Below are 72,089 nucleotides of genomic sequence, written 5' to 3' on the forward strand. Positions count from 1 at the left end.
ATTAAATTGTGTAACGATCATGTGATGGAAGGAACAAACCAAATCACACACATCACTTTTATGTTTAAGAGAAAACACCAAGGTTACCCTAGTAACATCATCAACAAAATTTATAAGAAAAAGGGACATATCTGCCTGCATGCATATCTACTCTACTTTACTTTGTGCAAATTACTTATGTCAAGTATCCACATGCTCTATCAAATACAAATTAGAATTTTATGTTAGAGACAAAGAAGACATTCAAAGAATGTTCTCTCTATCGAAATTCACGCCAGAAAGTTCATACAACCTACTTTTGATAAAGAACTGAAAAAGCATGTATGCTCTAACAAGTTAACTTTTACCAACGGCTACTACCTACGACAAGGCTAAGAAGATCTGAAGATCAAAGTAAAGTACTATCTAATGGACATTTTCTTGAAGCCTATATAATTGAAGAATGTCGAATAAAAGAGCAAGAGAATAAGCACACTAGAATGAAATAAAACATCTGAGAAGAAAAAGCAAAGCTCAAAAGAAAAGAAAACACTCTCAAGCTTCATAAAATCAAAAGCTTATTGTTGTAAGAAGAGAGAAAATTCTGAGAGTCTATTTTTGAGAGTCTAGGAGAGTAATCGTCTAAGAACATATAAGCGATATGTTTGATTGCAAATTCTGAAGAGAATTCAAACACTTAACGCTTAACTTGGTGGGGTAAAACTGTAACTAAACTGGTTTGTATAGTAGAAACCAGGAGTGAGTGAAACTCAACTAGAGAACATATTAGGGAGATACCAAGATTGTCTAGAGATACGAGGAGTGGTGAAGAATACACCACAACCAGGAATAGGTGATACTTGATTCTAGTCAGTGTGACAAGTGTTACTTGGATTGACTGAGGAAATAGGAGTGGTGCAAATACTCAACTAGTATGAGTAACAAGTGTTACCAAGATTGACTAGGGATACTAGGAGTGGTGAAGAATATTGTACAGCTAGGAGTGGGTAATACTTGGTTCTAGTTAGTGTAACGAGTGTGGATTGACTAGGAAAATCAAGAGTGATGCTAATACAAAACTAGTTAGAGTAACAAGTTACTAGGATTGACTAGGGATACCAGGAGTGGCAAAGAATACTGCACAACTTGGAATGAGTGATGAAGTAGTAAGAAACAATAGAAGGGAGTTGAATAGTGTTTCGGGAAATCTTTTTCGACATTGATATTTGACAACCTTTGATAGAGACCTTTGATAGAGATTGGATAATCCTCACAAGACACAAAATCCCTGACGTGTAAAACGTTGTTTTAACATAAATGTTTATAACTTGATTGTTTAGATAAAATTCTTGTAGAGCGAAGACACTGAGCATACACATTTTATAGTGGTTCACTCAACTAACATATGCCCAATTCTCCTCTAAGATATCTTTGAAGGTTCTACTAGATTTTTAATGAAGTACATATGAGTATTCTCACCACTTCTGATTGCACTAGTCATACTGAGTAACCCTCGTTACTATGACTAGAACTGAGTATCACCCACTTCTATTTGTGCAATATTCTTCACCACTCTTAGTATTCCTAGACACTCATAATATCTTCACGATACATTGTCTGTTTGAGTTTAACTCATTCTTAGTTTTCCTAGTTAACCTAGTAACCCCATTATCGTGACTAGAGACGAGTATCACCTAATCCTACTTGTGTAGTATTCTTCACCACTCTTGGTATCCCTAGACACTCTTGGTATCTTCCTGATACACTATCTAGTTGAGTTTAACCTACTCCTAGTTTTCTTATTCAACCTAGTAACCCGTTATCGTGACTGGAGACGAGTATCACCTACTTCTGGTTATGTAGTATTTTTCACCACTCTTGGTATCCCTAGACACTCCTGGTATCTTCCCGATACATTGTCTAGTTGAGTTTCACCTACTCTCGGTTTCCATTAGACAAACTCGTCTAGTTACCGTTTAACCCCACCGAGTTAAGTGTTAAGTGTTTGAATTTGTTACCAATGAGGAGCATTGGTATCTTGAAGCTACTGTGAAATTTTGATGATGATAAAAGCTGAAGAATTGAAGACTCTAAATGCATCTTTGTTAAACGCATTTTGTAGAAACAAATGTATAGGATAAAATGTAATGATGTAGAAACTCTTAGAAGTTTTCGTATTTAGTGAGTCATTGCACAAATAATCGATTATCAAGAGGAATAATCGATTATCACGAGCCAGTTTAAAAGAGAGTTGCTTGCACAAATAATCGATTATTACACAGAATAATCGATTATCACTGTTTCATTTAATTCTGTCAAAGTCTCTGGAATAATCGATTATTGCTCAGGATAATCGATTATCACTTTTTTGAAAACCCCATAACGGACACAAATAATCGATTATCACTTTTGATAATCGATTATCAGTGGCAGTTGGGAGATGTCTTTTCAGTTTTTGATCCTGCACGAAACTAGGCTTATAAATAGAGGTCTTCACAGCTCTTAGAAAGAACTTTTCAATTGAGAGTATTAGAGCTTTGTGCCTAAGGGAAGCTCTCTATGAATGAAAAGGATCTATGCCATTTTGAGAATACAGTTTGTCTGAGGAAGTTCTCAAAGTGATAGAGTGTTCTTGTCTGGTCTTGTGAATAGGAGAAGCTCGCGCTTTGTGTATCAAAGGTCAGAGCAATTCTCTTCAAGTTGACAGAGCTGTTGCTTCCGGTTCGTGCGTCGAAGGAAGCTCTACCGGTTCGTGCGACGAAGGAAGGTGTTTTCTATTCTTTGCTCATTTCATTATCTTGTAATTTGTACAACTATATTTTTAGTGAAAAAGGTTAATCACTATTTATAGTGATTAACGACTGGACGTAGAATCTTTTGATTCGAACCAGGATAAAAATCTAGTATGTCAATTTTTCTATTCCCTACACTCTTTACTATTTTATGCACATCAATTGTTTGTTAAATTTTCTCTGAGAAAATTGATTTTCTAAAACGGACCATCATAACTTGATTTGTGACCGTAACACGCTTTTATAGTATTTTATTCCACTGCGCGACTCTATAACGGTACCGATTATTTTGACAGAATTCTCTTCAGAAATTGAAATAAAACAGATCACTTACAAGTTCTTAGACGATTACTCTCATAGAGAGGAGTTTCTTACCATACAATTCAATCTAACAAACTCTTGAAAATTTCTCTTTCTCTTCGTACAAAAGAAAGTTTCTGATTCTAAACAGCTTTGAGAGCATTCTCGATCTTTCCATGAGGATGATTTTTCTTTATGTTCCCTAAGTGTCCATCCTTTTTCTCTTCTTGTTTAGAAATCTTCTATTTATAAGCCTTTTGATAATTTATTCGTTAGATGATACTTGTCTTTGATTTTCAGCTCTTCGTAGCCTTTATCTTAGGTAGTTGTCATAGGTTGAGGTCTATCTATGAGAGCTGGCTTACTTTTTTAGTACTTTATCAAAAGTAAACCGTACAATCTATTTGGTTCAACTTTTGATGAGAAGATCACTCCAAAAATTTCTTCTTTGTTTCTAAAATCCATTTCTAACTTGTATTTGATATAGTACGTGGATGCTTGACATAGGTAATCTTCATAGAGTGGAGTAGATATGTATGCAAATTCAGTTCATGCTTCATTGTATCTGCTTACACATAGTTTAAGCACACCATAAAAGCAATGAATTGTTTAGCAAATGTCGATAGCTTTAAGAATTGTAGCAGAATTGGTTAAAAACAATTTTCACCAAAACTGAGTTATTCTAGTAAGTGTCTAATACGTGTGTGCATGTTGTTTTAGCATTACATAATTGTTAAACATCGAAACTTCTTCAAATCATTGTTAAACTTGCTTTCTAAATTCCATTCTAAAGAAATAATCTCTTTAATACAATGTTACTGCTTGTTAAAGTCAAAAACAACATATGAATTTTCTGGTTGAATTCTGATAAAATAGGCGTTTGAAATTGAGTCATAACATGAGTAAAATTGGAAAAAGTCGTTAGAATGTGTAATTCTGACTTACAGTAGAAGTAACAAGTGTATTTGGACTTGTTTAAGTGGATTTCTTTGGCTAGAAATTGTAATTTGCAATGGATCAAATTTTGACTATTGCACTAAAACCTAAAAGGCCATTATCTCGTGAAAGCAGTAAGTTCAATGTGCATTTTCTGCCATTCTTTGTTTTAGTCAATTTTGTTGCTTTTATCATCTATTCTAGATTTATTCTGAGTTTTTGATTAAGTGCTAGCTTCCTTACATTCCCTTTTTCATTGTTTGTCCTTATTGGAATTCTAGTTTTGTCATTTGTAAAAATTTGTTTTAGCTTTATTTATTCTTCTTGGTTTATTGTTCCATTGGTCACTTTTGGCTTGGTTTGTGGTATTATTTCACCTCCTTGTGGTGTAGATTTGGTGCTTGCGGTTGTCCAAACCTAAGGTAGCATCTTAGGGGGTGGAGGTTGGTTTTCACTCTGCAAATTTGTGGTTATAGTAGCTAAAACCTAATGCAAATTAATCGTGTTTTGAGAATTGGTGTTACAACTGCGTGAGGCAACTTGGAGAGTTACAAACACCACAAAAAAGTGCATTTGCAAGACTCGTGTGTGGCTGCCTAAGGCCTTTCATCCTTGAGTGAGAGAGAGCTCTTTCTTAAGCAACAAAGTTGCTTCTGTTTTTGTTTTTTTTATATTTTCGTGTAACAAGGACTTTCCAAATAAAATCTTAGGGAGAATCCTTGGTGTTCTTCCTTCCCTTGAACCATTTGTGTGTAATTGCAAGCTTAAAATTGAACCTTAGACGATGAGTGTGCCTTGAAACCAAAGTTTCAAGCCTCACCTTAGGAAATCCAACTTGCTTGATTTTGTTTTCACATTTTAGAGTGATTTAGGATACAAGAGATTCAACTCTAATCCTTATCACATTAGGGGTCCGAAATTAGGTTTGACTTTATTCTTTATTCTTTATTTATGTTGAGTCCATCTTTTGAACTCAAAGGTAATTTTGGCTTAAAAGTGATAAGAACAAGTAGCCTAAGACAATTCTAGCTAGGTAAGACTTTGTTTTTAAGTGGTCTTGTACTCACCTTTCTTACTTGGGATTTGGCTTGTGGTGAAAACTTATAATAAAATCATTTTGAGTCAAGAAAACTTTTGAAATTAAAAGATGTCTTGGCGCAACTCTTCAAGGATAAGTGACTTTGAGAAATCTATAATTCTCAAAGGAATTTCTAAACAACTCAGAGAACTTAACCTTTGGAGAGTGGAGGAGAAGAAAATGAGAAAAAGAGACAAGATTGATAAATAATTGCAAATTTTTCTGCTTCAAGATTACCTAAGGGTTTTAAAAGAAGAACAACTTCAAAAGAAGAAGAGGTTACAAGGAAGTATCACAATTTGAACAAGAAATCTTGAGAGTAGGAGATTATTACAACCAACTTTCATTCCTCATTTTTCTCTTGAAAAAATTTCAAGTTCATTATTTATGGCTTTAAAATCCTCAGAGAAAATTTTTAGGTCACATTTTGAGTTAGTGTTACCTAACAGGAAACAATTAACTCAAGATGAACACAAGAATATTCATAAAGAAGAGCTTCTAATTTTTATCAAAGATATAAGCCAAAAAACAAGGAGGCTTTCTTCTAATATAGTTTTGTATGTGGAACTAGAATTTATTAAATGTTTATTTTATGACTATTGCAAAATGACATTTGATCCAAAAGGAGTTCATATAGATTACAAGAGAAACAAAACCATTCAAAAAAGGCATGCTCCCAAGATTGATAGGATTTTCTTCAACAATAAAGTCATATTTTTGCAAAATTAAGTCGACCCTCCAGATTTAAGGACAAATCCTTTTTCAGGAGGGAGGGGATGATGACTTAGGCTTAAGTCAAGAACCGATTCAAGGGCCTATCACTCGTAGCATGATGAGGAGAATACAAGAAAAGATGCATCAAAAGAGGGAGAAGTGAAGTAAATCCTCACTTGGAAGAACCTGGACTCGCCCATTGCAGCTTAAGGCTCGCCCAACATTTCCATGCTTAGTGTATAACCACACACACCCAATGCTAGCAACCAGATTTGTTCTCCATATTTTGTATCTTATTTTCCATGTGACTAATGCATGTAATGTGCGACTCGTTACATGTCACTTGATCTGTGTACTTATCTGATCATCAGGGCACCTTAGGCTGCTAGGAAAGGGTTGAATGAACCTATAAATTCATCTTTTCCCCCTTTGAAAAGTAACTTTGAGTTTTGTGTAATGAAATGTTGTTGAGATGACTTTAGCCCTTTCATTATACTCTTAGTCCCCGACTAGAGAAATATACTAGCCTCCTTTAGCTACCCTTCCTTAGCTAGGACCTCTAGCTAGCACCAAAACACTTCATCACACACTACACACCTTAACTAAGCTCTTCCTTCATGTTTCATTGACTTCTATTGCTTTCATTTCTCATTTATGCTTCTGTGAGTTGCACTATAGCTTCGATCCAGCCTTGGAGAGGAGCTATCACATGGACTTTTCTTCTTACTTTGCAAAAGCAGCAGTAGAAAAGTATGGGGCTATTGTGTGTATGCCGGAAACAATAGCCATCTGTTTAAAAGAAGTATGGGACATGGATCATGCAAAAGTCATTGGGCTTTCGAAGGAAGGTCCAATGTAACGTTGTTTGGCTGTGTTTTATTTTTAGAGTTTGAAATGCAGGAAGAAGGAAGCTTTTGATGGTTGCAAAAGGTTTACAAATATACCTTCACTAGGACATGCCATGAGTTGCCATGACCAAGTGCTCGAACAAGAACGCGAGCAAAATGGTGCCGACAAGAACTGACACATCCTCATCCAACATATTGTGGTTGGTGGGCTTGTCACAGGAAAGGTCTTCGTTGTCCATGTAGGGCATATCGTCTCAACGGGGCAGGCGACGGGGATGGCAGTGGCATAGTTTCCATCGATGAGCTCGTAGATAACAAATATGAAAAAAAAACTAAGAATAAATAAAGTAGGGAAAGGGAAATGAGGTACTTGGAAGAGAATAATACATTTTTTGGTTGGCTGATAGTGTCCCAGATCTAAGTAGAGTCACCAATCAGCAACAACATAAACCTCAATAGAGTCCCAACAATAGAAAGGGAAAAACAAATCCTTTAACAACTTAAACCTAATAAAGGATAGAAATATAATTTTATTTCCTTAACAGGTAATGGATACTCATGGGTAAGAATAATATGATACCCGAACCTGATCCATTAATAAGAGGGTACTAAACTACCGGCTACTCACGGGTACCTATTACTTGAGGGTATCAACTACCCACAACAGACTTTACCCGCAAATACCTTAGACACATATTTTTTTGTCATCACTAGTTGTAGGTCTGCATCGCGCCTTTTTCTCTCGTATTGCTTTCAATGCCTTCCTTCATGTGTCCATTCTTGATTATTCAAAAAATTTATAAAAATGAGGTAGTTTAACCCGTAAATTACAAAAATGGAGTGGTAGACTTAAAATTTCTCTTCTTCTTCTCAGCTCGACAAGCTCGGTTTCAACTCGCAAGCTCGACAACATAAGAAAAGCTCGACAAGCTCATCAAACAAACCTGGTTTCATAATGAAAGTTGTTATCACTAACTATGAATTTAGTTTAAAATACTATCTTTTAGAATCCTTCACTCCCTTTTTCTTTACCAATACAAAAGTTTACTTCTTTTTTATAACTATTTTCCTTCTCGAGATCGTCAAATGGTTATTTTTTTGGTGTAAAACAATTTTTTCCTTCTATTAGGCCTAGTGCTTCAACAAAGGAAAATGCCACAAAATGCGTTAAGCGGTGTAGGGGGTGAACCATGTGACATGCTGCATCTGCAATGAGTTCCAGTTGTTAAGGGGAAACTATTTGAATATAAGGGTACTATAAACATTCAAAAGGAGTTTGCAGACGAGGGACAATGAATGGGACAACGGACATAAAAAGTATTGTTATGCGTAAAGGAGCACATGCACTGTCAAAGCATCATGTGCTAGCTCAACGTCACTTGTCACCGTTTCAAATTTTAAGAATAAGTCACGTTTGTGTTAGTTCCTCTTGATTACAAACAAAGTAATCATTTCACAGATACTAAACCCCCAAATAAATGGTAATTTCCACTTTTACCCTTTCTCAACAAGTAAAAAGACTAAATAAAACATTAGAAACATTGCATCCTACTTTAACTAGGCGAAGTTGGTCTAGAATTAGAGTTTCCATTACTTTTACATGACAGGGCCTATCACATTGAGCTAGTTACCATGTGAATGCAAAGGAGATTTAACAACCAAAAGACTGTATACAGCAATATGCATGTGGGATCATTGATGTGGGTAAAAGAGGGAATGGAAAATTTTCTATGGCACATGCTGATGGTGTGAATAGATAATTTAACTATAGCATGGGATCTGAGCTGCAAAACGTTGAAATGCACAACCCAGTTTCAATTTCACAAATGCAAATCATGCTATTAATTTGAATAAACAACTGAATGTTCAGAGAACAAATTCTTCAAATTGAATGTTGCAGCTTTCCATCAGCAATCTTGAAGTGGATCCAATTTGTACAGAAGAGGGTCCTATATCTATGCACCATTCATGGCAGAGTCTACATGGAGTGTATTGCCATCTTCCATGATCTTGCCATTCACTTGAGTTCTCTGCCTCTGAGCAAATCAAAACAACCATGTTATGTCCAAATCAAAGACAAAGACATTACATTAAAGGAACAAAGGAAAGGACAAGCATATTCAAGATACCCAATCTAGGGGGTCTCCAGAATTCCCATTTAATAGCTTGTGATTCTCTTCTTTGGTCCTTCCATCTTTGTCTTTGATGCTCAACGGTAGCAACGTTGCAGCTGCAATTGACCTGTCTGGTAATTCTGCAGAATAACCAAGTCAGAACAATAACAAATAGCAGCAAAGTAAAAGACAATAGCTATGTAATTATGTACGTGTGACAAATGCTTGCTTACCTGGCAATTTCTTGTCAATAAAAAATACCACCAAATTAACAGTATACCTGCCAGCCATAGAAAAAAAATTAAAAAGAAAAACTCATAAGGAACACAGGCCACGGGTTTCACGTTATAGAGAAAAATATGCAGCTTACCAGGCAACAACTACATCGACCGTGTAATGTTTGCGTGATGCTACTATCAAAAGGCTCTGAACCACAGCAAGCAGCCACCCAAGCTGCTTTATTGACCTAATGGTTGATCAATTTCAACAAATCAGAATGTAAATATACATAACAAAGCATGCTACATGAAAGACTGAATAAAATGAGTGTCACCAACACTCTTTCTAGTTCATTAAAATTTATTGAAAATTACAGTGACGTTCACTAAATAAGGTGTGTGACCTACATATTTTGTAATGCCAAACAATTATATAGGGTGTTAAAAAATGTTACAGCAAAAATTATCCAAACAAAACTTGCTGAAGTAAAATCTTGTGACATACTTAATTCTTCAACAAAAACAAGATGGAAGACATTTATAAGCCAATTTAACCTTCGAGTGCCATATTTCTGATACGTGAGCACAAAAACAAGAGTAAAGATCATGTGCGATGAGAATATCAAATCACCACATCCATAGACCACACCACGTGGAACTGCACATAATAATTGAAATAAGTACCAGAAACAAACAAAGAAAAATCAAATATAAACAACTTCAGTACAATAATGTATACTAACAATTGAGAAAGAGCACTTCAAAGACACTATCTGGATGAGGTAATGTGGCAAGATTAGACCCCTGCACGATGATCAAGTAGACTAAAATTATAACAATCTATGAAAAAGAAATGTATAAAAGATGTTGCCATACATACCTCACGGCAGTGGTAGTTTGGACCAGGAAGTTGTGTAGAATAAAAAGTTATTATACGAAGAACTTGAGAAGCCTGCGGTACACAATATGCAAAGGTTCGATGAAGGGAGAAAAGAGACACATTTATATATACAAAATAGTACTTGACCATATCTGAAACATTTAAATGGCCAAAAATATACTGTGCTAGCCATATAAGAGAAGTAAATCAAGGCATGATGACATCACATAATAATCAACATTATTCATGAGGCCAGCCTGCATTTATACTGTTGACTCATCCTACATCATCGATTTATCACACTAAGAACTCGGCTACTCAATTAATATTCCCAAAAGATTAAATAATACTTTAATAAATATAAGAAGTGTGATCAGAACTTACAACTAAAAATGCGAAAACCCTGCACCATATGACAACTGTGTAGATCTTTCTGCTCTTGAATATGAAAGGATGAAATGTCCACTGCAAAACCACACATAAAAGAATATATTTGAAACTTCAGACAAAAAGAAATAAATGAATATCAAACTAGTTGAAATGAGAAATTCACAAAAATAAGTCACAGTAGCCAAAAAGGAAAATAAGAACTGAAATAGGGAAATGCTGAATTATATATGTCAAATATTGCAGTAGTAGAAAATATCAAGAAAATATTTAATAGGAATAAAACCATTAGAATCATGAAAAAAACAATCCTTCACCGAAATTGGTACTAAAACTCTTTATACAAAACTTCAAACCAAAATAAGGAAATATATATTTGAATTTATTTTCTGTCGTTCCTTTTATTTTCGAACAAATCATCATTCTTAAGTCAACAGACAGTACAAATAACTCGAGAGTAACTTTTCAAGCATCTCAAAGCCACAATGGTAAACAATATTAATAATTTAGTCTTCTGATTTCAAGGAAACACCAGGGGGTGGAAGTATTGCACACTTTCACGATCAAGGAATATTTACCTTCAGAATTATCATTTTATCATATAAAATACAAGTTCTTAGTGAAATATAGACTTGTCCCTAATTCTTAATCATTATGATGATGCCTTAGGTAGGTAAAATATAAACTATCACAAGAGCCACCAACCAGATATTAAAATGGTGGGCTTAAAAAGTTCATGTGAAACTGAAACAAAGAGAGGGAAAGAGGGATTCATACCAATACAAAGGATAAAAAGATAAGGGAAAACAACGTTTCACTTATGTAAGCTTTGTCTTGCCCAAGCTCCTGTAACAGCACCAAGATTAAAAGTTACAAGAGCATTCCTACCATTCTCTGTACTGGATTTTCCAAGAGAAAGCAAGAACATCATGGCAATTACAAACCCGAAGAAGGAAGAATCCAACATCTTGTAGAGTAGGGGCAGGCTTGTGTAAATAATGAACTCCTCGGGCAGCCAAACCATGTATATACTGTAGAGGAACAGTTAAATTCAGACATCAGACAATGAAATAAATAGTATGTCAAGAAACCAAGGAAATCAAAGTACTATACTGTTACACTTTATGCATACATAACATAGACAAGAATAGAAACACTCAAACATATGCTTTACAAAAATTGGTCCTTTCTTTTCTTTCTCATATAACATTGTTCTATGCATAACTCTACCGGAGTCAATTTTGGTCCCAGACATCACATCAAAACATTGAAAAGAATGGAAAGAACCGCTTATTAATTTGGCTTTCAATACAATTGGAATCAATTATGGAAAAGATTAATTAAATTTAAACATGCACTCAATATACCTAACCTCAACAACTACTGCAAACTACTAAAATTTTCCAATGATGGAAATGAAACATTGGACCATCTTCCCAGAACCCAGAGTTTCACAGAGAGGTGAGGGTCAGTAAATTTGTTCTTGAGAGGGAACAAATAACTGATCATCTAAAGTAAAAGCATCATAGTCGCAGAATATGATAAAAGATGCTTCAAGCAATTACAAGTTCTCTGAATTCCCTCAATAAAACACTGAACCATCAACTCTGACACTTCGTCATTGCTGACGAATAAGCTCCAGCGATTAACCAAGTGATTGAATTATGTACCTCATTCATTCACTCCTAACCTCAACAACTACTGCTAACTACTAAATGTTTCCAATGATGGAAATGAAATAGTTGACTATCTTCCCAGAATCCAGAGTATCTCAGAGAACCGAGGGTAAGTAAATTTGTTCTTGAGAGTGAACAAATAACTGATCATCTAAAGCAAAATCACCATAGTTGCAAAATATAACAAAAAGATGCTTCAAGCAATTGCAAGTTCCTGAATTCCCTCATTAAAAACACTGAGCCATCAACTCTGGCACTTTATTATCTCTGACAAAATAAGCTTCAGTGATTAAACCAAGCGACAGTATTATATACCTCATTCATTCTTAACAGAAACAAATAAAATATATATATAAAAAAAAACGCAATTATACCACTAATCATGCCGACGGACAACATGAACAACTGAACTCCATGTAGCATGAAAGAGTTCAAATCAAACAAACGTAAAACACTTACAAATATTATTTTAATATCCTCATCAAAGGAAAAGAAAAGGAACCTTCTACACAAAAGGGGAACCACAAAATGAGCAACTATACTCAATCCCTGCTTAAGGTTGATCAAAATAGAAAAAAAAAAACCTGAAAAACAAGACCAGCGAGAAGGTACTTCCAATTCTCAGCGAGGAGGTTGATCTCCGTAGTTGTCTCGGCACAAATTCTCTTCCATAGCTACACAAACGCACACCAAATACCTATTAAACATTAACATAAGAACACAAATAAGGAAAAAATAATACCAACAGGGGGGAAGAAATAAGCAACCTTAGAAGTCTCGCGACCAATGTAAAACGACATGTTATTGTCTTTGATGTTGTCGTTGATGGGTTATCCGCGCAAAGAGCACTTCCATATTACTTCATAACCACACTGATGATACAGTCAACATTGATTGCCAATATGAAGGAAACCCACATAGAATTAATCCCCTTTAAAACTTTCTCACCATGTAAAACCGAAACATTGGCCAAAAGAGAAGACACCCAGAAAAAGAAGCGCAACTGGGTATCCGAATCCAAATCGCGAAGGGAAAAAAGATCGGGTTTGATCACAAACAGAACCGTAACCCCAGAGAGGAGGAATGATCACAAGACGAAGACAAAAACCCAAAAAAGGCTTTGTCGGTAGAATCAATAAGGAAAATAGAAACGGAGGCGCAATGGTCAAAAGGGGTTTTTCCTTTCCTCTGTGATTCTTCTTTTCTTTCTCGCAGTGTTTTTCTGACTGCTATGCACGCGAGATGAACACGGCGAGACAGTTGAGAAGAGAGTAGAAAATTATAAGAATAACAATAAATACCAAATCGGTCATGTGCTAACTGATAGTACCCATTAAAATTTTCGTAAAAACAATTTCAGTATTAAGTTTAAAGATAAACTTTTATTTATGTATGAAATGCTTTTAAAAGATTTATACCTAAACAGATGAATTTTTTCTAAAATATATGAAAATCTTAATTAGCGACTACCAATCAGAATTTCATCTTTCAAATATCAAATTAATTATCAATTCAAAATTATCTAAAGTGACCTTATTATTTATATTTCCAAAAATATTCCTAAAACATATAACTATTTTAAAAACTTTTAAAAATATAAATTCTAAGTATTTGTTACATTATCGTATAATCACAAAATATATAAGCCTATTGGTGTTTTTCTAATAATAGTAATAATAATAACAATGATAATTTAAAAATTGTATAAAATAATTTGTAATCAATTAATAATACAAAATTATTTACATCTAACTATTTTAATTATCATATTATTAATGTAAATTTAAATTAATAATACAATAGTTATTTACATTATTTTTTTTATTTGGCATTTAAGTAAATATCATATTTTAAGAAAATAATTAATTATACCAAAATTTATGATAAAATATCTTTATTAATTCTTTATTGTTACATGTATAGCTTATTAGTGCATTATTTGAGAATATTATTGAAAAGTAATACTTTTTGTAATTTAAATTGATATAAATAATTTATTTAAATTATTTTAAAATGGAAAAATAGAATGTGTGAAAGAAACATAAGATCATTCTTTCTTAGGTACGTCAGCGTAGATATTTCTCTATTACTAATAGTAATAATAACAATAATTTCATATTTTAATCCTCTCTCTAGTAATTTTTATTTGAAAATAATTTAGAATGAGTGACACCATTATGATTTATATGATTAGAAGATGATAAATTGGATTCTTTTGTTATGTATGGTTGTTTTTATTCAGATTTTTTTTTGTGAAATACAAAAACAACATTCGAAAGAGGATGAATAATGTTTTTAAAACTTTTTATAAATTATATGTTTAAAAAGATTAACAAAAAGTTGGCCCTCAAAAGACTAACAAACAAGTATATGTTTAAACCATGATGTTTCACAAAGATTTATAAAAGCTTTTGAAAAAGAAAAAAGTAATTTAACACAAATTTTATATTGATTCATTCAACCTGGACTAGTTCTCCTTTAAGAACTCTTAAAGAGGTTCTACTAATCTTTTATCAAGATTACACGAGTATAACATTTCTAGTTTTACACAAATATTCACATATAGTCAACACGACTAATCCAAGTATTATAAACTACTCTTAGTTCACTACTCAATTCTGATTAGTCCAAGTATTATAAATCACTCTTGGTTCTCTAATCAATCTTGACTAGTCCATGTTTTACCACTCCTGGTTGTTGAATATTATGATCACTCTAGATATCCAAGTATTGTCAATTACTCCTGGTTCCCTAGTCAATTCTAACTAGTACAAATTTTTAATATGAGTGTTTCTCGATGTCTCTTTGTTTAGAGCTTTTGGATAAAGGTTGGTGTTGTAATTTCCTGCATAAATAAAGAGAACAAAGTATGTAAGCACAAAAACACTTTTTCGTATATATAGTATTAAATTTTTTATTCGTTGATGATTGTTAGGTACATTATGTGTTCAGAGCATTCTTGTATATGTCAATGTCTTTTAATTAATGTATCGTTTGATGGTAAAACATACAACATGTAGTATCATTAGATAAAACATTAGTTGCTTCTTTTAAAGGTTATAGCATTTAGCGGTCATTAATTAGACAATGTATTCTTTAAGATACTTTATCTTTTGATCATGCATACCTCGTTTTAGTTCAGATGCAAAGATGTTTGGATACTCTCTTAGGAGTTTTCTTATTATTTAGCGCTAGTCTGAGTAACATTTCTCTTGATAAGATATCTATCTTTTATCCTTGCTTTCTTCTTAGACATTCCATTGATTGGACAATTATATATGTTTTTCGATATCGTTTATCGGCTTTCATTAGATGATACGTTTTTATATGATGTCTACTTGATAAAACGTTGCATGAGTAAAACATAACTTTAAATTTAGAGAAACGCTTCACTTTGTAGACTTTTTTTGTAACGTGTTGACCTTTTAGGCGACGTTCTTTGTAAAATATTGTTTATTACACATATCGTCTATTTCATGATTTATTTGAAAAACATTTTCTTTTATTAAACACTTTTCTTTATAAGCAATATTTTTTTAGTGTTGTTTGATATGCTTGAAAACTTGGTTTGGTAGACATCGTGATTTTGTCTCAACATTTTCCACTTTTACAAAAACAAGTAATTTTTAAATTGTTCCTAAATAAAATTAAATTAAAAAAAAAAGTAAAAGTAACCCCTGCATTTTATTTATTTTTAATATTTTTTATTAAAAGTTTTAAAAGATATATTTTTAAATTCATTTTTTTAAAATACTTAATTCAAAATATATTTCTTTATATGTTTTAGATTAGATATTATAAAAGATAGTTTTAGAATTAAAAATACATTTCTTAATACCCAATTCAAAATATACAAATATTTTTTAAATTAAATATTTTGAAAATGTTTTCTCAAAACATCCAATCTAAAATATAAATATACATCATCCATCGTAAGGTTCTAAATCTAGAAATAGTTAACACTCAATCCATAATGAAGAAAAGTAATATATTCCAAATTGAATGTTTCCAAAACTATTTTCACGTCTAAAAATATTTTTTCAAATACACAATTTGGAAAGTTACATGTTTGTGTCAAGATGTTATAAAATAAATCTTTATTAACATATTAATTGCTTCAAATAGAAAAATATTTTAACACATATTTTTTATAATTTGAGACAGTTTTTTTTATTAGATTTAGAATACATGGATATAATAATAAATAAATAATGAATCAATAAAAAAATATGTGTGAAAATATTTTTTTTGGTCGAGAAATGTCTTATTCCCCTTGTGCCTTTTGCTGGTTTTGCAATGGGCAGAGGATAATAGTGATTGTGCGAGGTCTTCATGTTCTTCATCCACAATGGTGTTGGCTAGAACCCACTCCAGGAAGCATTTTCTAACGCACCTCTTATCTCACCCACCTCCTTCTTTGACTTCACCAACGCACCCCATGAGCCAAGTGATGGCGATGCCTGTCGCAACTACCATAGGGGTGGTTTTGCTATTTCGACAATTACAGTGGTGAAGAAACAAACAATTGGGAGCCGGAAGCAATTGTCCTAAATTGTTAGTTTATGTGCATAATAATGTCTTGAGTGTTTCTCCTGCATTTCTTCACTTTTCTTCTTCCACTTTCACATTTCAAAAATATCATTTTTAATGGATTTCGAAATTCATTAAAACTTTTAGACAATTCTTCAACAAAATTTAAAATTTATTTCGAAATTTCTTAAAAGATTTTTCGAAAACTTTAATAAATCTCAAAATTTATTAAAAATTTAGAAAATTCTTCAACAGATATCGAAATTTATAGAAAGATTTTTCTTCATCAAATTTCTAAATACTAACATACAAACTGTTGTTATAGGTAAATTCCACTAGAGGAATCCAACTACCCAAATAATCCAACATAAATTCTCAGTAGATCTTCTAGAAACTAGATAAGTTCTCAAAAATTTGAACCCATGAGGCTGAAATTACTATACTTATCTACCTACCATAAACTTTTGTTTATCTTCTACAATTTTCTTATTGATCATATTTTCTACCCATAAATATTATTACTAATAATAATTCTAAGAGAAAATTACTACGGTGGATCTAATTTTTCTATATAAACATCAATAAAGTTTAATTAAATCTCTTACAAAGTCTATATAGTCTGATTAAAATGTTTGTATATAGTTATTTGACAAATTAAAAACACTTAGATTTTTAACAAATTAAGAGTTAATTATATTTTTTTTTGTATTCAAAATGAATATTTTTCCTTGAAAAAAGTCCATGGGTTGGCCTTGACCCATAAGGTTTTGTAGATATTTTTGTCCTATAAACTTTTTCTATGAACTTTTTGGTCTTGTAGGTTTTTCTGATCATGTGAGTCAAGACCAAAGAGGGAACAAATTGACAGATCTAACTATTTTCATAATTTTTTTTATAAGTAATTAATTAAAAAATAAAATCATATAATTATATATATATATATATATATATATATGAAAAGTATTTAGTTATTTTAGAGAAAAGAAAATTGCATTGATGTTCACTTTAATTTATAAGGATTATTTTTTTTCCTGAAAATGTTTTTTCCTGTTTATAAATTTAGCTTTTTTAAGATGTTTTTTCTATAACATTGCGAAAACTTGTCATAATAATGAATAATAATAATAAGTTGAACTTAGTATGCCACCTTTATAAAATCAGAATTAAAAGATCACTTTTGCAAACATTAGACGTCGAACATAGTAGGGGCCAACATCTAATACACATTAGACGTCGGATCCCCTTCTCCATACGTCAATAAGATGCGAAAATATCTCAAAAGTAGCGCCAAAATGGATTTTTTTTACCAATTAGACGTCGGATCTAAAGGGGGGTCGACGTCAAATTCCCTTTTAAACCCCCCAACCACTAAGAATACGAGCCTCACTTTCTTTCGCGTTTTCGTTTGAGCTTTTACTTTATTCGTGTTCACCAGTTACACGTTTTCTCTCTCGCTGCGTTCATCTTCTTCCATCTCTACTTTCTCGTTCGCCATTAACATTCAGGTAAGTTTTCTTCCACTTTGCACCGTTTAAAATAATTTTGCACTGATTATATTACATTTGAAACTATTATCTTTCATTTGCATCGATTAAAATTCATTTTCATTGGCTTTTGGTGCAGTTCTTGGGCGCATTCTTGGAGAACTGCGGCAACGATTTTCGAACCGTTATTGTGCGCATTTTTCTCCTCATGCTCACAGCGGCACTTGTCTACTTCCTCACCTTCACGGTGGCGATTTTTTTTAAAAAGCCCGTAAATTAACGTCTATTATTCTTACAATAGACGTCAATTAAGGTCTTTTATAAATGCAATAGACGTGAATTGACGTCTGTTCAAAGACAACATGCGTCAATTTACGCTTGCCGCTATGATGTCGAACATTTAACAGACGTCAAAAGCCTAAAGTAACATACGTTAAAAGCTATTTTTGTGTTAGTATGTTGAGGCCTTTCATGGCAAATTCTATTTGGCTGTTTGGAAATCATAGTTGGTTAAAAATTTGCCAACCTAGTTCTACAACCCCAATACCATCAAACACTATCTAAAATACAACAATAGTGACAAACTCAGACTTCATATATCCAAAAATTTGAATACTGAAGCAAAAATCTTCAAGGGCAGAATATGCACTCAATTTTGGTCAAAAAGCCAATAATCATATCAAAATATACGTAAAGATTGCAGTAACATTGTATAGTGAGAGATAAGAACATAAAGTGGGGAGCATCGAGTTTAATTTTTACAGAGTAGACGTCGTTTCCACTGGCTTCAGCTTTAGGTATTGCCTCTTACATAAGCAAATAATCATAAAACTTGAGAACACTGTGGTAGATAAGTTATAGACAACAACAAATCAAAACAGCAAATTAGATGCTTAAAGGAAAAAGAACATCATTTATCCAAAATAATAAAAAGGAGCAATAAAAATAATTAAGACCTTAATGTGAAGAATGCGATCAAATTGAAAACATTTCATTTCAATATCCACCCTAATTTTCAAGGGTTGGGGGTAATCTGTCTTCTAATATTCTTCATAAGAGAATCCTTCACTTCTTCATAAACAGTTGGCACTACCTTAGTCACCTGTGACCGGCAACAAAAAATACATTTATCCAACAACAAGACATAAGGAAATGTAGTAAGTTTTACTTGGATAAAAATGTTTACCTCCTTGGAGATTACAGGCTGATTTCCAATGGTCCAAAAATGAGATTGAGTTTCAGAGAGAAAGGTCAATCACGCAGAAGGCAAAGATTGTAGTGAACATGACGACTTTTTGTATCATCAACTTGATGGGGAAAGGGCCAAAAAATATAACAACTTAGCAACGAGTAATAACGCAGGAGAAATTCAATCTCCCTTCTTGCGAGAATCTGTGAGGAGCACCAAACAAATAGAACAAAAATAGAATCCAAAAGCACAAAGAGACACCAACAAATTTTAACGTGCAAAACCCCTCAATGCAAGGGTAAAAACCACGACTCGTCCAGACCAAAGAATAAATCCACTATGATCAATAATAGGGTACAAAAGAGTCTCCAATAATAACACCAAATGGTTTCTTCAATAAGCCAATCTAAATAAGCACAAATGCTTACAAACGAGAACAAAGAAGATGAAAATTCTCCAAAACAGGGCTGATGGTGTGGGACCGATTTCTTCCAATCTAAACCTTCGATTGACGATCCGAACGGTCAGAATGAAGAACCTTATGTCTGAAACCTACTATCCAAACATCAGCTTGATCCAACGGTGAACGACTTCACAGCGACGAAAACACCAATGCAGGTTTAGGGTTATGCGAGAATAACTTTCTCTCTTCATTTTTCTCTCACTTGGCTTTTGCCTCTCTTCAAATGACTCTAATGTGTCCTACTAATCTGACCCATCTCTATTTAACCCAGTGAGACATAAATGTCCACATTATTTGGGCTTATTCTCCACATAGGAAGAGAGCCAATAACCCAACAAATCTCCCCCTCACGACTATGTGGAGATATCCGCTAAACCGGCAATGTCATAACAAACTTCAAACTTTCCTCTTGGCAATGCCTTGGTCATCATATCAGCACCATTATCATGTGTATGAACCTTCGCTAATTCCAACAAATTAGCATTCAAAACATCACATATCCAATGATACCTCACATCAATATGTTTGGGTTTAGAATGAAAAATTGGATTCTTACCAAGATGAATAGCACTTTGACTGTCACAATACAACAAGTACTTTCCTTGCACAAAATCAAGCTCCTGCAAGAATTTCTTCACCCATAACAACTCCTTACATGCTTCAGTAAGTGCAATGAATTATGTCTCAGTAGTAAACAACGCTACACACTTTTGCAACTTTGATTGCCAAGCCAAGGCTCCCCCTGCAAAATGAATCAAATAGCCTGAAGTAGACTTTATGGAATCAATGTCTCTAGCCATATATGAATCTGAGTAACCCACCAAAGTAGGCTTATCACCTCCAAAACAAATCCTCAAACCTTTAGTACCACGAAGATACCTCAAAATCTATTTCACAGCATTCCAATGCTCTCTACCTAGATTTGACAGAAATCTACTGACTGTACCAACATATGCAATATCAGGCCTTGTACATACCATTACATACATCAAACTACCCATCGCAGAAGCATAAGGAACTTTGCTCATATCCATCTTCTCAGCTTCATTTGAAGGACTTTGTTTAACACTCAACTTAAAATGAGTAGCAAGAGAAGTACTTACAACTTTAGCATTTTCCATTTGGAATCTTTGCAACACCTTCTGAATGTAGTGCTCCTGTGATAGTCAAAGTTTCTTCTCTTTTCTATCATGAGTGATACTTATACCAAGAATCTTCTTAGCAGCTCCCATGTCTTTCATGGAAAATGACTCGCCTAGTTGCTTCTTCAACCTGTCAATTGGATACATTTTTCCGACAATAAGCATGTCATCAACATATAACAACAATGTAATGAAATCATTCTCAAAAAATTTCATGACAAAAACACAATAGTCAAAAGTAGTCTTCTTGTACCCTTGCTCACACATAACAGACTCAAACTTCTTATACCACTGCCTCAGAGCTTGCTTCAACCCATATAGGCTTTATCGTAGCCTACACACATAGTCTTCCTTGCCTTCAACAAGAAAACCATCTGGTTGCTTCATGTAAATCTCTTCCTCCAAATCACCATGAAAGAAAGTTGTCTTCACATCCATCTGCTCAACCTCCAAATCTAGAGTAATAGCTAAACTTAACACAGTTCTGATGGATGTCATCCTCACCACAGGTGAGAAAATCTCATTGAAGTCAACACCATTTCTTTATCTGAAGCCTTTCACCACTAATCTGGCTTTATATCTGGTAAATGTAGAATTTCTCTCTTGCTTCACCCTGAAAATCCATCTGTTCTCTAAGGCTCTCTTACCCTTAGGCAACTTCACCAAGTCATAAGTGTGATTATCATGCAGAGATTCCATCTCATCCTGCATTGCATCCAACCACTTTTGCTTTTCTTCACTTTCAATGGTCTCCTCATAACATTCAGGTTCTCCCTCATCAGTCAACATCACATACTCATTGGTAGAGTACTTCTTAGAAGGTTGCTTTGGCCTGTCAGATCTTCTGGGTTGAGCTTCTGGTAACTCAGGTATATCACCAAGACTCTCATCTAGTGACACATCATCTTCCTCTTCATCAACATTATCAATAGGAAATTCAATCCTCCTTCTTGCGAGAATCTGCGAGGAGCACCAAACAAATAGAACAAAAATAGAATCTAAAAGCACAAAGAGACACCAACAATTTTTAACGTGTAAAACCCCTCAATGTAAGGGTAAAAACCACGAGTCGTCCAGACCAAAGAATAAATCCACTATGATCAATAATAGGGTACAAAAGAGTTTCCAATAATAACACCAAATGGTTTGTTCAATAAGCCAATTTAAATAAGCATAAATGCTTACAAACAAGAACAAAGAAGATGAATATTCTCCAAAATAGGGCTGTTGGTGCGAGACCGATTTCTCTCAATCTAGACCTCCAATTGATGATCCGAACAATTAGAATGAAGCACCATATGTCAAGAACCTATTGTCCAAAAATCAGCTCGATCCAACGGTGAAAGACTTCACAGCAACGAAAACACCAATGCAGGTTTAGGGTTATGCGGGAATAGTTTTCTCTCTTCCTTTTTCTCTCACTTGGCTTTTGCCTCTCTTCAAATGACTCTAATATGTCCTACTAATCTGACCCATCTCTATTTAACCTAGTGAGACATAAAGGTCCACATTATTTGGGCCTATTCTCCACATAGGAAGGGAGCCCAATAATCCAACACAACTGTGGGAGACGACATCATCTTACATCAATGGTGTGGGGAGGCAACAGTGCGTGGACGAAAAAAAAGAGAAATGAGAGACATTGTGTGATGAGAAACAAAAGACAATTGTGTGGAATGATACTAAAATAATACAGAAATTAAAGATTTAAACATACTATGACTTTGTTGAACTAACAGTCATGATAAAGTTTTATCATGACATGTCTTCTACATAATAAGTTTTGAACATAATTTCAATTTTATTGCCGTCCTCACTTACTATGACGGATCTACTACACTTGTCATAATAAGTTTTCCATTTTCACTTTTTATGATAGTTTCCTTTTATCAATCATAATAAATGTTATTTTTATTATAAAAATGTCATCAGTCAAATTATCACAATAGGTTAATAGATTTCTTTAGTCAAGAAAACAATCTAACTCTTCCCACAACACACACTCACACAGAAGAGGGAAAAAAAATTTTATATTCCCTTTGGAAACAAGAATACAATGTACACAAACAACACTCACAATGGAGCACTCTCCCTCAATAGGATACAAAGGTCATATCTATACAAAAGAATTAACAAAGCTAACCCTTTACAAGAGTTTCTCAACCTTCTTAAAAGGCTCTCCTACCACTAACCAACTGTTAACCGAACGGTTAACAATTACAAACATTACAACACCCCTAACTTCCTAACTACTTCATAAATTCCTTTTTCTCCTCTCATAAAACTCTTAATATTCTATCGCAGGTCCTCTTTTACTAATCATAATAATTGTTATTTTATTACGAAAAGGTCACTGATCCACTTATTATAATAGATAGACTACAACTATCAAAATAAATTGTCATTCATTATACTTTTTTCACTAGTATTCGTGAGTTTCTTCTGCATCACTTTCTTAAACACTAAGACATGGTTTTGAAGCAATAAAATCGTTCATGTTTCAGCTTGTGAATCTCTTTTCTTTTTAGTATTAAAGAAAACATAGTAATATTGAAAACAGAATCCATGAATGGTTGCCAAAACATATTATGATATAGAGGCAAAGAGAGAGATCGAAATAAAGCTATAGATGTGACTAAAAATAAATAAATTTTATAAAAATTGATATAAAATACGACTAGTATACATGTTCCAAAATGTCAACCATTTTGTTTTTGGGCTCTAAATCTAAATCCATCAATGGTAGCGAAGAGAGGCATCGATGGCAGTCACATAAAAGCTTAGGGTACTAAATTTATTAGCCGAAATGCACATGAACATCAATATTAAGTGGTAAAATGCAGTAATAGGAAGAAAATAGAAGAGCAAAGTTGAGGCTGCATTTCTGCCACCCTACAACACCTTCTTGCATTTGCATTGCACCCTCTTTCATGTGACCTCTTCTTGCACAATCCTGTGAACCGCTTCAATTTCTACATACACCCTCTTTTATATTTTAATTATATTATACAAATGCACCTCAAAACTCATCATAACTTCTCAGAAATTCCCACACAACAACAATGAGGAGGACTTCTCTCTACGCTGCTGCATTTTTCATTCTTTTGTTACTCTGTGTTCCAATTATCATCTCAGCAAGACACATAAATCGGTCATGTTCACATAAGTTTAACTCTTAAACAGTTCGAAAAAGAATGTTGCATATGATGATTCAATGGTTGTGGTTGTGTTTTAATTTGATGTTGCATGACTTTGATGGTAAACAGGAGATGGGCATGTAGGTGGTGGAGAAGAGAGTAGAAAAGATGGAATAAGAACGAGCAAGGTAAGGAGAGAAAGTTGTAGCATTGGGAAGGAAGAATGGAAGGAAAAGACACACTAGAAATAGTAGGATTGCTCTCATGCGCGTGGATCATGTTTGTCATGCAGGTTGGTGAGGGTGCTCTGATATCACTATTGGGTCTATCAAGGAGGAGGTTCACTGGAAAACACAAACACCAATGAGATATGAGTCCAACCATATAAGGGATTGACACCACTTTTTACCCAAAACCTTAAGACAATCGGCTAAAGGGTCTTTCATCTTTATATAGTGCTTTACTTTCTCATATATATCCAACGTAGGACTTAAACTCACGCTTGAATTTCAAACTGTGACCTAATCTCTTTGTAGTCTCAAAATACAGCAGAGACACAAACCTTTTCCATATTTATCACTTCGAAATATCTTTTTCAGATTCAGTAATACAGACACAAACCTTTTCCAGATTTATCACTTCGGAATATCTTTTTCAAATTCAGTAATATATTCCGGATCCATAAATCCGAAAAGTTAAAAGAATCATAAATAAATTTTCCTGAACTCACCCCACCGACGACAAGCAAAACCAATCCAAAATTCATACTTCTACTAAATAAGTACTCATACCTCTATTAAATAAGTGAAGAACCTTGTTGCAAAGCTTATAAAGCTTTAATGATCATCAAAGACTCAGGACGAAGAAAAGTTCAGGAGATAGAGGCAGAGAAGAAAGAAGAAAAAATAAAGTAATAATATATTATAAATTCATAAGGGTAAAATAGACATTTTAAAAATAGAAATAATACTTTAATTCACATAAATTTTTTATATTTATTTAATTTTTTTTTTTTTTAAAATATAAAAATTATTTTTTTACAACTATTTTATGCTTACATGTGTTACATGAATGTACATGCGTATGTGGTACAAGAGGTAACAGCTCCCTAATGTTATAACTTTGATTAATTATTTAGTTTTGTATAAGTAAAGAGTTATTAGTTATTTTAGTGAAGTGTTTTATGATTAGTTGTATGACCTAGATATTGTCATATGCAAGAGATTAACGAGTATACCTTTGAACACATTTATGATTAGATGTATGACCTAGATATTGTCATGTACAAAAGAATGATATTATGTGAGAAAATAGGGCACAATTTTACCATTGAATATTACATAATTAAACAAAGATAATATATATTGTTATTTTTACTTATTCACGTTATTATTCATCAACTTACACTTTAAGGACTTTCAAACTATTCATAATTTACATTTCATTTTATAAAATTTAGACTTCATTTATAGGCTAAATTGCTAAAAGAAACAGCATAGAAGCACATGAAATCCCTCCAGAAGAATAGTTGCCGCAAGCAACCCTTAAACATCTCTTAATTGGACATGCTAAAAGTTTTCCCAAGGAAGAGGATAAAAACATCTAGAAAGTTTAAAACCTTGGCGACATGCAGCAGAAAATAATCATAAAACCTTCGGCATTGTTTCACTCACAGTTACAAAGTACGCACAAGAGCAGGAACTCAAAATAGATAGAAATGCAAGTAATTTTTGTTAGTTTCAAAATCATGTAGTACCTAATCAGTCAATCCCAAAATATAAAATTGTTCCGTGAAATCATGAATCCCACATTCTACTTTTACCTAGTGAATCCATTTACATCACAGAATCGATTCACTTAACTTTGGTTGCCTTGTTACATTTGCAAGGAAAACAGACAATCATCACTTAGCCTGCATCATGCCCATTATCCAGTACTCACTGAGGACCAATGATGATTTATTAGGCAATCTAATGGCCAATATGTATTCGAGATCCATTTGACATTGCACTGCCAGACGTGTTTCCCATCATTTTCACACTACTATTCTCCAATCCACTTTTAAGCCAAGCAAGGTTACTGATGTCTGCAGCAATTGCAGCCAACTCAAAATTTGGGAAAGATGGGGGTTCAGAAAATTCGATGAACTCCGGTCCCAACAAAGAGCTTTCGGACTTTCTACCATTTGGAGAAGCACAGCAACCATGGCCACACTGGTGAGGTACTGCCTGATCACCACAAATTCCTTCAACCATTCTACAAAATTCCATATCTGGTCTTGACGATTGTAAAATGGGACCTTGCTTCGGCACAGGTCTTTGAATTGATGTTGAAGGCTGTATAACATCATTTGAGTGATAAACGTTGAAAGCACTTACACGAGCTACTGGCCGAAAAAGGGTAGGTGGATCCTTGACTTTGTGGTGTAATTGGCCCTCAGCTTGTGCTTTACCATCAGATTTATCATCCATGATATCTACAGAACTGACATCTCTCCCTTCTGAGGATTTCAAAGAAACATCCCCACATGATAGAGTGTCTTCCGAGGATGCTTTTGCTTTCTCCAAGCTGGCATCTTCCATGAAGTTACCAGATTCTAATTTAATCTTATCAAGTTCAACTCCCCGACGCCTCAGAGTGGAATTCCAGTGGTTTTTAATGGCATTATCCGTTCTTCCGGGTAGAAGCCTGGCAATGGCTGCCCATTTGTTACCATGGATTGCATGAGCAGCAACTATGATTCTGTCCTCCTCATCTGAAAAGAATTGTATTTTGCAAGCTTATATCTTTAGGAGTGGCATGATACGACATGACAGATGATACCTCGTAGTTTCTAAACAAATATATCACACAATTCTAGTTAGAGCTGTCAAATAAGCCCCAATAATAAAACTTGGCTCTAGCCCACATGGGTTGGGGCCAAAAAAGCCCACAGGGCCAAAAAAAGTCCTTTATTAAAAAAGCCCATAGGACTAAATACCCCCAAAGCCCTGTGGGTCAGGGCCAGCCCATGGGCTTTCCTTTTTACCAAATTTTATGTAGAGAAAAAAAAATTATGATCAAGATACAGATGAAAAACAGAGAAACAAAAAATTTATAAAACAATTGGTAAATACAAAGATAACTGTTGGTTAGTCCCAATAAAGACACAAGCATTGGTGCTTCCTTTTGTGGCCTACTTGAACCTGTATTTTAGATAAAAGTGACAGGGTTATCTATTTATTATCATACTATTTTATCACTGCAACCATGTGATTCTGCATCTGTAATGATGTACCCTTTTTGTTCTTAATTAACTCACTAGTAGTCGGTGTTGTCTTCTCACATCAAATTTAAAAACTTCAGCAATATTTTTACTTCAATAGCAAAATCACTTACAAATTTTATATATATCTCACATGTTGCTGCATTTTTTTTCACTATATATCTGCATAAAGAATAGTTTTTTTCACAACTACTAGGAATAAACAGAAATAATTTGACGTAGTCTGTTGGAATTGTAGATAAAACTGTAGGCATTTTTTTCTTAGGAGTTAAACGAGCTGACTGGATTCAAATTGTTCCTGCAGCATTCAACGCATGAAACCAAAACTGCACTTATATTCAAAATTTTGCATAATTGCATAGAAACTAATTATTAGACCCTTATACTGATATTAGGGTGGATCTAGAAAGGCCATTTGAGACAAGTAGGGTATCTTTTGCATAGAGACATGAGCCAAAAAAAGTTGGACCCTTTGCATCTTTTCAGGAAACGGTAGAACTGGAGCAAGATTGAATACAATACAACAACTTTATTCCATGTGAAACTGCAATATCAACCAAAATACAGAACAGACAACACTTTCAATTCAACAAGTATTATTATTTTTATTTAGAACATCATGGATAGAAAAAAGTGCTTAATTGGTAAACTATAGTGCAACATAAAGAGCATGATAGAGGGGAAAATAAATTTGGAAAAGATAAATGCACCCAACTGATCCAACATGTTTATCTTATAAGCTATAGGAACCATCTAAAGAAACCATTCACCTTGCGCTGAGTCTTCCAACCAGGTGGTGGTGTCGGTGTGGGGTTTGTTGGGGCCTTTTTCCATGGAATATATGGATTTGAAGTGAACCCAGGAGGAGGGTGAAGCGGTGGTGGAGTTGTTGATGAGGCGAGGGAGAGGGAGGGAGCGGAGGCGTTGGATTTCGGTGCGGTAGTGTTTGTGGAGTTTTTCCATTTTGTGGCGGCACTAGACGACGGTTTTGGCAGTGGGGGAAGCGTTGGGGCACTGGGCAGTGACGGCATCGACGACCTCTTGCCAGTGGGTGGCTTTGAGGTTGGTGCGGCCGAGGGAGGACCACTTGTCGCGGTAGGAGTCGATGAGGGCGGAGGCTTCCTCTGGGGTCCATCATGGCGAGGAAGACGGCGGGAGGAGGTGGAGGGAGGGGCGGCAAGAGGGAGGGGAAGGGAGGCCGTCAAGCTTAGTGAAGTGATGTTTAGAAGAAGATGGAAATAGTCGCAAGTTTTGGGGCAGGGGGCTAACCTGGCCCTACTTCACTCACAACCCATCTGGATGGGGTTTGGGGGGTCAGGGGCTTTGAAAAAGCCCCCTAAAGTATGGGCCAACAAAAATGGGGCTAAATATAAAAGGGCCAGGGTCGGCCTTGGGGCTTTAAAAAAAACTGACAGCTCTAATTCTAGTGTAGGACACAACAGTACTTGCAGTGTGAGGTACATTACAAACATATTTCAATGCAATGCATGTTTGTTGAATAATGGATTTATTATGCCTCGAATCATCACATAGTGTAGACACTTACAATTTGTACCTGGCTGAGCATATCTGCTCACAAAAAAAGAAATTGTCCTATTTATCGACAAATGTTGTTCAAAGAAAAAAAGTTGTTCTAAGCCAGAAGTTGTTTAAGACAACGCAACAAATGTTGATATAAAAACAATCAGTGAAGTGAATATATTATAGTATGTGCTTCCAGAAAAAAAGTATGATGAATGAGACAGAATACTACTTGTGATAACATAACTGGAATAACTAATATAAATTAAATTCACAACAGGTCAAAGCTTAGATATAGTACAACAGGTATTGGCCATACTGTTCTTCAATAAAATTGACCGAGTGTTTATATTTCCTTTCAATCGTCAACCTCAACGCAGCCTTCAATTTCATATCACCAACTACAATTGGCATCATGATATCACACATCATTTACTGAAGAAAATAACTACAAGTGCTATGTTGTCATTCTAAAGTTATTCTTGGAAATTGATTGAAAACAAACTTTTTGACGAGCCTCATTCTCAAGCACCACATGTGTCTTATGTTCTAAAAAGTACTCCTCTCTTTCACGATTATTTGAAGTATGTTAAGCCGTAGTAAGGTTTATCGCTTTTTATCGAACTCACCCACATGCTCCATTGCTTGTGTTGGTCCTTGTCTAACACTTTGAGTTTTATTCTTGCTCTTATGAAAGGAGAATGTAAGTTAAATTCAAGCTCACAACACAGTTTTGATCTGTCCTAAGAATTTTCTCTTTCAACACATTTGTTTGAGTACCTGAGTTCTACTCTTCTAATTTCAGTTCACTACAGTGTCTTTTTCACTGTCGTCCACTGTCTGCTGCCTCTGTCTACTGTCGTTTCCCATGAGGGGAGTTTGTTTCTAGGTGCTTTGATGAATAAAGTAGATCATTCTCTTGAAGAGCCAAATCTTCCACCTTTATTGTCTGTCATCGACGCTGTCATTTCCGTCGTTCACCGTGAGGGAGAGTCTGTTTCTATGTGGTTCAATCTAGTCCCTATAGTCTATCACTGTCAGGCATTGTAGGTCACCATTCGTTAGTGATGAGTGCATATTTATGCCCTCATTTAACCTTTAATACTGGATTCTTAATTGGTTTTTATACTTTAATAGAACATTTTAATTAGGATTTGTTATAATTGGGTTTATTTAGCATGAGATACAAAAAAATGTTTAAAATAGCTTTTCGTTGCATAAATGTTTTTTTGGATATGTTGACGTGTGTTAGTGCAGCTGCAGCTAAGTTGAGCTCATTAAGGTGTGAAAATAAATTGGTTAAAGTTTCATGACACCTTAAAGATAAATCCAAGAATAACAAATAATCAAGACCACAAGAAGTCAATCCAAGCATAATATGAAAAAGTGAAGAAATTTGGCTAAGCTAAGAGGAGGGAATAGGCAACAAAAATTGGATCTTGCGGTTTTCTCTACCAAAAGGGCTTTGATAATTGATAAATATTAATGATTAAAGATAAATTGGGAAAAACATATCTTAAGATGTTTTATTTGATATTGTTAAATAGTTACCTTATTTAACTATATCAATAAATATCAAAAGTGTTGGAAGTCCCACATTGACTAGAGAGAAGGCCAATTTATAATATATATATATAAGTAGGTGCAAACCTCACCTTACAAGCTGGTTTTGTAGGATTGAGTTAGGCTTAAAGTCCACTTCTTAACATGGTATTAAAGCTATGGTTAGAGCCTATCCTAGCAATATTTGTTGTTTGTTGGGCATATTGTTCCACTCGCTATCGGGTCGCTCTCGGACCACCCATTAATGTCTAGTCTCACGCTCGAGATGGTGTTTATACCTCAGCGTGAGAGCGTGTGTTAGAAGTCTCACATCGACTAGAGATAAGATAAGACAAATATATAATATATAAGTGGGTGCAAACCTCACCTTACAAGCCGGTTTTATGGGGTTAAGTTAAGCTTAAAGTCCACTTGTTAAAAAAAGATAATATTTGCCAAATCTTTTTTAGTCTAGCAAATATCTTCTCAAATATTTTTAGATCTACACAACAATCAAATATATTTTGAATATTATAGATTATTTAGAAGATAATTGGAGAAGATTGCATTATCATAAAGAAGATTACAACAACAGAAAAGCCTGAAACAAAGCCTAATCCAATTTCTATATAAAGAGACCTAGGGAAACACTTTAGCAGAGCTTAGGAACCCTTTGGGGGGTTCAAATTTCGTCCTCTCTCTCTTCTCTCATGTTCTCCACCCTTTATTCTTCTATTTTCATGTTATTTCATCATTCCATGGAATGTTAAGCCTCTAGGGTTGATTGTACTGTAATTTCTTAACTAGATTCTGAGGTTAGATGAATAAATTTGTTTGTTCTTTTGATTCTTGTTGTGATTTATTTTTATCTATGTCTTTAGCTTCTTAATCAAGTAAAAGTAATGATTTTTACATCATAGCAATTTAGCATGGTCTCAAATCTACATAACATATCAATCTTATGAGTCCAAGAGTTTTTAATTTTAATTGAGAATCTACTTTGATTAAAGTCAGAAAACTTTCATATGATTGAATGAGTTTTTGCCATTAATTGAGAATGTACTTTTTGATTAGTAGTAAAAACTTTAACAAGAATTAATCAAGAATGTACTTTAGTTAATTAGCTTTTACTTGATATAAAAGGTAAAAGAATAGACATGATTAGGCATAGTAATATTTAATTGAGAATGTACTTTGGTTAAATTTACTATGATTTATCTAATCTACAAAGTTATTGCTTTTAATTGAGAATGTACTTTGGTTAAAAGTGAGAACGCCAACAAATTAATTGAGAATTTACATTGATTAATTTGAAAATCTAAGACAATAGTTAATTGAACAATAATCTTTAGATAACCAATAGTGAATCCTATTTTGAAAAAGTAGTGAAATCAACCTATTTTCTTTATATTTGTTTTTATCTTTTTAAATCTCTTTATAAATTTCTTTCTTTCTATCTTTTGTTACTTTGTTCTTTAATCTTTTTTTATCTTTATCTTCTTTATTATTTTACTAACCCCTTTAGTATAGCTTTTATAAAAACTAATTTGTTAAGAATCAATTCCGTGTTTGTTGGAAAACAACTTATGATTGAATTTACCCTTTCTATTTTGTTGGCTTATATCTTAGCAATACTGAAGTTGCTATAGTTTAGTAGTATTAATTTGATCGCCTCAACAATAGCGTATGAATTAAGAATCTAATATTAAAGGCTACATGAGGACATCAATATGCACTCATCAGTTAGCTACTAATGGAAATCTAGTCCTTGATGTCTGTTGTTGTTTGCCACCGTTGGTCGTTGTCCATTACTGATGGTAATCTTCTTTGTCAAAGTCCTCAACAATGATTTGTAGGAAGAGATTTATATGAAGCAACTTCCCAGATTTGTTGCTTAGGGAAATCTTTTGAGTTGATATTTTGTCTTCTATGTCATATTCGCAAATCATTAACAATTTGGTGTCACTTGAGTGTAGAAGCAAATATTTTCAGCGATCAAGGAAAAGTGTATGTGGAAGTGAAGATGGATTTGGCCATTCTGAAACATAACCTCCCAGACATCAAAGAGATAAAAAAAATGTTATGTGATTTCAAGAAAAACAAAAAGTTATCTAAGGAAGGTGCAAATTCAATTAGCGGTGAGGAAGGAAGAAAGATTTGTCCATGACAACAGATCAAATAAGGAAGATGAAGATGCGCAGAGACCGTGATAAAAAGGATAGAATTATCAACTTTTGTTAATGTAGTTATTTTCATATAAAACTATATTATTTTTATATGCACATTGTTAGGATATGGCCTCCTATTACGAAGGTCTATGAAAGAAGATATAAGGGTAAAAAATACAGCCAATTGATTTAATTCAAGCATCCGACAAACCAATTAGTGGTTATATAGTTGTTGTGAGGGGAAGCTAGGTATATATATGTCTATTTTTGAGTCTTGGGGAGACAAGGAGAAAATAGGATTGTTAGTGGGAGGTTTTGGACCCTTGAAGTGCTAGATATTGTATTTGTAAACTTTTGTACATTGTAAGTTCTATACAGAATTCTAATTTTTCCATTTGAGAGTTCCTTCCCTTTAGAGTTTTTGGATCCAGTTTCTATAACAAATTTTTCTAAAGGTGTACCATACCCTTTATCTCTTAAAAAATCCTAAAATATACCTGTATCCAAGCAACATACTTGAGGATGACAAGGAAAACAGAATGGAAGCCTTGAAGAACAATGGGAAGTTCTTCACGGAATCAATTATTACAAATTACTTCTCGTGTCCGCTAGTTCGGCAAAGATTCAGAAAAAGATGGTTGGTAATGAAGGAATTCCACTATTGGTGACACTGAATGAAGAAATAGAACATACGCTTCACAAGACATAAAAAGAGTAAATGAGGAGAAAACAGAATCATAAAAGTAAGACAATTATGAGTCCTTCTGAGATGAGTAAAAAATCTTGGGCCAAAAAGATTTAATTTCCCAACATTCATGGCGGAAACTGAGTGCGTGGGTAGCCCAAGGTTAAGAATTTCTTGAAAGTACAACAGACGAAACCAAATCTGAAGGTTCATCCGTTAAACAACATTTTATTGTCAATCTGCTCTATTGGTCAGTTAGTTGCGACAGGGATAAATAGAGAAATAAATCACAATTCCTATCAATAAGAGAGATGGAAAAAGAGCCGTCTTGTCAATTGAGAAGAGTTTTGGTCATCGGGCATTGGGAGGTGCAGATCCTCAAAATTCTGTTGTCTTTTCCCTTATTCTTTTCCAGTAAAGGCAGATTTCTTTATGATTCTGATCCAGCTCCTACCATCAACTCACATTCATGAACTTGCAGGTTAAGCAGGGCACTTGCTTGAGTTCTTGAGAAAGAAGACATAAGATCTGATGTGGATAAATGTGATACAGGTGACAGCTCAAAGGTTCTAAAGAGGTCGTTTCTGAAGCTTGTACAAAAGATTAGGTACCTTATGGAAAATGGATTTACTGATGAATGCAGGATTTGGTAATCTTGGTGAGAAGGGGCAAAACAAGTTCCCCAATTACTAGCCCGTAGAAAAGCCAACATGGTTGAACTTGAAGCAACTGACATTGATAGGTCCCAGAGAATAGCTAGTTATTGTAATAGAATTGATTGGGCTGCTAAAGTTTATAAGATTGTGGCCTTGGCTCTGGTAGAAGAGAAAGCATATTCATTAATTCTGGAAACTGAAGCAGCTGCTCAGTTGTATAAGGGGTACCTTGGAAGGATGGTTCACTTCTTTGGTCTCCATTTGTGATTCGGTAAACCATTACATGAAGTGCTGCTTCTCTTTAATCTATAAATTTTATCACATTTAAGGTGTAGTTTCCAAAAAGATTGGTACTACTTGAGCTAAGGTTCCTAGACATAAATTTATTCATTTAACTTGATGGAACATCATTTTAGCTAACTCACTAAATCATACGAATATATACACAGGCCTACCAAATAATCTAACGTTTCAAGAATTTGGCCTCAAAAAAAATTACTAAATAAAAAGAAAACGGATTACTATGGTTGTAAAAAAAATCTGCAACCACAACCATGGCGGCAATGTCAAGGTTTTTCTCTCAACGTTGAGCCATTGCGACTGAAATTACGGCTACAACAACCACATTTTCCCACAATATCAAGAATCGCAGATACCTTATAGCCATTAATACTCACAGGCACAGCATCAGTCAGCGAGTAATAGCTATACCCTATAGCAAATAATACTAACCAATCACCATCTCAATATGACACTAAGAAAATTCTTGAAATAACAAGAAGATAAAAAGGCAGGATTTATCCATTAAGAAACAATAATGCACACAGCAAATCCAAATGTCCAAGCAAAGTCAAAAAAGAACCACATAACCCATTAAACTATAAAAACAAAAGATCATACACAAAAACATTACGATAAAAATTCAATCCATTCGTAAGGTCAATTCTAAAACATTAAAATTAAATCAAACAAAAACAAAGTCAAATTTAAATTCAAACCCACAGTACCAATATCGATCACGTACCGGTGAAGGGTTTGCGCTTAACGGAGGGGTCAAGCTGGTTGCACCACCGGAGACGGCACGACTTGCCGGATCTTCCACTGATCCCCCGTGCGATGAGACTCCAGTTTCTGGCGCCGAACTTGCTCACGAGACGACTCAGAATGGCGTCCTCTTCCGGCGACCAAGGGCCCTTCACTCTGTCCTTTCCACCGCCGACATCACTGCCTTCTAACAACAGCAGTCCCTCGTCACCACTTCCGTCTACGGCGGTGGCGGCGGTTTCTTCTGGTTCCATCTGTGTGAGGTTAGTTAAGGTGGAGAAAGAAAAGACAGAGGAAACTAGCGCAAATGTTTCGGCACTTTTTGACCCATGTTTTAGCACTTTCAAAGGGAGGTTTGAGTTAATATAATTTAATTGCAATTCTACCCTTGTCTCGCTTTCTTCAGTTACGCGCACTGGACTGATGCAGTTTTCATCATATAATTACTACCATTTTAATGTATACTATACTAGAAAACACGTATACTTCCACCTAGGTGTATTCACGTCTCTATAAAAAATAAAAGTTACTTTATTACTTTACAATTTTTTTATTTTTATAAGTAATTGATAAAAAGGTAGAAAAATAACAATTTTAATATTTAAATATATATATATATATATATATGTAATTTTGTAAATATGAGATGGAAAGGTATTTAGTTATTAAAGAAAATGAAAGTTCAATAAGGTTCAATTTAATATATGTAAAATTATTCAGCAGGAAACATGCAGGTATTCACCTTTATTAAGATTAAAAAATATGCTTTTTCAAAGATGGAATATATTCTCTTAATATTCTCAATTCCAAAAAAATTTGATCAATAAAAAAAAACTGTCTAGTTTAAAAGATATCTATAGGTATTTTAAAATCCACGCGCTCATCAATATTAAAAAATATATATTTTATAAATTTTTAAAATAAAATTTAAATAAAATTACAAAAAAAATATAAATTAAATTAAATTAAATATAAATTAAAATTTAATTTTAATTAAATTTAACCTGATAAAATATAAAATAATTTTAATTTTAATTATATTTAACTTAATAAAATATAAATTAATTTTTCTTTTGCGGATAACAAATATTCATGGATACGAGTAATATAATAATCGCGCCGGACCCGTTTATAAGTGGGTATTAAAATACTTGTCACCCGTTATCCGTGAGTATCAACTGTTCGTCATGGATTTTATTTGCGGATAACCACGGACACATGTAATTTTGTCATTCCTAGTTATGCTTATGGAAAGCAATATGATATTCAAGTAAGCCAAAAGCATCATATGGTAATATATGCACTAATTAATAAATTTAATTAATATATCTTGTAGTACATGTTATATTTAATATTGTTCATGATCCTTACTTAGATGGGTCTGGACCACATGGCCTAATCATATGTTAATCTTGGAGTAATCCTTTATTTCCTATATAAATTGTGGATTATCATTGTCAATCGATCTTGTTGATATAAATATGTCACAATCGAGTATGTATTGGTTGAATACATGTCGATCCAATAAGCCAACATGTACTCAGCCATAAATAGGTCATGGTTGAGATGTACTTGGACGTGTGAAGTACATTAGCCCCTCAAGCTTTAACATGTTATATGTCAAAGACTTATAAAAAGATTCCACAGATGTCGGATAGTAGGATATGCACTAGTTATAAGGATGTTGGCCTTTGGCTCTCGTTCCATTTATGAAGAAAAATTGTATTTCTTTGACTATGTAACCTTATAAGTATACTAGCCCCAAACCTCGAGAAGTGCAGTCGACAAAGAGGGTTGATTGATGGGTGTTAGACTTAGAAGTGTGCAATATTCGTTACTCCTTGATCGTTAAATCTTAGATGATGTAAAGGTTAAGATTGAAGAGGAGGAGGTGACGGGTCACAAAAAAATTTATAAATAGTGAAACCATATTACTCATTTAAGTTCTTGTAGCACTTATTCTTGTGGTACTAGTATCTGTGTCAAGAGTAACCAATGATCTAATTTCCACATAGCATCAAATATGTCATTATCTAGTAGTTTTGGTATGTATATTAGGGATATTCTAGAGCTGAGTAGTAGTAAGTCATTGTGTGGTGATCCATTAATGGTATCTCCATTTAATAGAGAAGTGAATATTGAGATGAGAGAGGAACCTTTCAATGAGGTAGCCAAGTCTATGTGGCCACCTAGGGGAAGATACGAGTGGGTAGACCCAAAGGTTAAGATGTATACATCAATGTTTAAGTGGTCATCTATGTTGAGGTCATGGTTAAATAGTATATATATCTTTGAAGGGGCCATGTTCTAAGACATAATAACTTATGAGAGGACAAGTTCAATAAATTATGTCTGCCATGGACGATAGGGTCATCCCAAAAATTTCTTTTATGTATACATAGCATTTTTCATTTAGCTACACGTTTGCTTACCCTTTGACAAGTTCACAATGGGGTACTACACATTTTGAATATGGCTCTTACCTAACTACACACCAATAAGTGGGGTTGCATGCAACATTATAGCTTGTATGTAAATAATTGGGGTTAGACCCTACACTGGTACTTCTTACATTTGTATAATACATGTCCTTAGCATCTAGTTACTTGGCTTTCATTGGGGAGTCAAGTGAGGACATGCTTGTTGGGTTCTTATACCCAGTCTTTCAAGAAATTTAAAAATGGTTTTCTCAAAGTAATGGTTATCCGATAAGGGGCGTTCTCATTTTTATGATGTGATCGGCAATCCTAAATTCCCTTTCTACTAGACCAACAATCTAACTAGGTACCAAGAATGGTCAAAGCATAACATGATATATAAGGATAAAAGAATATTAAGTATCCTGATTCAACTTCCCTGCTGCCTACCGACTAGGGAAATAGTTAAAATATACATGTCTCCACGTCCTGTGGGTGACATGACTTGTAAGTTTATTCTTATATGCTGAGTATGAAGTACTATACAGCTAATTCTAAATACATTTCATTTGTTGTAGTGATAATGGAGCACCATGCAAAGAAAACAGGAACTGACAATGTGTTCTAAAGTTTAAGGAAGAAGTTGAGTTGCACTGAAGGGGTCAGTGGTAGATATACATCCTCCTTAAGAAAGTCCAACCTGGTAAAGTGCAAGGGAATGGAAAGGATACGAAGAGTTTGAAGACCAAGTTGAATCCAATTATGACTATCAAGTGATTATGGAGGTTTACTCATCCACTTAAGTATGAAACAATGTCTCCAATTTAACTTGAGTGGGGAGGATCAAAAGATGATGGATGAAAGAAACTCAAAGATATGCCAACTTGGAGGAGGATAATACTATTTAGAGTGTAAGATAACCTCACCCTTAGAGACAATCATGCCTAATGCCTATTTTGGATAGTCTTGGAAGGCAAGATTAATCTTCTCTTCTAGAAGGTCAACCTTGGAGGCTTGGACACCAAGTTAGGGTTCTCTCCTTTTCAAGACACCTATTTTAGTTAACCTAGTTTCTAGAACTTTGTTTTGTATTATTTCACCTTAGTCCTTAGATTTATGTTTTTGTAAATAGACCATTTTTCACACTTATAGAAGGGGTTCTCCTAGAATATTGTAAGGATTGAATATTTTTAAGGATAAACACTATATTTGAACACCTTGTGAGGAGCTATTTTTTTTAGAGTGTCTTCTTCCTGAAACCTTATCTTGAGGATAACTCTCAAGTGGCAGCAACATCACTCATCTTGGGTTGGTGAGTTTTGTGCCTCCCTAAGTGGCATGCTTCCTTTGAGCTCCTTATTCCCTCTTCTTGTATTCCATCTTTGTTCATTTTTTTCTTCTTTTTTTTGGTTCTTTATGCATACTTCTATTCGGATTTTATGCTTTCCATGGTATTCTCATTTTTGTTTTCATTAATTAAGCTCTTCTTCTGCTCCCCTTGAACTTTTAGAAGTGCACTTTCACATCTAGATAACGTTGTTATCTTAATGTCCAACGAGAATCTTTCTAGAGTTTTTTTAAACATTATATTTGTTAAATTCTATGATGGATATTTATCACAAAATATCGAAGAATTCTTAAAGATTAAAGTATAAAGTGTGCATTTTAACAAAGGTTAGGATAAAATGAAAAGACAATAGGTAATGTAGAGAAATCAAACAAATGTTTATTATAAGATTATATGCATAATGTTGTCCATAATCTAATGCTTTGGTCTCTTAATAAATTAGAAGTATTTTTTGTTATTCAAGTTAACGTGTGCCTAAAATATTCACACTTTATCTATCATGTGCTCAAAAAATTAAACATAGTTTTGTCAAGTTCATTTTGACATGAACTAAACAATACAAGCCAATTATATTGACCAAATGACATTAGTTTATAACCATCAAACATTGGAAAATCAAGATAACAAAAAGTAATATTCATCATATGAAACAAAAGATAAAATGATTCATCATATGATTCAATTACGAGTTGATTAGTGTTATAATCGAAATCGAAAAAAATAGAATAGTGAATCATAGATAAATTTTAAAAATAGATTTTGGAGGCTGTTATTTATTCTAAAAGATAATAGAAATATTGGAAAATAAAAGTGTGGTAAAGAAAAATAATCTTTAAATTCAAGAATCGAATAAAAAATATAAATTAATATGAAAATAAGAAATTGTTTTTTGGAAAAAAAAAAGTCTTACTAGAATTAACATCTCCGAAAATAATATAAGCTTTTGTGACAAGAAAAAAATAGTGATAACAATAATTGTTTCCAGTATTAATATATTATTCATGAAAAAAAAATTCTTACAAATATTTTTTTTTAACAGTATGGAAAAGAAAATGTCACTTGTTTATTAAAAAACTAAAATACATCTTACTAGTTTATAAATTAATAGCTCTTGATTATTATTTATTAGATTGCTGATATATATATATATATAGACACACATTTGTATTAGTAGTGAAAAAAAAATTAAACTTTGTTATTTTAGACTTGAATGTGAGATCTTCCTTCCAAAGATAACATTATTTTATCTTGTGAAAATGCGATTAATAGTGATCAATAAAAATATTGTTACTATTACATATTAATTGTGATTAATTTTGTATTTATCAGAAATAATTTTCATAGTGATAACTAAAAAAAATGTATAATAAAAATATAATTAATATAAAATTTATTAAATATTTATAAATTAATAGTTGTTTATATTATTACTGACAAATTAATAATGTTTTACAAATTTATTTTTATATATTTATTAAAAAATTACAGTTTTATATATATTAGTGGCAAAAAAATATTATATTTGTTTTATTTTAGTCAACATTGTTTTTAGTGTTTTAGTAATATAATTAATAGTGATAAATTTTATATTTGTCACAAAAAAATTATTAAAATTAACAAAATATAATATCACAAATAATTATTCATTAATAAAAAGTTGTCTAATAAAATTATTTTTCTTTTGATAAGAATATACTTAATAAAAAATTTATTGAATATTTATAAATTAAAAATAATCATATAATATTAATTATTATTAACTGCTGATAACAAAATTAAGTTCATTCTAATTTAGATTTAACTCACCCGTAATCATGAGTAGCCTGACGTAACTATATTGAATTATACATAACCACAATAATATTAATGTGAAATATTAATTAGTAGAATGTGCTTAGTATTTTGTATACACTACAATATTCACCCATTCAAGTAACCTACCTGGAATAGTTAAGTCAGCTCAATTTCACACTTGAGCAACCTAGCTCCCATGTTTAAGCAACTTAGCTCCCTGCATAAGCCTACTTAATTCAACTCTTATGTGGCCATTCCAATGGATGTTGTTTTAAGCATTAAACAGTCGTTGCAAGTGACATGACCACACTCATCCGCATAAGTTATAGGTCTTCTTTTCAAGCAATCAAACTTGTATCTCTTGTTTAACATATCTAACTCTCTCACTTAAACGATAGTTTTACCTCTTCAATCAAAAACATCATCTCAAATATGAGACTAAATATTAATGGATGATCCGATAGCGATCTGATAACGGGTAGAACAACATACCCAACAAACAACAAATATCGTTAGAATAAATTCTAATCATAGCTTTGATACCATGTTAAAAAATGGACTTTAAGTCTAACTTAACTCCACAAAACTGATTTCTAAAATGATATTTATACCTACTTATATATTATAAACTGGTCTTACTTTTTAATCGATGTGAGGTTTCCAACACGCTTCAAACCTCATATTTTCTTCCAAATAAATGTAGTAGGCTACTATATACTTATTTAAGTGGCCAAATAATTTTGCGATTCTCACTATAATTTGTGATAAATAAATTTATATAATCCTTATATATTATTGTGATTTTATTACAATATTTTTTTATGTCATTATCTGTGACAGAGTGATGTTTCCCTTTAATTATATACATTTTGTGACACCCTTTTTAATGACTATATTTTATTGCAAATTTCATAACAAGAGTTTGTCACAACTTGTTCTTTATTTTATACAATGTTTTTGTAATAAAATATTTTTTAATAGTAAATTCATCCATCCAAATAAATAAATGGAAAATCAAATTGCGTGTTTTGAATCATGCATTCCGTTGTTGAAGTTTTAGTGGAACGACATCATTTATAAGTATCGGAGGTAGTTGAGATGTTTTTAAATTATTTACCTAATATAGACTCATGTTAAAATGTTTGAAAATGTATCAAACTAATAAATTAATAAAGTTGTATAGTTTGAATTTGATTGTTGGAAAAGGACTAGATACATATGGTACTCAAACCAATTAACTTTTTTTTTTAATTGTAAACAAAATAAATTTCACCACCTAACTCAAAACCATGCTTTATAAGAAAGAGGTTCTTAATTGAAAAACTGGTTTGTCCTGGTTCACCTCTTTTACTCAATCATCATTATTAAACCTGTTTAAATTATGAAAATATCAAATGAAAAAAATATGAGGAAAATAATGCTACTCGTGGACTATAGGAAGTATAGATATCTGCGTCGTTGATGCATTATTCAAATTTTCTGATGAGAATTTATATCCAATAAAATCACTGGTGGAACCACACAGTACATTGGGCCAGCAATACATGGAAAAGCAACTTCTGAAGACCAACAAAAAGTAGATAATAATAACTACCATTACCTTATGACAGGACAAATCAAAGCAAGTGAACAAATAACCGAATTAAAGAACAGCTAGCTGTAGGCCATGTTGCATTTAAAAGACGGTAATAGAAAAAAAAAAAAATATATATATATATATATATTAATATATTTACATTATTAAAGAATTAAGGTTAAAAATAATTTAAATATATTTTTCTTTTTAAATACTTTTTAAAAATAAAATTAATATAAAATTTTAAACTTTAAAATAAATAATATCTGAAATATGAATCTTAATAATATTATTTAATAGACTTACGATCGAAATATATACATTTAGAATCATCTCTACATTATTTCTTAGTCAAAATTATGCACATGAGAGTGATAAATGACATTTAGTAGATTTAAAGTTAGGATTAGTCTCAACTTAGTTTTAGGAAAGTAAAATTCCATTCCAATTAATTTACGCGTATGATAACTTTTGATTAAGAGATACTTTTTAGCAAGAAAAAGAATGGAAAACCTTAATTAATGTGATTAATCTTTTGGATTGAATTCTTTTTATGTGCTTAGTTGCCAAACTTGTGTTGTCAACTTTACTTTAAAGGAGAAGACAATGTTTTAGTAGTTGAATAATCTGAATGTGAAGTTATTAATGCTCTACCTCAGTAGATTAATATTAGATTAATATTGTAAGTTGAATTTATAGTGTACTCAAATCTTAACAAAAATATTTCTATGACACACGATTAGGATATACATACTAAACAACAATAAGTGAGCATTTATAGGTCACTTAATTCATTTGGTTAAAGAAATTATTAAATGTAATATACTTTATATTTGGACTTTAAACATAGTGAAATTAAAATCAAATGCTTATTTTCTAAGATAAAATATAAATAATTTAAATCAAAGATAGTAAATAAAAATAATGTAAAAATAGACAAAAATAAAAAACCTTAAAATTGACGCATGTTTTTGTTCAGAACTGACATATCCTTACAATATCTTTTTAGCTTCAATTCTCCTTTGTCTAAGATGGTTGATTTCTCTCTAACTTAAATGATAAGATAGATATATGTAAAGATATTTTGACGTTGAAACAATTAATTTTGTCAGATATAATAAACATAGTAATAAATAAATGAATAGTCTTACCTTTTATACCATTTTCGTAGACCTACTTAAAAGAATATATGACACATATAGACATGACCTAGTTTAGGAACGTTTAGAGTATGTTAATCTTAATTATAGTCTTCACCTTATCTTTCTTCAAGAAAATGTCTTTCATAAGGGATCATATATATATATATTCTGAAATCACATTAGTTGGTTCTGTCTTATACAATTCCAAAGTTATTCATCGTAATCATAAATAACAAAAAAAGAAAAAGTAGTGATATTTAGTATGAAATATTTTTATTAAAATTCACATGCGCAAGTAAATAAACATTTTTTTTAAAATAAACTTTAGTTGAAAGTATATAAAATACATTTTGACAGATCATTCATTTTCATATAAATTAAACTAATATTATTTAAAAAATATTATGAATCATATATACATAAAATTTTGTATTTGATTTTAAATGATTATATTTAATATTATTTAAAAAATATTATGAATGATATATACATAAAATTTCGTATTTGATTTTAAATAATTATATTTTTCACACAAAAAAATTAAAAGAATGTACTTAGTAGTTTATTTCAAAGAATTTATTTTTAACTTCAACTTCAAATTGTTAGAGTTTGTGAATTTAATAAAACAAAAATAAGTAAAAACTAACAAACTAATTAAAATATACGGTTAATGTATTTATATTGTTATTAAAAAAGTATATATATATATATATATATATATATATATATATATATATATATATATATATTTATTAAACGACTCTAACAATGAATACAAGATAACAAAACATATTAGATAAAAATAATTTATATTTAAAATATTAATTTTTTATACTATTTTTTATTTTTAATTTTATCCTTTTGTGATTTCTAATTAATTGATCATTTAATAAAATAAAATTTTAAAAATATGTTTTAGTATTATTTCTTAAAATAATATTATTTAAAAATTATATACATTTGTTAATAATACAAATTGTTTGTAGTGAAACATAAAATAAATTGTAACATAATAATTTTGTCTTAGAAAAATAAATTTATCTTTTTTATATTAATTTATAATATAAATATTTTTATTGTTGAATATTTTCATATTTATATTATTTAAAAATTAAATTGATATTTATTTAATAAAAAAAGTTAACATTAATCGTATATACATAAAAATTCGCACAAATAAGTTATAATAAATTAAAATATTGTACTTAATCATTCATTTCAAATGTTTAAATTAGATATTTTTTATATTGTTTTAATTATTTTTTACTATTTTTCACTTCAAAATATAAAGTTGAAGACTTTGGTAATATCGAAACAGAAAGTAAAAACAATTAAACTAATTCTTTTGAAATATATCAATGTAATGTATTTATATTGTCATTTCTTGAATCTAGAAATATATATTAGATATACATTGATTAGACGAGTTTAATAACACACTAGACAAATATTGCAAAAAAAAATATTATATGAGTTTAACAATATACACATTAGACAAGTATAAGAAAAATCATTAGATGAGTCTAACAATACACAATAAAAGATTTTGTCCATACATTAACTATATGAGTATAACAAAAGAACTTAGATTACGTATTTCATATGTTTATTAAACAACTATAAGCATACACTCACTAGAAAGTATAAAAAAAATATTAAACAAATTTCTCAATACATGGATTATACAAGTTTAGTAGTACACACATTAAATGAGTTTGTTCATACAATCACTAGCAAGTATAGCAAAAAAGTTAGATGAATCATTTTACACATTGATTAGACGGGTATAACAAAAAATATTAGACAAGTAATTTCATACATTGATTACACGAGTATAAAAAATTATTAAACAAGTCTAGGAATACATTAATTAGATGAGCAAAGCAAAAAACATTAGACAAGTTTGTCGATGTATTAATGAAATGAGTCAAACAATACACATTAGACAAGTAATTCAAATATAAATTAGATGAATCTAACAATATACATTAGACAAGTCTTTCCATACACAAATTAGACAAGTCTTTCCACATACAAATTAGACAAGTCTTTCCACACACAGATTAGACAAGTCTATTAATACACAATAGATAAGTATGTTCATTCATTGGTTAGATGAATCTTGAAATACACATTAGATGAGTTTGTTCAAACATTGATTCAATGAGTATAATAAAAAAGATTACACAAGTCTAACAATACACATTAGACGAGTTTGTCCATATACTGATTGGATGAGTATAGAAAAAAAAACTATTAGATGAGTCATTCCATATATTGATTAAATGAGTTTAAGAATACACATCAGATACATCAGATGTGTATGTCCAACATTAATCAAACGAGTCTTACAACATATATTAGACGAGTTTGTCCATACACTGATTAGACTAGTCTAACAATATACATTAGACGAGTCTATTCATAAAATACTAAATGAATATATTAATACACATTATACGACTCTATCCATTTTAAGATTATACGAGTTTTGCAATACACATTACACAACTTTGTCCATATTCTAATTAGACGAGTCCAACAATATACATTAGATGAGTGTGTTCATATACTAATTAGACGAGTCTAACAACACATATTGAATGAGTTTGTCAATGCATTGATTAGACAAATCTAACAATACACATTACATTTGTATATATATTCATACAATGATTTCTATTTTTAACAAGTCAACTCCACATATTTTTACATATACTTTATATTTTTAGATAATGTACTTAATTTTTACACATGTTTTATTCTTTTTATTTTTATAAAGTATTATTTATATTTCTATAAATATATTGATTTTCTATACTTATAAATTATTTTTAAGATTGATTTTATTCAAAACTTAATTATAAAACTAAAAATATTTATTATTTATTTCTTCAATTTCTAAATTTCTTTTAATAAATGCATAAACACACATCTACATTTAAATACGCGTTTAAAACTAGCTTACAGCATTAAAAAAAAAAGACACCGGACACATTAAAGCATTTCACATACACATATGTATCATTTGAGGTATTGAACTTAGTCATTACATAATATCACATGCTTTATGTGTTTGGTTTTGTACGAGAAAAAATATTTTATATTATTTTATTTGTTTCAACTCTTAATAAGTATATGCTTTTTTTTAAACAAAAACCTATGCATAAGCTTTTGAGTCAAGCCAACAAAAGCTATTAATATGTAGTAAACATACACGCTACTTTTATATTTGTTGTTCATTTATTCACCAAATATAGTGGTTGATGTATTTTGCATCCTCATATTTTGAGATAAAACTATTATGTAGTATATCATTTATTTTTATTTGCACTTACATTTAAGACGTGTTAGAAAATATTCCACCCAACTCTACAGAAAGCGTGTAAAAATATAAACGTTAGTTTATTTTTAATTACTAATTATGCATTTTATGAAATATGAAATATTTAAACAGGTTTTATTCTGAGAAATAATTCTAGAAGAAATGTATTACTTTTGAATACTTTAGATTTAAAACCGATTTGGAGAAAATATCAATTTTAAAATTAATATCAAACCCATTAATAAACTTTTAAATTATCGTTTTAAACATGAATTTAAATTCAAAATGTTGTCTAACTATTAAATTTAAATTTATAAAAGTCTAATTAGAATCTTTTAGAAAATATAAATTTAATTTTAATTTGAATCCACTTATTTAGATTTAGATTAAATTTTTCAAACGAAATGAATACCCATGGGCATTGATTTATCAGAGTTTTCTTGAGTCCGTTTGCTGTATTAGAAAGACGGTTGTTTTAGATCTCCATACATGGTTGGAGACTACGTACGCTGTCGAACTTGTGGATGCTAACATTGTTATTATAAAGAACTTTAAAATGTCGAAAAACAGCGTTAAAAGCAATTTCACCGAGTTCGAGCAGAATTTTTCCCATAAAAAGTACTTGTGATGCAGTAAAAATGTAAAGGCCACTTGATTCAGCTTTATTGTTCATGTGCAGTATCTTAGCTGGATATAAGTTGTCCAAGAACCACTATTAATTGCTGTAAGCCACGTTGCATTTACAAGCAGTAGCGCTGTCAAAAGTAATTCAAGCTCTGTTCGGTTCAACACGCTAAAACATTCAGTGATTGGACATCGATATATAAGGCAAAAGTAATTCATATAATAAATACACAATTTTTAACTCTATTTTTAAAACGATAGTTTTATCTTCAGATTCATTTCTATTTCGTCAGACTAAACTCACAAATCTAATCCTAACATATATGATAAATTTTCCTTTTATTATATTAATCTCGAAATTTCAGAAAAATATTTTCTTTTTCATTATTTGTCTACACCGAATCTTCTCAAGGACGATCTAGAACATAGGCTTTATTTATGGTTTAATAGGTTCGGAGGTCCTTATATTTGTGGGTTCGTTTCAATTAGGTCCTCCAATTTTGAAAGTGATCAATTTGGTCCCTAATTTAACAAAATTGAGTTAATAATACCCTTTCCGTTAAATATAATGGACGGCGTTAACTTTTTAAACATGTGGCATGTTGAGGCATCCTTTTATTTGCAGGTGGCACAGTTTTATTTGAAGGATGCTTCAACATACCACATGTTTAAAAAGTTAATGACGTCCATTGCATTTAACGGAAATGGTATTATTGACTCAATTTTGTTAAATTAGGGACCAAATTGATCACTTTCAAAATTGGAGGACCCAATTGAAACGAACCCACAAATATAAGGACCTCCGAACCTATTAAACCCTTTATATATATATATATATATATATATGTTGGCTAGTAACTAGAGCTGTCAAAACGGGTCATTTGGTTTGACCCGGTCCGATCCACCAAGGATTTGTCACTTAGTGAGTTAACCCAACCCAGCTCATTTATTAGTGAGTCAGAAAAATCTGAACCCGGCCCAATCCACTACGGGTTGGTGGGTAAACAGGTTAGTTCACTGATTCACTTAATTATAATTTTTTAAAATAAAAATAATTACAAACTTTTTATAATTTAAATGTAAACAAATTTTTCTCTCAAATTTCATTCCCAACATGGTGTTTAATTAATTTTGAAAATAAAGAACTTAAATAATTTTTTCAAGCAAAAAAAAATAATAAATATTTTTTTATAAAATTAAAATTAAATTTTAATAAAATAAAATTAAGTAGGTGGGTTGGTGGGCCAACCCAGTCTACCACGGGTTCAACCTGCATGAGCTGGGTTGAAATCTGACCCACATAAAAATTAAATTTTTTTCAAATCGAAGCCGGCCCGAAGCCATGAAATGAGCCGGATTGACCGCGGATCGTGACCTATTTTGACAGCTCTATTTAGAATATAGGATGGATTTATGTAAATTGTTCTAAAAGTTAAAACATTTACCGTAAACGTGACAGTGAAAAAAAATTTTAAGGTACAGAAATTCTTTAAAATGGGTAACTTTTAAAAAAATTATGCTGGATGATATTGACCGATTTCTATAAAAATATGAAATACTTTTAGAATTGAAATTATATTAAGATGATACGATTTTAATTTAAAGTGTTTTAAGTTGAAATTATTCTTTTTAATATAATCTTTATTAAAATAGAACTATAAAATAAAAAATTATCTTAATGAAATTTCAGTTTAAAATATATTAATCTAAAATTATTTCAGACTTAAAACTTAAAAATACTTTATATTAAAGTTATGTTATTTTAATACAACTTCTTTACTTATAAAATCGAGTTAAAATAAAGTTAAAATGACACTACTTTTATAAATTTATATATAAAATATGTTTTTAAACATTTTGGCCATTTTGATAAATTTTATAAAAGAAATACACCATCTAGGGTAATAAAAAATCCACAATAATTAGACCATTTCTTTATCCAGTGGAGGTAGCCAAAGGCATTTAATTTGTCAGAAGAAAGAGCACATAAAATGATGAAGAGCATTATATAAGGCACCTAACACTCACGTTAAGCTGCAAGGTCATAGGAGGAGATTAGAATAGCATTGAACATTGTTCTGGTTTTCTTGGCGACATTCCGATGGAACAAAACAAGAAAATGGTTGTTTCTCCGAAATCTATATTTTTATGTTTGTTTTTGAGCTTGAGCAGTGTTGCTCAACAAGCTGAGGCAAGGGCATTTTTCGTGTTTGGTGATTCGCTTGTGGATAATGGGAATAACAACTACCTAGCCACCACTGCACGTGCCGATTCATATCCTTATGGCATTGACTCTGCATCTCACAGAGCCTCTGGTCGTTTCTCCAATGGCCTCAACATGCCTGACCTTATCAGTTGAGTGCTCACCATATCTAAAATTCTTTTATTCTCATTCTACTTCATATTTTCTTTTGGAATTTCAATTAAATTATTCTTTAATATATATTTTAATTTAATTATTCTATCAAAGGCGATGTATATATGCATATATAAACCGTGTGATGCATGTATTTAGGTGAGAAAATTGGGTCAGAACCCACATTACCGTATTTGAGTCCACAGCTCAATGGTGAAAAGCTGCTTGTTGGTGCAAACTTTGCTTCTGCCGGAGTAGGAATTCTCAATGACACAGGATTTCAGTTTGTAAGTGAATTTCACATCCATACATTAGCCTGTGTTAATCATAATATTATAAAAGTAATATCTTATTTTGCAACATAATCTAATTTTGAAAATAATAGGGGTAAAAGAAAAAATATACTTTTTGAAGGACTCAAAACGATATGGCTAGGGTTATCTTCCTTCTGTTTTAAATTAAATCAATAATTTACTTGATTAATAAGAGAATGCAATGAGATCATGATATAAGAATGTTGATTTTGCAGATAAACATTATCCGAATCACAGAACAATTGGCGTATTTCAGACAGTATCAGCAGAGGGTGGCTGCGCTAATTGGAGAAGAACAAACACGAGATTTAGTGAACAAAGCATTGGTTCTCATAACCTTAGGTGGCAATGATTTTGTCAACAACTATTTTTTGGTTCCTTTCTCTGCCAGATCTCGCCAATATGCTCTTCCAGACTACGTTGTCTTTATCATCTCAGAGTATCGTAAAATTCTTGTGGTATTTTCATCCTTCTACTCTTCTTGCATTAATGCATGTCATTACTTATTTTTTTTTTCTTTTTTGACAATTTTTTACACAATTTTACACTTAGATGAAGTTTATATCATTAATGCATGTCATTACTTCTGTTTTCTTTGAAAATTATTCATCAGCATCTAATTTACACTATTTTTGTGGTTTTTAAAGACAAAGAGAGAGAACACAGTGATTTGATTAAAAACAAACATGAAATATAAAGAATGGTTAAATAAATATACGTGTAGTTAATAAATTTGAACCCAAAATTAAAATAGATATGAATTTCAATTTCATGACTAAAAATATATTTAATTTTTAAAAAAAAATTATTGATGGTAACTTATTCTCGGACTACAAGTGGTTGCATATTAGTCTCTTTGAATCATAATGTCTGCTCCTACACCCTGACATGTGGTCGTGTGACATTAAAAAGACTTAGGCTAGCAATGGCTGAAAACATAGAGGAAGAAAAAGAAAACTTAATTGCATCAAGCGACTTAGAAAAATTTATGCTTGAGTGGTTGTGTCCTCAATATTTTTACTGATTTTCCCGACACTTTACAAAAAAAATATTAAATAATATAACATTTAATATCTTAGCAATATGAAAAAAGTAAACGTGTTATTTGTTTGATAAGAATGGTTAGAAAAAAAAAACAATGAATTTTTAAAGTAGAATTACAGAAGATAATAAAAGAAGATATAATTTACACGACAGATGATCCTATCATGTTGTGTTATGATAGATGATGTAGAGTTTGTGAGGCAAACATGTTAAATGAGGAAATTGATTTGGTGGTTGAGTGCAGCATGCATTTTGGTTATTAATAATAAAAGCAACAGGAATCATGTCACTGAAGATGCAGCGTGAGCAGGAGTGAGTCTATACTAAATGCGTGGTGTCCCTCTCTCACTCTACTATTCTGATTCTATTTATTGCCATCAAATCTAGGGTTTTAAATTTCGGTACTGGAGGCAGATGTGTCTTTTAATTTTAAAATAATTTACACATGATGAATTTATTATATTATAGAAACAAAAGAGAATAAAATACGAAATTGAAAAATTGTTACAAAAAGTTTAAGAGACAAATATAAAGAGCCGAGAAACTAAAGTAACTGATATATAGTGGTCAAGATTAATAAAAATCTTAACTCTTGTTAATAAAAGACAATTGATATTATTGTTTGTTTTGACATTGATATTTACTGAAGTGAGTTATTTACAATAAATTTAATTTTGAATTAGAAGTATGGTTGAATAATGAGGGGATAGAATCTATATTTTGTGTGATTATCAATGTTTGTTAGCTAGATAGTTTACACTGAAAAATTCTGTTTCATCTACTTATATACTATTTATTGCTCATAAAAAACCAAGAAGTACTTGCATAAAATATAAAACTAAATAGGAAAATAGTAACAGGTAACTTGCATTTATATTTTTTGTGCAAATATCAGAATGGGGGAAAACCAATTTTCTAATTAAGACAAGCACAAGTTGTACATGTTAAGCCAAAATGGCATACGAGTTTATGCTTTTATTTGATTTTGGGAGTGGAAATAAGGATAAGAAGGTATAATTAAATAAAAGAAATAAAATAGAAGGTAAGTTTGTTTATAATAATTTTTCGTCTCACTTTCCCAATTTCATTTAAATAATTTTGTAACATTATACAAACTCCAAGAGATCTTTGTCTATTACTTTTTTATAAGTCCACAAGATGTTCTGGTCAATATTCATCTTTAACGTGATTTATATAATAGTTATGACAATGAAGTTTATTTAAGTTTTAAATTTATGATGAATTTATATTTTTTTAAGCAAGTTTTTATTAAATCAATTTTGTTAGTGTTTATAAGTTATATATCTTGAAATAAGTTTATGTTGTAATTGTTTTTATATATTTAGTATTTTTTTCTTGTTATTTTGTTTATTTATATTTATGCGTTATAAAGTGTAAGAGTATTTATATAATATAAACTGACGTTGTCACTAATCTAAAATATAAGTGAATTTTGTTATTGTATCAAGAATTATTTCATGAAGTTTTTATTGAGAATAAAAAAAGTTTTTTTTTTATCACTTTTCGGTATGTATATTATCATCTTATATTAATTATATAAAGTCATGTTTCTTTTAACGCATAAAAACAATTAAACAAATTATATACGAAAATAATAACCAAGTCTCTCAATTAAAAATTATAAAACCGAAAATTAAAAAATTAATTTATTTTTGAATATTTTATATATTAACAAAAATGAACACAAATTTAATTAAAAATATCACCAAAATTAATGGATTATTATTGTAAAAATTATGAACTAAGTTTTCTTTCCTTAAATATTTATGTTGTGTTGTAACAAAAAATAGATCCGTGATTAATGCAGCACCTGTACGAGTTGGGAGCACGACGGGTTCTGGTGACGGGAACGGGACCATTGGGTTGCGTGCCGGCAGAGTTGGCGATGCATAGCCGTAACGGAGAATGTGCGACGGAGCTGCAACGGGCCGTTAACTTGTTCAATCCTCAACTTGTTCAACTGTTGCAAGCCCTCAACACTGAAATTGGTTCCGACGTCTTCATTTCCGCAAACGCTTTCGCTATGCACTTGGATTTCGTCACTGATCCACAAGCATACGGTACCTTATTAACCTCTCTTTCACTTCTTATTATACTTGCTTATCGTAGTTGATACTACTATCAAATATTTCTCAAATTATACTCCCAAATAAAACACAGAAATATTGCATTTACCATATCCATTCTTAATAGACCGATTTCCAGAAATCAGGTTAAATGGTGTAGGGACATGGTTACTGTCTTAATTTAGGTCATTTATTATAGTCAACTAACTTCTACTGGGTTTAATCATGAATAACTGAAATGTGATGTTCGAATTAGGAAGCATTTATTATCCTCTTTATGTTGGTTTGATAAACAGGGTTTGTGACGTCAAAAGTTGCGTGCTGTGGTCAAGGAGCATACAATGGAATCGGACTATGCACTCCTGCTTCTAACTTGTGCCCCAACAGGAAACTCTATGCCTTTTGGGACCCTTTCCATCCGTCAGAGACAGCAAATAGATTGATTGTTGATAAATTCATGACAGGGTCCACTGAATATATGCACCCAATGAACCTTAGCACAATTATTGCTTTAGATTCTACCACCTAATGTCTGCCATTACTATTCTTCCATCCTCATCTTTTCTTATCTGCACACCCGGATTCTACAACGTATTATTGTATTTTAAATTTCTTCAATGTTTAAAACTATGTCATTGATTAATTCAGTAACATTTTTTATTATCAGTGCTATAACTACCAACTTAACAGGAATGAAAGTGTTCAAAATGAAACATAATATGGTGTTAATATTATACATTCAATACGACACAATATAAATAATATATGGAAGAGCTAAAGGAGTACATCAATTCAGCATTAATTTGGATCAAGATTACATTATAATCCTCTTACTCTAATCCGCTAAGGCACAGAAACTATCCATTTCCGTATAATACAGCAGACGTAGAATAGATATAAAATAATTAAGTTAAAGTAAATATAAGCAGAAAAGAAAAAGAAGCGTAACGAAGATGAATTTTATTTTAGAATCATGCTAATAAAATATATGATAGAATTAGACTTCTAACTCAGCTTCAGTTTTCAAGAAACCTAAACATAAAACGACACCATGATATTTTTACAAATTTTACAAACATATAGGTTTTAATTCACTGGAAACCCAAAGTTATAGGCACCTTTTGGCTTTAGTTAAAAAAACCAGAAGGGTTTCAAATAATAAAAAAATTTCAAAAAAATGATATTTTAAGTTCTGAAACTGAGAATCATGCAAAACTGACATCCTTTTTTCAAACTGAGAATTTTATTTGACATCTTTATGAATAGAGCCTTTAGCTTCGGTTCTTTATAGAATTGTTGCTACAAGGTTATGCAAATCTGACATTCCTTACATGACACTGAGATTTTTATTTGACACCTTTGTAAACTGGTCTATAACTTCGGTTCTTTATACAACCATTACCATAGGTTTTTCAAACATGACTATTGAGTTTATTATTTTATTAATTGACTTTTCTAAACAACATCTACAGCCTTGGTTCTTTCGATAATCAGTGTCATTATATGTTTCGATTTTACTATGAATTAAAAGTGTGTACTAAATTTCAAAATTGCCATTTGGAAATTTTAATTTTTTATTTTTATGAATTGCTTTAGGCAGCGGTTGTTGGCTTTAATTTTTTTTAATTTTTTAAATATTTTTATAATTTTTTTTAAATAAAAAAAATGGTCACGTGTCAAACTGACATTTTGTCACATGACAATGACAATGTGAATTGACACTCGTTAGATATATTATCTTTATCTTTTATCTTTAGTTAGTTTGTTATTATTTCTTATTTGTTTTTGGACTTAGTCCATATTTCTTTTATTATAAATAGAGGACACTATATGTATATTCAACACAAGGGAGATTAATCTGATACATATTTTTCACTATTTTTAACATGGTATTTAGAGCTTAAGGTTCTTTTGAGCAAAACGTTTATGGTGCCTCTATCACTATATCGCCGCTGCCGGCGGTGGCGCTATCTACTGTCACCGTCGTCTATCGCTGTCACTACAGGAGTTCTGGTTTTGACCGACGATCAAATGGTTTTGATTGTTTCGGCCAAGCGACCACCATGCCATTAACGACGATCGGAGCTCCTACACGCTCTCAGCACCTTTTGAAGTTATGGATTTGTTCCTTTTTTTCGTCGTGCATGGTGGCATGTCTAGTAGTAATTCAAAGCGTTGAGGTCGTGTTCATCGTGTGTTGTTGCACATCCCATCTCCTCTCAGACACCTATTCAGAGTATCGAGGTTTCTCCTTTTTCCTTTTCAGGTGCCTTGATTAGAAAATCTTAGATTTCTCTCTCCTATTCAAACATGGCTTCTCACGGTACTGTCTCTTCTGACATTTCTTTTGTCACCATTGCATTTGACTTGCCTATATATTCTTTATTTTTCCCATGGTTTTTTGTTAGTTTATTTATAGTTGTGGTGACTCTCCAACAATTATCTTTTTATCCACTAGTGACATTCCTCAACGGCGATTTGCAAGAAGAGATTTACATGGAGCAACCTCCGAGATTTGTTGCTCAGGGGAGTCTTTTGGGTTGGTATTTCGTCTTCTATGTCGTCTTGCAAATCATTAGCAATTTGGTGTCACATGAGTGCAGAAGCAAATATTTTTACTAAGTTTTATGAATTGTATTAGTAATAAGCTTGGTACAAACAATTTGTATGCACTAGCTTAAGGGAGAGTGTTAGGTATATTATCTATATTTTATATTTATCTTTTATCTTTAGTTAATTTATTATTATTTCTTATTTTGTATTTTGGGCTTAACCCATATTTCTTCTATTATAAATAGAGGACTCTATGTGTATAATCAACATAAGAGAGATTAATCTCATAAATACTTTTTCTATCTTTAATAGTACTGATAGTGTCATGTATCATTGTGAGATCACGTGTCATTGCATTAGTCTCAATTTGGTTTCTGTATTTTTATTTTGTTTCAATTTGATCCCTATATTTTTATTTTGTCTAAATTTAGTCCTAATTTTTTTAAAAAATTATTCCTCTCTAAATTCAAACAAAATTTAATTTGTATATAAATCTTTACAAATATATTTATAAATTTAAAAAAGTTAATTTTGTTAAAAATTTGAATAAAAATATCAACTTTAATAAAAATATTTGTAAAGATTTATATAAAAATTAAATTTTGTTTAAATTTGGGAAGAGACAAAATTGTTTAATTTAAAAAAAAAAATTAGAACTAAATTAAGACAAAATAAAAATATAAGGACCAAACAAAATAAAAATAAAGGGACAAAATTAAGACTAATACAATGACACTGACAATGACACGTGACACTATAGTATCATATTACACTATCATTTCCACATGGAACAATGTTAGCTTGACATGTGATAACTTTTTTTTCTATTTTTTTAAAATATTTTAAAAAATAATAATAATTAAAAATATTTAAAAAAAAATCACAAACTGACACGTGACACCCTCTTTAACAATGTTAGTACAGAAATAGCAGTAATGATCTAATTGGTTAAATTTTTTAAAAATAAAGACCCAATTAAGACAAAAAATAAGCAAGAGACGTATTTGTGATAAATAAGAAAAAATAGGGACTATCTGTATGATTAAACCTATATTATCCTAATGTGCTGTAGAACTTTATAAAATAAGTTGCTCATGTACTCCTTTCGTAGTTTATTGATTCATAATCAAATGGCTAAACATTGTTGAAATAGTAAAAAAAAACAATAATTTCAATTAGTACATAATGTTGATTTAAGATAAATATGAGTATCCAACATTATGGGAGTCAGAGTGAGCCAAGAGGTTGTCTCACCACGGGTTAAGCTAAAACCCAACTCACTTTTTGCTGAGTCGAAAATTTTGTAACTTAGCTCAATGCACCACTGGTTAGTGGGTTAGTTGGTTGAATCACTTATGAATATTTTATTTTTACAATTTATTTTATATACTTTTTGTAGTATAATAAAAGTGGATTAACTTATTTCATTTTATTTTATAGCGGTGAAATCATAGTGTTTACCTAATTATTTAAATATTATTATAATTGTAGTAGTTGAAAACTAAAATAGATGAACATATATAATTTGATAAACAAATAAATTAAACATTTTAACTATTTAAATATTATTGAACAATGTTCTATACTTAAAAATATTAAATTGTGAACCTATATAATTAGAAACAATAAAAATTTTAATACAAAATTTATAAAAATGATAAGAAGTACTGATAAAGTGTTGGTGGTGGGTTACGGGTCATGATCTTCAACCCACCTCAAACCCATTTAACTTGTAAGTGAAATAGTCAGGCTCACTTAAACCATATTTTAAAAACTAAAAGTTTTCCAACCCAAAGCATAAAACCATTAATAAAAAAGAACACAAAAACCACTCAACAATTGTGTTGTTCCTCCATGGCTTTCCTTAGCTATGATACTCATGGCATCACTAGATTCTGGCTCTTAAATCCCATGGAAATTACACTGTTGCACTAGATTTATGTGACTACAGTGACATAGAAGGACCAACGTCAATCAACAGCTAAACAAATTTTCCAAAGAGACTTCAATGTATGGAAAACATGTAGAACTCAACCAAAAACCAAAAACGTAAAAAAAAAACACCAAAAAACCACTCATCAGCGACGTTGAGCAGCAACGAGAATGGAGGTGCTTAAAAAGTAGGCTTCAATGAGAGATGGAGGTCCTCGGGAACTCTTCAATGACGACAATGGACATAAGGAACCTCTTCAACGTAACAATAGAGTGTAGACGAAGGCAGAGGAAGTTGTAATGGAGGTTGTGGCATTCACGCGAAAGTGTAGTGGGTTTCGTTGGAAGATTTCACAAAATGAAAGGCGTTCAGTGACTATAGAAGGTGTGCAATGGATTCGTAGTGGAGAAATGCAGGAGAAAACTACAAAAATGAAGTTGATGTCTTGTAACTTTCATGAAAAGTAACCCTAAACAGACTTTTAGGTTTCAGTTATTAGTAAAATCGAAGCCTAAAGGCTATTATGTTTCGGTTTTACAAATAACCAAAGTTTAAAAGTATGTACTTAGTGATAATTTTGAAATTTGACGAACTATTAAACTTTGATTTCTTTGTAACTGAAGCATCGAGACCTATAAAAATTAAAAAAAAAAATACAAAAATACTACCACGTCTATTTTTATATGTTTCACTTGCTATAAAACAGAAATATATAATGCGATTTCAAAAGCCATCGTAGTTTGGGTCGGCTTGCACATAAAAAATATATTTTTAGAGTGTGCATGAACTTAGAGAATCATTAAAATAACTTTTATCTCGTTATCAAACTCTTTATTTATTCGCGGTCAAACAAATTGAATTACGGATTCACCTTATCGAAAAGGCATTGTACATAATACATATATATGATAAAATCACCACTTATTTCTACTTTAATTTATGAGCACTAAATTATCGGTACATTTTGTACTTAACACTGCGGCAAATCAGCTGGTGGCGGAGGCAACTTCCATGGTTCAGGTCCATTTTCAACCTCAAAAGCCATCGCTAACCCCCATGGCAAATGAGTCTCCAAATGGCAGTGCATAAGCCACATACCTGTCACACCATATACAAACTTAATTTCAAATTCTGGTCATTACAATCCATTCACATAAGTTCATCCACATAAATTGTTTTGCTATAATATAATTAAGAATTTAGTTAACGAAAAGATAAATAAACCTGGATTATTTGCTTGGAATCTAATAACGGCCCATCCTCCGACCGGCACTGCAATCGTGTTACGAATCTGAGGATTATTCAAATTAAACTTTGATTCGTCAACGTTTGCATCATAATTCCCAAACCCTTGTGCCAAGACATGGAAATTGAAGCTGTGAAGGTGAATGGGATGATTCTCCCTGGCCAGTATAGCCGTATTCTGAAGCACAACTTGCACCGTCGAGTTGAACCTCAAAGTCTTCACCTTAGTCGATTTTGGTGCAAACGCTATGTCCGTACCGTTAGTCTCCAAAGCTGGATCAGTGTAGTTAAACTCAAACGGAGGATTACTAGGAAAATCTCTTGTGTAAACACCACTCACATTTCGGTACATAGCCTCCATCATAGAAAGCCCCTTAGGCAAAACAAACGACTCATTGTTCATGTTGGCGGAGAGTCTAAAGTTTAGCCCATTACAGGCGTTTGGTCCGGTCTCGTTACAGTGGTCTAACCCGATCCCAAAAGTTACGAACATGTGTTCGTCGACGTGACGTGGCACGGGGACCCAGTGGGGCCCGTAGCCCAAGCCCGTGATGTTGGTGTAAAACTTGTGGACCGTGGGTGTGTCTGTTTGGGGCGGAAGGCTTGGCATGACGGGTGATGCCGACGTAGCATTGTGGTAAACGAGCAAGCCTCGGGTTATGTTGGCGTTGATTCCGACGTTGGGGTTGGAGTGGTATGGGGTGAAAACCATGTAGTAAGAAGCTCGGGTTTGGTTTGCTGTCATGAGTGCATCCACGGTTTGGCCTGGGGCAAGAACAATAACATCGGTGTTGTAGGGTTTGGTGTAGGAAGCGTCGATCGCTACCACTGTGAATGTGTGATTGGCTATCATGAAAAAGTGTTGCTCATTGAGCGCAGCGTTGATGATGCGTAGCAAATAGGTTTTTCCATGCTTCACCTGGACTTGGTATGTCTCTGAAAAAACCATACTTCAAATTATATTCAATTTGCTTTTCTTAGCTGTACATTGTATTTGACATTTAAACTCCAGTAGTAGTAGGTTTTGAAAAAACGAACACATTGATGTGGACAAATTTGTGAATTCTCACGTATTAGACTCGGTCGATATCTTAGTGGATAATTAACTTTTTGAAGAAAACAAGATCGTCACGCATTCAAAATGTTTCAATGTAGTATGAGATATATTTGATTTCGAAACTATGGTGAATAGTTGACTTACGATTTTGAGAGCAATTGTAAGAATCACCGGGCAAGCCGTTAATGGTGTAGGCATCTGACTCAACTGGACCGAGACCAGTTTCCTGTGCATCGTTCTCCACATCAACAACATTAGCATTCCACCACTCCCCTGCAATTAATCATCAAACCTTTTTAGTCATTACAACCTAATCAAAGTCACAAAACTAGGTTTAAGATTGAAAGTAACTATTTGTTTACTTCACAATATTTACCATTGTGCTCTTACTGATTTTTTTTTTTAAAAAGTAAATTTTAAGTTTAACTTAATTCTATAAAATCAATTTTTAAGTTGAACTCCCTTATATAATTTAAATTAATTTTATTTTTAGTTGATGTGAAACTTTTAACAATTTTTATAATAAAATTTATTTTAAGTTAATATACGTATTCATTAGGGTTTTTCTTTTAAAAATATACTCTTAAGATGTAAAAGATTAAAAGTAAATTTTGAATTTCAGATTAAAGTTTGAATAGCTTAGTGATTAACTAAAGGAAATAAAAAGGTAAAAGAAAAAAAGTACCAATCAATAGAGGGATTTCTTGGTAAAATGAAGGAAAAGGGTATGTGTTTCCTTTTCGAGGGCGAATGATGAGAGCCCCATAAACAGTTGAACGTAGAAAAGAAGAGTGTGAATGCCACCAAAGGGTACCTTCTTGTCCTGTTATGTTATATTTATAGGTATACCTTTCACCAGGACGTATTGGACACTGAGTTACAGATTCAGGACCGTCTGCCCAAGCACTCAAAAGTTGAAAAATTCCATGCCTGCATATATATCATGAAAGATACCTAAACATTTAGAATTACCCATCACGTATAATATAATAATAATAATACGACACCAACTCCATAGTTGTTCAATAATTAATATTATTTTGTTACATATTTGGTTAGTCAAAACATTATAACAGAAATGTTAGTCACATTTCCACATAGAAAAATTGCAACTAGAAACTAGAAGAGTTAGATTTAGAAGAAACCTGAGCCTTTTTGCCTTGGATTTAGTTTTTCAAATGATTGAAAATATGTCACCACAGGCCGGTGGAAAGAGAAATCTATTTTTACTAAATTAATAGGGTGATGTGACAGTTTTTCTTAGTTTAGTTGCTATAGTAAACCTTGACTTGCAATTTACGGTATAGAAACATACACACGCGTGAATAAACGTTTCAGTCAACTTCAACATTGATGTGCCTTTATTTTTACTAATGATAAAAAAAAATCTCCAACTCAAAAACACAATTGATCAAAAAGTTTAATTCATCATTTTTGTTTATTAAAGGTACATTTTTCGTAAAACTTAATGTTTTTTTTAAGATAGGATAAAATATATTAAAGAAAAAAGTGAAGACCAAGGTTTCAACCCGAATATATCTAAAGTGCCATAAGCTGAGTAGTTATTTGCTTGTAAACATTACCAAATAAAAAAAACCCTAATGAGTTAAAAAATGGTGTCCCATATAATATTCTATGCCGTAAGGATTAAAGGATGAATTTGAACTTAATAAGTTCAAATAATAAATTTAAATTCAATTAAATTTTAACAAATTTATTTATATTATCTATGTTAATAAGTGAAGTTTCAAACAAACAAAAATTTCACTAAAGATAGATTTTAACTTTTTGTCTTATGTTAAGGAAAGTACTTTTAAACTTAACTTTATTAATAAATGAATTTTAAATTTAATCTAATTTTATCAAATTAATTTGTAAAATAAGATTTATATTTATTCTTGTAAATGATTTTTGTTTCTAATCGATATAAATTTTTTAACAAATTCAATTTTATAAAAAAATTTAAAAAAATTATATTTACATAAATTTATATATTATAAATTGATTTTATATATAATAAATGTATGGAAGTAGGACTTCCTATCCATACATTTAAAAAGGAAAAAAAGGTTAATGTTATAGGTAAATTTTATTCCATGTAAATGTGTGTAAGAGGAATGATTTTATTGAGGTGAAAAAATTTACCAATGAAGGGTAATATTGTAGGGTGAATCGTTAATTGCATGAACCACAAGAGTGTCACCCTCTTCAACGTTAATCGTTGGCCCAGGTAGGCTTCCATTAACTGCTGTAATCACACGCTGATTGCACAAGCGTGACACAGTCAGGTTACCAATCTGCAATCAATGAAATTTTAATAAAATGAGATAGATAAAGAAAATTAAAATGACATTACTGAATAATTTTAAATTTTAATCAAGATACAAGGCTGTGTATAAGATATATATTTCTCATTCAGATTTTTCACTGAAAACATTTAAGAGAAAGAAAGCTACATGATTTTCTTAAATAAAGCACATGATTACTATTTAACTATTATAGTTTCTTGTTCATGTACAGTTATTAAAATTTGTTGTCGTTATTCATCATAAGTCAAGGGAAAGTTTACTTGTGTTTTTATTTCTTGTTTTGATTTTCTGTTTCTAGTTTTCCTTTTGTTCATTATTTTCAAATTTTTGTACAAGAAACACTGAAAACAGTTTTTTTTTTGTAATTTTGTGTATAAATCATTCAAATCAGGAACATAATGAAAACAAGATAATGTTTTTATATTTCATGATACTAAAATAGAATTCTTTTAATGTTATGACGTGCTAAATAAGACATATTCAATTAATATAAATTTAGATAAATTATTTTTACTTTTTCAACTATATATTCCCATAAATAATTTTATATCATTTTTTTATAGTTATTAACCACTCCTAATAATAAATAGGAGTAATTAAGAACTGGTTAGAATTATAAATTAAAATGAAAAGGTTTTATAAACAATAAATACGTTCTACTATTCACATATTTTGTTAAATTTATTACAGAATTATAAGATGAGATTAAAAACCCAGCCAAAGAAAACAAAAATGTAAAACTCTTGAACTTTGAATAAGTTATTATTATTGAAATTGAAAAGAGTGACTAAAGAGGAAAAAGAAAAAAAAGAAAAAAAGAAAATAAATTGCAAGCCCCAGAAGTTACAGTATCTATATATTTAATCTTCTAACGAAAGAAAAAGAGAAGAATTATGAACTCATACATTGAAAGTGTGTTCAACTACAGCAGCAGAAACGCAGGAAGAAGCTAGGAAAAGAGCAAAAGCCGAGGCCAAAGTAAACAGAAAACGCTTCATGGTCTAAAGAAGTAAGCATATAGGTAAAATTGTAAGTGTATATATAGAGAAAGAAGGATTGAATTTAGCACCATATTACGTGTTTTTGCAGTATATGTAATTATGATATTGCATATGGATATTATTGACATAAGCATTTGAATTTTCTCCACATTAGAGGCAAATCATCGTCATTATGCTAATCATGAATCTTTAGGTTCGCGGTCAGAAGCATCCGCAGTGGGAAATAACAATACAACTTGGTCAATAACTTGTTTTGATCATCTAACCGGAAATTTTGATTAATGACCTCCTGACTCTGACTTGGATAAAATAACACCACCCTCGTTTTCTTTCGGTTAAAGTTTGGATGTTTTGAGAAGTTTAACTTTTACACACACACACACACGTGTGTGTGTATATATATATATATATATATAAAAAGTTTTCCTTTTATTAATTCAAAATAATATGAACAAAGATTCAAATTTACCAGTCGTAGAATATCTTACACTTAACCAATCTCCTTGCCCAAGTGTGAAATTAAGGGAATAAAAAGTAGAACAAAAAAAAAAAAGAAAATACTACAAGAGAAATTACTTTTAATTAACATCCATTATTTTTTACATTGAATATTATTTAGATAATCGATGTAGATGTTATCAATATAAAAATCAGAGACTTTTTACAAGTCTTAACCGATTGTGTGGAAGAATTGATGTAATGTGATTATTATTATTTTTTAAGTTGTTTCTATTATACATGTTTCACAATCTGTACTTGAAAACGATTTGAATCAACTATAACAAATATATTTTGCCAAATACATAAATTTATGACTAACATACTAATCAAATAATTAAGTTGTTTTACTAAACTGTTTAATGTTTTTCTAGTCTATAAAAAATATAAACTAATTAAATAAAATAAATAACTAAATATAATAATTACTTATAAAATGAAGAAATTCACTAGACAACTTGATAAACCATCTATGAACTAAGTGTTAATGATGTTTTATAACTGCTTAGATGTTTCTTGAAGTTCTAATGTGTATTTTGTGTATTTAAGTGATAAAAGCAAGTTCGTAACACATCTATAGAAGGTACAAGGTTGAATCGTCTAATACACTATAAACCATGCAATCAAGACTAATTTGGACAGGATGGCTGAGAAGAAGCTAAGATTGAAAGTTTAAAAAAGAAAACAAAGTTCTCTTGAAGATAAAAAAGAGAAAATGATAAAGGAAAAATTGTATAGGTAATGTATCGCAACAATAATTTGATGTGCATTTGCTTAAGTCGTCTAGTTAGTCTCGCCCAACATTTTTGCCACCCCCTAAATGTGCATGTTGGAAATGTTTAACAATAAAAGATGTTATTTTGAAAGTTTATCATGTGCAAGAAAATTGTTGATGCATAATCAAATAAAAACTTCAAATCTTCTAAATCAAATTTATAATATATATATATATATATATATATATATATATATATATATTCTTTATTTATTTCTATTAGAAACAAACTTTATTAAATTATAAAATTATAAATAAATGTAGGTCAATAATTATAAATAATATAATAATTAAGTTATGATGGTTAAAAATGTCGTAATAAAATTAGAATATGGACTTTTAAAAATGTTGCTACTTACATTACTAATGTTTTTTACTAATAAAAGTTATGACAATTTTAACCGTCATTATGTACATATGATGTTACTTTATATATAGTTTGATAAATGGTGGTTATGTAGTGGTTTATTTGAAACTGTTATATTATATTTTTTTTTTGTGACTATTAAATAGCTCGTATAGTGACTATCAGTAAGTGACTTGGTAGATTATTAAGCAGTTCTCTGTCGCCTACCAAGACAGTCCTAGTCGAACCTTCCATGTAGTTTGTTATCTATCAAGGCGGTCCTGATTGAATTTTCATTCAGTTCTCTGTTGCCTACCAATGCAGTTCTAGTTAAACATTCCATATAATTTTCTATCACTTGCCAAGGGAGTCTTGGTTGAAACCTTAACAACATGCAAAGTTCAACCTCTTACTTCAACATGGTCATTATGCGGCAAAAACAAAGTACTCGGTCATACATGCATCCACTAAAAGTATGAAGAAAAAGACAAGTCATGATAGAAAAACACTGGGTTGTCAAGAAAGGTCATTTCATTGATTGAGAATTTCATTACATCATTAGTGGCCTAACTACTCGGTCACCCATAGAAAAAAAAAAGTAAAACCAAAACCACAATTCTTTCAAGGTAATCTACTCATCAGCTCCATTGTCACAATGATCATCATTCTCGACCATTGGATTAATGACAACTAAAGGAATCACTCTAAAGGTCCCCCCTCAAAATTTTTCACAAACATCTTTTGCCACAGCTTCATTTTGGGTTGCCTTAGCAACCACTATCTCATCAACATTCAACAGTTGACCTTTAAAGATTTGTTCATGTTGAATCTTAAATATTTGGAAGAGAACCTCTTGATAGAGGAACTAATCCTGGTGGATGGTGTTTTTAAATTCTTTAGTATGCTAAGTAAGAATGTATTTCTATAGCTCAACCACGTCAGCCTCTAATATTGCTTCTCCTCTTCTAGTTCTTTCTTTAAGGCCTCTTTCTATTCCTTTACTTCTTTCTACCTGTTCTTAACTTTTTTTCTTGGATTTGAGGCACCTAGTCCGCCAGGTATTCAACTACTTGACCTCATCTTCAAAGGCTTTCTTTTGCTGGGAGATTGGAATTGGTTCATTGTAAAAATGGAACCTTTCTTGATCAGTCTAAGTTTCATCATGGGAGTCACCATGCACAAATAAAAATAATTAAAAGCTAAAAGAAAGGAGAAGAAGGAGAGAAAGGAGGAAGAAGATGAATCAGATTACAATATTTACATACAGAATTTACTAATGGATTTTCCTTTGATAATTACCGATGGTTATAAATTTCAATCAGTAAATATTATCAACTGCATTTTTATCAACATATTTTGATATGTCGAAAATCCATCGAAAAAAGTTGTTACTGAAGGATTTTTGATGTTTTCGATAAATTTTGATCATACGTAATGCTTGCTTTTTTTGTATTTTGTAGCACACTTTTCACATAAATGACAACCTCAAATAAATTTTTTTGAAACTTGGTGGTTAATTAAGTCAAATGAGGCCTTTATTTATAACAAGTTTTGTAACGGTTGTCTCCTACCCAAATAGGCCAAACGAATTAGGTTAAAATGCTCAACAGTCGTGACTCTTATCCTTGCAAGCAACACATAATTTCATGTGTAACTTGTCAATATGCCTCTGCACCTTCCTCACCACATTAGCTCTAACACTAAATCATTACAACCTCGTTACACTTCTCGAGGTTGGGGGTTATTATAACTATAAGGTCACAACAAATTAAAGATTTAGAAATTTTCTTTGCAAAAATTTGCAAGATAACTACTGAATACTATTGTTCTCTAAAGCTCTTTGGATGCCTTTAACATGTCATGAAAAGACTAGGGGCTGATGTACTGTACATGGCCGAGTACCCCTCGACCATATTTGTGGTCTCGTACTAAGACGATATGACACAAATACGTCCCAATTGCCTGCATCCAAATAGGTTCAACTTGTATGGCGACTACCACTAAATAGTTTGACCAATTACCTATTGGTTTATCAGAACTAATGATGTACTAACTACTCTACACAAGGTAAATGGGCCACAAGGCCTAAGCCTAAGTCCATCTTCATAAGGGCCTACAAATATAATAAATTATATTATAAATAGCATAATCGTTGAGATACTTTATTTGTGTTCTCATTAATTACAGTTAATAGTATGCTGATGTTTGAGATTGACTTAAACGTCATAATTTTTTTACAGACGCAAAGGTTGAAGAAGTTCATGGAATTGAAATATTTGGAGAGTACATCTTCGACTATGTAATAACAGTCACATCATAAAATAACAAGAACTACAATTTACTTGATTTTTGGTAGTGTGATTAGGTGCTATCAATGATTTGTTTTCAAAATATTTATGATGATTTCTTTTATCAGACTTTTTTTCAACCTGGAGTTTATTGGCCATCAATTTTCATTACTAAAATTATTGTTTTCTGTAGTGTTGTCAAAATGAGTTGTAACCCGCGAGCCAACTCAGTCCACCACGGGGTCGAGCTAGGTTGAGTTTGAAAAAAATGTCATTTTTTTATGCGGACTAGTTTTCAACCCGACTCATCCAGGTTGAGCGCATGGTGAGCCGGGTTGACTCACCAACCCGCCTAATTTAATGTAATTATTTATTATTTTGTGTTTCGATATTATTAATTTACATATTTTTTTATTATATTATAGATGAGGATAAAGAAAAAAGATGTTTCAAGAGAGAAAAATATTATAGATTTATCTATTCAAGATTCTAATATTATAAATGGACAAGTGATACAAAAATTATCAATGTTAAAAACTTATTTGTTTGCCTTTGGTGTTTGTTTTTGGATTACGCTTGGATTGTATGATACTTTTTTTAATTATTTTTGAAGTTTAATATCATTTTAGAGTGAAATTTATTTAAATTTGAATTAAAAAAATTATAATTTTTTTTTTATTTTAAAAAAAATTATATTTGAGTGAGCTAGTAAGTCAACTCGTTTAACACACCAATCCGTAGTGGGTCGAGCCAGGTTTGAATGTTTTCAACTTATTAATAAATGAGTCGGGTTGAGTTGGCTCACTAAGTGACCAACCCGTGGTGGACCGTGCCGGATTGGACCGAATTACCCTTTTTGATAACTATAATTTTCTGATAGATGTTCGCGGCCAATTAGTTTTTTTTTTTCAAAAATATTTATTATTCATGTGTCATGACTAAAGTAATAATATTATCACATAATCCATCACAATTTGTAAAGGATTTAATGTCGTTACAAATGTTTTTCAAATTTTTGTTTTCTTTTATAATAATCCATTTTAACCGTGATTTATTTGATTATTTTAGTTTTCATGATTTTGAAAATTGCCGAGCTTTACCTTGCGTGTTTGTTGATGTTTAATTACTGAACATAATCAAGTTGTAATTTAGTAAACGTAATGTATGCGCAGACGTATCAACAAGCTTTTGGTTAGTAAGTATTCTATAATGAAAGTCAGAATATGGGTGCTTTTCAACAATTGAAACAAATTAACATTCCAAGGGAAAACTAAATTAACAAAGGCGAATGTTAGGCAATTTGTCAGGTCAAGTTATATACGTATATATAAATTACAAGGCAACCGAGATAATCTTTTTATGACTATACTTAGTCATTTTATATACGTATATATTTTAATAACAACGATAGTTTTTATAAGAACATGTTTTATATTATTGACAACTTTTTCATAATATATATTCAATTTGCTTAAAACTGTGATACTAATTTAAGGATATAATATAAATATTTGTTCATTTTTTGTATAAATATAATCAATCTTGTTTTTAATTATATTATTTTAGGTGTGCTAAGATACGTTTTTACGAAATTCTTACAAATAATTTAAATTCTATTGAAACTATCTGTTAAAAAATTCATAGCGGTTGAAAATTACGCAAACTGACCCGGCAGTTATTAATTAGTTTTGACAAGTATGACATAATTGAGTGTTGCATATTATAAAAACTAATCTAGTATTTTGGCCGCCCTGTATTTCCAATTTCATATTTAAAAATAAAAAATGGCAACTATGAAAAGGGTGTAGACTCTTGATTAATTTCTGGAGATAAATTAATTTTTCTCACAATTTACATTCCTCAACTATTATATATATGGTTCTTCAAACTAAACAGAACTATTTTCGAAGAATTAACTATCGAGCACTTTGTTTTTAATTCACGTTCGAAAGGAAAAGGCAATAAAAATTTAACACTTGGAAAAAAAAAGTTAAAGTCACTAAAAAATAAACGATTTTATTGTGTAAATATTATGTCGGTAGGAACTATGTTAAAAGGAAAAATAAGAGCACGCATGAGAAAACAATTAAAGAAATAAATGGGAGATTAACGTGTTATTTTAAGAGTAATTGGGTATCAAGTCACAGGGTTGAAAGAATAGCCCAACTTTCATGGTGTATTACACTTTATTTTTCTCAATAAAGAAAATGAAATTAGAAATGTATATTACAAAATAGTAATCCTATAAACATTGACCAATGCACGTTTTTGTTTAGCACTTAGGAAGATCAGCAGGAGGTGCGGGCACCGACAATGAAGGAGTGGGTCCATTCTCAACCTCGAAAGCCATGGCTAGCCCCCATGGCAGATGCGTCTCCAAATGGCAATGCACAAGCCAAACACCTACGAAATATTTAATTATATTTAATTAGAAAATATTAATTCATAAATTTAAAATTGATTATTTGATGAAAGAAATTAACGAACCTGGATTATTTGCTTGGAATCTAATGACGGACCATCCTCCCACGGGCACAGAAATAGTGTTACGTATTTGAGGGTTCAAAAAATTGAACTTGGGTTCGTCTCTGGTGGCGTTGTAATTCCCAAACCCTTGAGCCAAAACATGGAAGTTAAAACCGTGAATGTGCATGGGGTGGTTCTCCGTCGTAATGATGGCGGTGTTCTGAAGCACAATCTCAACCGTCGAATTGAACTTCAACGTCTTCACCTTCGTTGATTTCGGCGCGATTTGGAAGGCAAAAGGCATCTCATTCGATATGTTTGGGTTGGTATAGTCAAACTCAACCGGAGGACGATTTGGAAAATCCCTAGTGTACACCCCATCGACGTTGTTGCGGTAAAACGCTTCAAGCATCGATACCCCTCTGCCACGTGGCAGGACGAAGGACTCGTTGTTCATGTTGGCAGAAAGTGGACGCGTGGACCCCGTGCAGCCTCCTGAGAAATTGTTGCACACCGTGAAGCCAATCCCGAAAGTGATGAACATGTGCTCGTCCACGTGGCGTGGCACGGGGACCCAGTGGGGTCCACCTGCCAGGCCCGTGATGTTAGTGTAGAACCTGTGGGCTTTTTCGGTGTCGAACTGAGCCGGAAGGTCCGGCATGACGGGCTTTGCTGACGTGTTACCGTCGTAAATGATCAGACCTCGGGTAATGTTGGCGTTGATTTCTATAAGAGGAGCGGAATGGTATGGGCTGAAAGCCATGTAATAAGAACCGACGCGCTGGTTTGTTCTGAGGAGGACATCGACGGTTTGACCCGGAGCGAGCACTAGAACGTCGGTGTCGTAGTGGTTGGTGTAGGCAGCGTCGATGGCTACCACTGTTAACGTGTGGTTCGCTACCTGGAAGAAGTGTTGCGTATTGAGTGCAGCGTTGATGACGCGCAGCATGTAGGTTTTTCCTTGTTTCACTTTCACCTGGTACGTTCCTGAATTTATGACATGGTTATAAAAAATAGAACACTATAGAATGAAAGATGAACCAAATTATTTGCTTTACATCTCTGAAATGGATTGAAATATTGGAGTTACCATCCTGAGAGCAGTTATATAGATCGCTGGGTAAACCGTTGATTGTATACGCATCAGACGGGATTGGCGCCTCTTGGGACTCCGTTGCATTGTGCTCAACCTCTACAACATTAGCATTCCACCACTCACCTGCAAATTTTCAAAATAGTGGCATATTTAAAATAAACTTGTTTGTATATGACAAATCATACTCAATGAGAGGAAGTTTTTTTTTTTTTTTTTAAATTCGGGAAAAAAATTGAAAGGAATGAGTACCAAGCAGTACTGGGAGTTCTTGGTAAACTTTAGGAAAAGGGTAGGAGTGTCCTTGTCGAGGGCGAATGAAAAGGGCACCATAGACTGTAGCACGTAGAAAAGAGGAGTGTGCATGCCACCAAAGTGTCCCTTCTTGTCCCGTTAGGTTAAATTTGTATGTGTAACTGCTGCCAGAATGTATTGGGCATTGAGTTACAAATTCAGGACCGTCTGACCATGGGGTTAAAAATTGAAGAATTCCGTGCCTGCAATTAGAAATATGAACATTTCCATATTAATTATATTATTTTTCTCTATATAGACTTGAAAATTTTATAGTATTTTTAAATGTTTTAAACCATTTCTTTCTTATATATTGATATCTATAACCTCCATAATTCTCACATGTTTATATTTAAAAATATATTTTTTTAATTATGTATATTAATCTTTAAAAAATTAAAAAGATATTTCAGTACTGTGTATCTCTATTTCATCTACTTATATAAAATAAAAAATACTTATTACTTTTCATTTTTGGGCAGGTTGAGAATAGACAACGTCAGTAATAAAGTGCTGTTTTCTCAAGAGTGAACCAATAAGTCAACTTTTCGCGTTACTTTAAGATAATAACTTTGACATCTCTACTTTTCATTAATAAGAAAGAAAAAAAGAACAAAATTTAACGGCTATATAAGAGTGCATATATAAACATATATAAAGCAGATGTCCCAAGTCATTATTTAAATAATTGTTAAGCCCAACCTCGTTTTGTTTGTTTAATATATATGTTTTCTATGGTTTTACTTAATCATCGAGAGAGAGAAGAATTTTCTTACCAATGAATAGTAAGATTGTAGGGTGATTTGTTGAAGACATGAACAACAACGGTATCACCCTCTCGAGCGTTAATTGTAGGTCCTGGTAGGGTTCCATTAACGGCAGTGATCACTTGTTGACGACACAAGCGTTGTACAGATATGTCTTCCACCTACATAACAGCACAAAACATTAGTAAATTAATGCATACTATCCCATGAAATGAAAAGAACGGAACAAACTCATCATACATTGAAAGTGTGTTCCACAATCGCAGCATGAGCCAATGAAGAAGCTAGCAAAAGAGCAAAAACCCAAAACACAACACGTTTCATTTTGTGATAATATTAGCTTAGCTTAACGAAATGAAAGAATGGTTTTGAATATGCTGTACAACGAATACGAGTTCAATATATATAGATTAGACCTCAGTTTGACTATTCAAAAAAATTACGTTTTTCTTGTTGTGGTGGGAATATTTGCAAAGGTTTTCTTTGATAGAAGCAAAAGCAGTTGAATTTTCGTCGGATGAAGAGTTGGATGCAACATTTTTATGACGAATTAGCGTAAAAAATCTGTACACAAATATTATGTAATCACGATTCGTCAATATTTTAGAACTTTGACCTAAACAGGATATTTAAATGTGCTTGTTTCTGACTATATATGGTCAGGAAAACCGATTATACCATTGTTTATT

At 31.8% G+C, this 72,089-nt stretch overlaps 5 protein-coding genes across 7 annotated transcripts; 1 reads left to right on the plus strand and 4 right to left on the minus strand.

Moving 5' to 3' along the window:
* Positions 1–8,348: 8,348 nt before the first annotated feature.
* On the minus strand, positions 8,349–13,200 carry LOC108346895 (phosphatidylinositol:ceramide inositolphosphotransferase 1). 2 transcript variants are annotated; one of them, XM_017585957.2, is made up of 13 exons: positions 12,871–13,200; positions 12,690–12,781; positions 12,507–12,596; positions 11,191–11,277; positions 11,024–11,092; positions 10,244–10,324; positions 9,860–9,931; positions 9,723–9,783; positions 9,535–9,637; positions 9,132–9,227; positions 8,995–9,041; positions 8,777–8,901; positions 8,349–8,683 (listed from the first exon to the last, which is right to left on the minus strand). In XM_017585957.2, the coding sequence occupies exons 2-13, from the start codon at positions 12,720–12,722 to the stop codon at positions 8,603–8,605; spliced, it is 945 nt and encodes a 314-aa protein (XP_017441446.1). In that variant the 5' UTR covers positions 12,723–12,781; positions 12,871–13,200; the 3' UTR covers positions 8,349–8,602. The 2 variants fall into 2 exon arrangements, with proteins under 2 accessions (XP_017441446.1, XP_017441445.1); XM_017585956.2 differs by having other exon boundaries at positions 12,690–12,794.
* Positions 13,201–25,577: 12,377 nt separating this feature from the next.
* LOC108347482 (transcription factor MYB1) lies at positions 25,578–35,091 on the minus strand. 2 transcript variants are annotated; one of them, XM_052868255.1, is made up of 3 exons: positions 34,729–34,867; positions 27,903–28,701; positions 25,578–26,622 (listed from the first exon to the last, which is right to left on the minus strand). In XM_052868255.1, exons 2-3 carry the CDS (start codon positions 28,093–28,095, stop codon positions 25,838–25,840), a joined length of 978 nt encoding a protein of 325 aa, XP_052724215.1. In that variant the 5' UTR covers positions 28,096–28,701; positions 34,729–34,867; the 3' UTR covers positions 25,578–25,837. The 2 variants fall into 2 exon arrangements, with proteins under 2 accessions (XP_052724215.1, XP_017442242.1); XM_017586753.2 differs by lacking the exon at positions 27,903–28,701 and having other exon boundaries at positions 34,729–35,091.
* Positions 35,092–49,012: 13,921 nt separating this feature from the next.
* Positions 49,013–53,438, plus strand: LOC108347160 (GDSL esterase/lipase At5g33370). Its single transcript, XM_017586311.2, has 5 exons — positions 49,013–49,328; positions 49,490–49,617; positions 49,860–50,102; positions 52,517–52,769; positions 53,072–53,438. Exons 1-5 carry the CDS (start codon positions 49,076–49,078, stop codon positions 53,302–53,304), a joined length of 1,110 nt encoding a protein of 369 aa, XP_017441800.1. The 5' UTR covers positions 49,013–49,075; the 3' UTR covers positions 53,305–53,438.
* Positions 53,439–58,056: 4,618 nt separating this feature from the next.
* On the minus strand, positions 58,057–62,870 carry LOC108346700 (laccase-7). Its single transcript, XM_017585759.2, has 6 exons — positions 62,778–62,870; positions 61,709–61,860; positions 60,249–60,493; positions 59,708–59,836; positions 58,486–59,442; positions 58,057–58,359 (listed from the first exon to the last, which is right to left on the minus strand). Exons 1-6 carry the CDS (start codon positions 62,868–62,870, stop codon positions 58,232–58,234), a joined length of 1,704 nt encoding a protein of 567 aa, XP_017441248.1. The 3' UTR covers positions 58,057–58,231.
* A 6,059-nt stretch (positions 62,871–68,929) lies between these two features.
* LOC108347295 (laccase-7) lies at positions 68,930–71,761 on the minus strand. Its single transcript, XM_017586463.2, has 6 exons — positions 71,641–71,761; positions 71,410–71,561; positions 70,592–70,836; positions 70,337–70,465; positions 69,268–70,233; positions 68,930–69,183 (listed from the first exon to the last, which is right to left on the minus strand). The coding sequence occupies exons 1-6, from the start codon at positions 71,722–71,724 to the stop codon at positions 69,053–69,055; spliced, it is 1,707 nt and encodes a 568-aa protein (XP_017441952.1). The 5' UTR covers positions 71,725–71,761; the 3' UTR covers positions 68,930–69,052.
* Positions 71,762–72,089: the final 328 nt, after the last annotated feature.

This window comes from Vigna angularis, chromosome 9 (assembly GCF_016808095.1).
Source record: "Vigna angularis cultivar LongXiaoDou No.4 chromosome 9, ASM1680809v1, whole genome shotgun sequence".
Classification (NCBI taxonomy): Eukaryota; Viridiplantae; Streptophyta; class Magnoliopsida; order Fabales; family Fabaceae; genus Vigna; species Vigna angularis.

Bases quoted from the DNA above. Each gene is read 5' to 3' on its own strand.
- LOC108346895 (XM_017585957.2), bottom strand. From the start codon at position 12,722: ATGTCGTTTTACATTGGTCGCGAGACTTCTAAG. The intron at 9,932-10,243 runs GTAAGTTCTGAT...TGTGTACCGCAG, and splicing joins GGGTTTTCGCATTTTTAGTT to GCTTCTCAAGTTCTTCGTAT. The intron at 8,684-8,776 runs GTATCTTGAATA...TGATTTGCTCAG, and splicing joins CTGGAGACCCCCTAGATTGG to AGGCAGAGAACTCAAGTGAA.
- LOC108347482 (XM_017586753.2), bottom strand. From the start codon at position 35,002: ATGGAACCAGAAGAAACCGCCGCCACCGCCGTAGACGGAAGTGGTGAC. The intron at 26,623-34,728 runs GTACGTGATCGA...AATTCTTTTCAG, and splicing joins TAAGCGCAAACCCTTCACCG to ATGAGGAGGACAGAATCATA.
- LOC108347160 (XM_017586311.2), top strand. From the start codon at position 49,076: ATGGAACAAAACAAGAAAATGGTTGTTTCTCCGAAATCTATATTTTTA. The intron at 49,329-49,489 runs GTTGAGTGCTCA...GCATGTATTTAG, and splicing joins CAACATGCCTGACCTTATCA to GTGAGAAAATTGGGTCAGAA. The intron at 52,770-53,071 runs GTACCTTATTAA...TTTGATAAACAG, and splicing joins CACTGATCCACAAGCATACG to GGTTTGTGACGTCAAAAGTT.
- LOC108346700 (XM_017585759.2), bottom strand. From the start codon at position 62,870: ATGAAGCGTTTTCTGTTTACTTTGGCCTCGGCTTTTGCTCTTTTCCTA. The intron at 60,494-61,708 runs GTAAATTTTTTC...ATATATATGCAG, and splicing joins TACAATATTACCCTTCATTG to GCATGGAATTTTTCAACTTT. The intron at 58,360-58,485 runs GTTTATTTATCT...ATGGTGTGACAG, and splicing joins ATTCCAAGCAAATAATCCAG to GTATGTGGCTTATGCACTGC.
- LOC108347295 (XM_017586463.2), bottom strand. From the start codon at position 71,724: ATGAAACGTGTTGTGTTTTGGGTTTTTGCTCTTTTGCTAGCTTCTTCA. The intron at 70,837-71,409 runs GTAAGAAAATTC...TTCTAATTGCAG, and splicing joins TACAATCTTACTATTCATTG to GCACGGAATTCTTCAATTTT. The intron at 70,234-70,336 runs GTAACTCCAATA...TCATAAATTCAG, and splicing joins ATATAACTGCTCTCAGGATG to GAACGTACCAGGTGAAAGTG.